General features: G+C 31.0%; 2 protein-coding genes across 2 annotated transcripts in view; one reads left to right on the top strand and one right to left on the bottom strand.

Annotated features, from left to right (window-relative positions):
• The first annotated feature begins 23,860 nt into the window (after positions 1 to 23,860).
• LOC107451372 (pancreas transcription factor 1 subunit alpha-like) lies at positions 23,861 to 34,103 on the top strand. Its single transcript, XM_016067440.3, has 2 exons — positions 23,861 to 24,884; positions 33,920 to 34,103. Exon 1 carries the CDS (start codon positions 23,969 to 23,971, stop codon positions 24,869 to 24,871), a length of 903 nt encoding a protein of 300 aa, XP_015922926.3. The 5' UTR covers positions 23,861 to 23,968; the 3' UTR covers positions 24,872 to 24,884; positions 33,920 to 34,103.
• Positions 34,104 to 60,583: 26,480 nt separating this feature from the next.
• Positions 60,584 to 72,089, bottom strand: part of LOC107448197 (glutamyl aminopeptidase) — a 41,959-nt gene continuing 30,453 nt past the window's right edge. The window contains exons 14-18 of the mRNA XM_016063312.3: positions 70,715 to 70,819; positions 69,502 to 69,669; positions 65,875 to 66,015; positions 63,118 to 63,199; positions 60,584 to 62,560 (exon numbers count right to left, since the gene is read on the bottom strand). Of these exons, the coding sequence (XP_015918798.1) occupies positions 62,417 to 62,560; positions 63,118 to 63,199; positions 65,875 to 66,015; positions 69,502 to 69,669; positions 70,715 to 70,819 (640 nt within the window). The 3' untranslated portion in view covers positions 60,584 to 62,416. The remainder of the gene's footprint in view (positions 62,561 to 63,117; positions 63,200 to 65,874; positions 66,016 to 69,501; positions 69,670 to 70,714; positions 70,820 to 72,089) is intronic.

Raw genomic sequence — 72,089 nt, 5'->3', positions numbered from 1 at the left:
TTAAAAAAAAAAATTTGAAAAAATCTTCGATTTTGTCTTTTTTTTTGTTTATTGTTTTTTTGAATGTATATTACTCCTCACTTTAATAGCAGAAAGTGCATTTCTCTCTGAAAATTTTTTTGTCTCAATAGCGGATAACTAGTAAATATTTTGAGTCGTTAAAAGCATAAAATTTTTGTATATTTTATTATTAGCAATTTGATGGTGACTTAGAAAATTGTAGTAATACTTCCCGCAATACGCTGTACTCGTTAATCGAGCTTTTAATTCACAAATTTAATTTAATTAAATTAAATATATACATGTAATAAATATATATATGTAACATAAAAAGCTTCTATTAATCTTTTTATGTTAGTTTCTTTGCTATAAAACAACTACTACTTTATTACTAATTAATTGTTCAAATCGAAATACTTTCTCACACTTTTAAAAGCTACATCCTGTTTCTAAATCTATTTTTGGCCCAACTATGCATAAATTTAAATAAAAACATTATTCCCTTTTAAACTACGTGGGAATCACTCGAGCTAGTTCTTAAACCAATAGTAATCCTTGAGACTTCCCTTTTCCCCTCAAATATAACAAAATAGAGGGAAATTCCTTTGCTACTTTCCCTAAGATAAAAACTTAAGCACACAGTTTTGGAGTGCGATTTTGAGTTCCGCCTCTGCTAGAAAATGTCTTGAAAATACTATGTGAAGCTAATAAAATATTTTTTGCCTTCCAACTGCGTGGCCTAACAACACTCACCATGACTGCTACCCTTTCAAGCCTTGCAGGATTTTTTGCAGTTGGTTTGGCACTTTTTTTTTTTCACTGGTTCCATTTTAAAAATGCTTTTTTCAAATAAGCAAAAAATATATATATATATAAATACAAAAGGAAAGAAGAAAACAATCGAATGAAGTTTTGGGAGATGCCGGCGTTGCTCGCGAAACAGACATTATCCTGACTAAAAGAATATGATGCCAAAAAATTTAAAGAAGAGAATTTAAATGAAGTTAGACCCGGAGAAGGTTCAGGCAATCCCATTAACAGATCAAGTTTATAAGAGAAAGAGTCAAACCCAACATAAAGTGACCAAACCACGAATTGACAATGAATAGTATCCGGATACACTCAAAATACATTCAAAATAAAAATAATAAAAGTAACAACTATCCGATATTGACTAAGAAAACTATCTTGTTAAATACTAACACAGGTGGTACTTTAAAAATAAACCCAACAAATATTTTAGAAAAGTTATGTGTCCAAAAAGAAAAAAANATAAGTTTTATTTGAAAGTATTATAGTATTATTAGGACGCACTCCTTTGTGGATATGATCGTGAGAGCTGATGAAGAGATTATATCTTTTTATTATTTTGTTTTCCGGCGTTTTAATAATTCCTTTTTAAATATTTTAAAAAATATTTTACTTTAATAATTTTTCCTCTTTTCTTTTCATTAATCTTTATTATTTTCCATGCTTTCTCTCTCTCTCTCTATATATATATATAAAGAGAGAGAGATCATAATTTTTCTCACGTGGTCATAAAGTAAAAAAAAAAAAAGAGTCCTCCAGAAATACCAAATTCAAACAGCTTATTTTAAATAAAAACTACGCCGTCAACAATTTTTATAAAAAAAATACATTGCCTATATAATACGAGATTTCAATAAAAAAAAAAGTTTTAAAAAAAGTCTGATTTTATGTTACTGTTGTAGAACCTTTTAAAAGCGATGTTTTGCCAAATACGACAACCCAACCACTTCGTTATTTCACGCCCATTGCTTTGCCTAAAATCCCGCCCTTAGGAAGGAAAGGCCCTTCATCGATTGATGGGAATGGTTCACAAAATCCAATGCTCTGAAGGGTTACACGTCTCCACTTAATCCTCCAATATTCGGTGACGAAAATCTATGCCGTCTCCTATTACAGAGAAAACGCCGGAAACACTTTTCTCACAGTGTTGAATAACTAATTTTTTTAATTCTTTCGCATTTATATTCTCTCACAGAGTAAAAGTCACGTGGCACTGTTTTATTCGAGAGATCTTGCTATTAATTTAACGATGCACTGGATGGAAAGAAATGTGTAATTTTTTTTTGGGGGGGGGGATTTATTTTATTTCATTTCTATTTATTTTTTATTCTTATATACCAAGTAGCTTAAATTGGTTTTCATATCGCCCTTTTCTGCGAAGTTGCAAAAGCCTTTTTCAGGAAGTATTACAGTTAATAAATTGATTACCATTTTGCAGAATATTTGCTTAGTTTTTGTTTTTTGAAAAATAAAATTCCACATTATGTCACTTTTTGTTAACATCTTGAGACCTTACTGTCTTACCTTACCTTATTCTTTATACGTTTTTTAACTGTATTTTTGACGCTTTCATTTTTGGTTAATTTTACTCTTTTAGATGTTTTAAGTGCTTTTTATTTGTTTTTAAGAATTCTGGTTCTCTTCAAGAACTGGTTGCTGTTCATGGGCTTTCGCTTCCATGGAGAACTTTAGCCCATTGGTGACCTTTTTTGTGATAGTCATACACTTTGATGTCTTTCTTGCTCCGAAATTTTATATTGGCTTTAACTATAAATCCCTTTTTGGAATTATTATGATTGATTTCAAATTTTATAAATCTCATTGGGGATGCTGAACTATCAGTTCTTGTACGGGCGCACTTTGCGTTCATTTATCCACTTCGTATTTTTTACTTTCTTACATGGTTTTAAATACTTGATTTATTGTTTTAAGTTTACACGTCATCCATATTGTGATATTTTTTTAATGTATATCAATCTTTGTTAGTTTTAATTTTACTTTACTGTAATTTTGGTAGTGTTTGGTTCTCACGTGGCAACGGGTCGAACCCTTATCAGAAAACTCCTCCGTTGGTTGGTCGGTCACTATTAATCTTAACATCTTGGGTCTGATCTGCAGAATGTCAGTATTGCGAGATATAAATCAGTTAAAATTTGTCCTAAGTTCCAAGTACTCCGTGAAGATCAGTTCGACAATCTAGATTCTAGATACTAATCAGTGGTTTTCTATGAACAGAACGGAAACATGATCAAAACTACCTTAGAAGATCTACTGGCCCCCGAAATCCCTCGACGATTAATTAAATTATGCCCTGGATTCAGGAATTTTCACTTTTTAAAAAAAAAAAATAAAACCTAATCATGCCCACTGTGTCATTTTACCCTTTTCATGCTTGAACAGCTAAAATATACACTATAATATTAATGAAATGGGTATTTCATAGTTTTACAAAATTAGTAAGGCAAGAATTGAATGACATAGAGTAAAAAAATTATTATTTTCAAAATATACAATTAAAGATTAAGCAAAAGGTCTGCAATCAACTCTAGCAAAAGAATAAAAATAATTCCTTCCGATGAAAAATGCATTCATTTCACTTTAAATTCATATTTGATTAATTTTTTACTAGGGAATAGCAAAATAAAAAAATGAATAAATAGCTAATTTAAATATTTATAATTTTCACAAATCCGGAGAGAAAAAATGTCTTTTCCACTCACTGAATTCACATTGAACTTTGTATTTATTTTCCACTCACTGAACTTACACTGAATTTTGTATTTGATTTCCACCGACTCTATTCACACTAAGCTTTGTATTTATTTTCCTCAAACTGAACTTACACTGAATTTTGTATTTATTTTCCACCCACTGAATTTACACTGAATTTTGCATTTATTTCTCACCCACTGAACTCACACTGAATTTTGCATTTATTTCTCACCCACTGAATTCACACTGAATTTTGTATTTATTTTCCACCCACTGAATTCACACTGAATTTTGCATTTATTTTTCACCCACTGATCTCACACTGAACTTGGTATTTATTTTCCACCCGCCCCGCAGTGGACTGATCGTAAAGACACGGTTCCCAGCAGATCACCGAAGTCAAGCATCACTGGCTGTGGTCAGTAAGAGGTTGGATGACCACTTTCATCAGTCTGCGTAGGGACCGAGGGTGTGCAGTACTGGTACTTGTTAAAATGTTCTATCGTAAAGTGCTCGATTTCGCTCGCACGTCGTCTGGCTACCAAAGCGGGGATGCCATCCCCTCTGCAGAGGGGATGCCATCCCCTCTGCAGAGGATTAAAATTGTGATGGCATGTCTTTGGATCATCATCAGGGATGTTTCCCAGACAGTCGTCAATAGCCAGCTCTAGTGTGACGTAAATAAACTGCAACAACAATAATAATGTTGCTTCAATAAAATGGTTAAATATATATGACATGGTTATTTCAAGTTGAAATTGCTTGTTGAATTACCACTGTAATAATTTTTAATACCGGTTGAGACGAGGTTTTGACAGTTTTGGAAGAAATAAATGTATGCTAAACAGCCAATGGACATGCTTAAAATGAATAGAATTTTGAGGACATAAGAGGCGTCACTTGAGTGTAGATTATTTTCATCCGATTTACTTCAAATTTTGTTCGCAATGTTTACAATAAATATAGTTTTCGTTGCTCGTACACTGTTCGAAATTTTCTCTGAAATTACGGTAAAATGAACGGCAGCGTTTTGTTCCGATTAACCGTAAAGTTTACGGTTGAGAAAATTTCTTACCTTTACGAATTGAAAACCATTTACAACTAGCGCGGTTAAAAAACCATGGTTACAAAACTATACTGGTTTGTTACAGTATACATCTGGTACAGTTAACCAGGCCTAAAGGATTTATTTGCTTTATAACCGTATAGTTTAGTATGGTTAAATAACCGTAAATATGAAAATCTACAGTTTAGAAACTATTTACAATAACATGGGCTGAAAATAATTACTATAGCATTTATTACGATAAAATAGAATAATTGTCTCATATGGAATGTTACTTTAAATGCATGGAATATTTATGATTTATAATCTAATCTACGATTTATAATTAAAATCCATATAGGAATTTTTTAATAAGGTAGACTGGTCTTGAGTAATCCACAAAATTTAAAATTTTTTGATTTTTTTTTCAAAACGTCCGTATTACGTGGAAAGAAAAAGTATTTTTTAAACAGTCCTACGAAGACAAAATTTGACCAAGTTGACTGATTGAGGCATGGATAGAGGCAAAGTGACATTGAGGGTCTTCATGCTGATCAAATGATGCTGAAATCAAGGCTGGTCATGCTCTACTGTTGTGATCTTCTCCCTTGCGATGCCGGTCATGCTGAATTGATGCTGATTATTCTGAACGGTACAAGGTGAGTGTTACTGATTTTGATCTCGTCAGGTTCCTGAGTCGGGAGAGACAATACTGACAACTGACCATTTTGATGTCCGGATTCTGAGCCCGCCATTTTGTTTTTTCAAGTCATGCCGTATCATAAAACAGCTCGTGGTGGAAAAGTCTCACTCTCTGGTCGTAATTCACCATCGCATTGCAAAGAGTCCACGTCATTAGAAGAAATCATTGCTACTTGTGGGATTTCAAAAAGATATTTTCCCTCAGTTGAACATATTGACGATCTTGTAGAGTTTTACACTCAGTTTGATACAGAGGAGCTGATTCATTTAGATAAATTGCCTTGCAAACTGCTCATTCTAATAAGATCAAGTTACCCTGGAGACTATGAATACTCATACTTCCTAAAACTGACAAATGCAGCTTATCACGTCAGATGGAAGAGGAAAACTTTGAAGCAGAAGAAAACAAGGAGATGAATAAAAAATCCATTCAAGTCGAATCAATAATGACTGAAACTAATCCAAGCACTGGCGACATAACCATGGAAAATAAAGATGAAAATCTGAATACAACACCAAATACAGAAACTGACACGGACATCAATATTAACAATAATACAGAACCACCAGAAAAGAAAAGAAAAAAGAAGAAGAAAAAGTAAAATGCAGTAAAAACAATTAACGATAATTCTGCACTCATGTCTACAAACAGCTGTTTTTCTTCTAGCCACCATAACTCATCCGATGACGTCACTATCTTGCCGACAACAAAACCCAAGGATGATACCGACAAGGTACGGGATCCGCCCAGCAAACCTGAAATAACACTGCAAGCCAGATTTATTAAGGTTTTGGTCCGGTGCCTGCCTGTGGACTTTGATATAGATGCCATCAATACAGAATTACAGAAAAACAATATTGAAACCTTTAAAATAGTGCAGTTTAAGAAGAGAATGGGAGAGGCCTATCGGCTCCTTCCACTTTTTCTCATAATCCTAACATCAACGGAGAAACACAATAGAGTATTCGAAGTCAACAACATACAGCAGATCCCGATCAAAAACGAACGATTTCGAGGTCTAGGACCTATACAATGTTACAACTGCCAAAATTACGGACATACGCAAAGCCACTGCAATGCACCTGCAAGGTGCGTAAAATGTGCTGAAAACCACAGGTCACATGAATGCAACAAAGACAAAACAACACCTCCAAAATGCTGTAATTGTTACAAAAGCCACACAGCCAACTATACTGGGTGCGAGACCCGTCCCAGCAGAAGGAGCCCTCGAACAACATCATATTCGACGCCTAAACTTGCTCATCGATTAGTGTCATTAATCAAAGAATTACAGGAATTGCTCAAAAATGAAGAAGTGCTCCGTCTTCTGCGGGGGATCATCGGGGAAACATCTCAATCCCAGTGAGTTCTACTTTTATTTTCAAGACTCTCAAGTTAAATTCACTGAACTTTTCACATCAGACTTTTACTTAAGTTAAATTAAATTACATTAAGAATTATTTTCTGATAATATAACCAATTTATGCATACATATATATCAACTTTGCATGTTAAATTCTTTTGAAAATTCTATTGTATTTAATGAGCAATACTTCTCTGATAAAATATATTCACTGCATTTTCTCCAAATATGTTATTTCATCATGTATCAAGGTATGATTTATCTATATTCATCAATTATGCCTTTCATTTTTCAAAAATCAATTACTGTACATATCAAATCATGTTTTATCTTTATTTTTAATTTAAGTCTACCATCAATATTTCTAGTGTTATGTAAAAACGCCAATTTGTCATATTGAATTTTTTCATTGTTTTATTATTTCAGAAGCAAACGGCTTGATTTTCTTATGGCTACCACAATGTTTGCCAAATCAATGTTTTTTACCTTACTGTATGCATTTAATGATGAAATATAAACTGGGCTCGTTTATTTAAATAAAGAAGAAGAAAGAAGAAGAAAAAAGTCCTACATGCAACTAAAACTACATTTATGCAGATTAAAAGAATCAAAACTTAAACAAATTTGAGTCATTTTTTTTATCGTATGAGTACAGAAAGTTGCGGAAAATTTAAAAAATAAGTTAAGAAAATTAGTATTACAGTATACTCTCAATAACTCAAAGTTGAAGGGACGCTGAAAAAAAAAATTGAGATAGTGAGTTTTCGAGATAACAAGTTCAGAGCTAAATATGTTCTAAAAAGTAGAAAAATATATTCTAAAATAGTACTCTGAAATGAAAAATAAGAATAACTACTATTAAGTCTATATGTAATGATAATAGTTGACTATAAATCTAATTACAACAATAATTTTATTTTTAAAAGTGAGGCAAAAATAATTATGCATTAAATAGAAAAGAATTGGTGTACAATGAACTTGATTTTTGTAAAGAAAAAAAAATTCTATTTCTATAACGAAAAATATTTTACATAGCAAGGTTTTGAAGAAGAAACTTTTCGACATAGGAATTCAAATGCACATTACGTGATTATGTAATACCAAGGAAAAAAGTGTTTTTCTTTTTTCTTTTTATGACAAAACAAGGTTTTCGAGGTATAAAAGTTCAAAATATTGAGAGTATACTGTATATAAGAGCTATTTTTTAAAATTTCTGTATTTGTAACATGATAAAATGAAGATTAAAATATATAAATACAATAGGATAAAAAAAAATTCATTAAATTTATCACAATCGTGGCAAAATGCATTTAAAAATCCTTCTTTTTTACTGGTTTCTACTGTGTTGTTTCCCCTTAAGACAATAAAAACAATGGCTGCATTTCGTATTGCATCTAGTTACAATTGTTTTTGTTTTAACTCGAAAAATAAATTGCAATGTTAAATATAAAGCAAAAGAGATCGACTTGCAGATGCCCTCTGATGCCCTTTTTTACATGATGTACAAAATTTTAGAAAGAAATATTATTTAGTACTATTTTTCACCCCAACTCAAATAGATGTTGTTTTTTTTTCATTAAATTTAATTAGTTAATTTTAGTTTTATATGGAAGAAAAATTTTTAATTATTGAATAAAAAGTAACTGAAACAAACCATTTTTTTCGTTGATCTAAGTAGGAATTGACTTTTAAAAAAAAATTTATATTACTTGTTTATTATGAGTTTATTTAAGCAACAGAATGAATCTGTTGAATTAATTTGTCTCAACAGATCAATCCAAACTTGAGATTAGTCGAGGAGGCAAAAAAAAAAAATAATATTTTTCTCAATCTAACTTCTTCTTTAAACGTAACTGCGAGTAGATATAAAAAATTTATAATTTTTTTAATAATCTTTTGAATTTTTAGTAAAATTTTCAAACCATTCGGTTCATGTAAGTTGTTGAATACATCAATTCAGATTTATAAGATTGCTTACGTACAGTGTACAAAATTTAGGAGGGGGCGGGAAATGGAATACTTTGAATAACTTTTAATCGAATAATCGGATTTCCATGATAGGTGTAAAATCTCAATGGTTCGACGGTTTGACATCAAATATGCTTATTAATTAGTGCAGACGATAATTTAAGTTACGAAATCAAACACTACGTACTCTCTCTGAAAAAACGTATTTTTTTAGCGATGGCTGTTGATTTTTGACTTTCAAAACATGGGGAGTGTCCGTAATTAGGAAAATACGATTCCATTAGTTTTGATCAAAAATTTGAACCGGTTAATGTTCCTTTTACTTTTTGCGGTTTTCATGATTTAAAATATCGTCTGCACTTTAAGTTCAGCCCCTGGATTCATTGAGATTGAGTCGTAGTTCGCGAAAATCCAACCATTAGATTAAAAGGTATACAGGGTGTTCCGTTTTCTTGTTTTACGCACAGTTCATCTTAATGGCATTTTTAAACCTCAACTAAAAGATTTAAGATGCTTCGAATTCTTTTTCGCATTCTTGCATTTCTGTGCATTTTCTTGCCTTCAAATTTGAGAAGGATTCAAAAAATATAAATTAATGGAGGTTATTGCGTAACACCCTACATATACACACTGAATTGAACATTTCCATATAGAACTTATATAGGTGAATCTGATACTTCAATATTGAGCTACATAAGCTGAATAATGGCCATAAAATAATGGGTGGATCTGGCACTTTTATATAGGGCTTATATTGAATTGTTATGAAATATCGGGTGAATTTGATTACTCTATGTTAGGTCTATATTGGCTGAAAAATAGCTAAATATTTTAGTTATTAGGGCAAATTCAATATAAGGCCTATATTGGCATAATATTGACAGATAATGATCCCTTTAACCCTTGTTCGACCAATATAAGTGAATATTGTTTCATTGAGGGCCAGAGTTATTTTGCTTATAGGGTTGTTTTAAATTGTTTATTACTTAAATTGTTTTAAGAGTTTAAACTTAGTATTTGCCTAATAAAATGCCTGTTTTTAATATTTCCCGATATTAAATCCAAAACAACATCAATCATCTTTCTCCAATGTTTGGATGCTTCAAAAGCTTCCTAGATCACTCAAATTATTCTTGTAAATAATAGGTGGCTCACAGGTGTGTGTTTTTAAGAGGGAGATATTACTATTTGCATCATAAAAGAATACTTTTTGCGGTTGTTGCGTGTTTGGTCGACACTTGACCTTTTCCAAGTGTCAGGTTGTTGATTGTTTCATAGGCAGCCATCTCCCTCTTAGTCATGTGGACAATAGGAAAGACCCCCGTTCGCCGAAATCATAGGGGGGAACTCCCAAACACGAATAATTATTTGTGCCGATGAGGGGTGCGTTAAGTTAAAACATCCGAACTCTTTGTTGGCACCCCGCTGAAAAATATGGAATTATGAAAAGAATCATTTATGGAATAAAGATATTAAATGCTTAAATGAAGCACTCGCCTTACTGTCAATGCAAACGATTTTTTTCCGTACACCGATTACTACGGTGAATACGCAGATTAAGATTTTCATAATTTCAATAATAGCTTTGATAGTGTCGTTTGCTTGGGTGTCTATCCTGTTAGATACGGGATATTAAGCACTAACTAGGCGAAAAAGTCAGCTGTTTTAGCGAGGTGTATACAAGGCATACACCTGCAGCGAAATGCGTAAGCGATACAATTGATGCCATTCACGATTTGTATTATTGAAGATAAGAAGTATTTTATAATTCTTCAGATTTATGAATTCGCGATTGACATAAATACCCCTTTTATAATATCTGCAGCATAGAGCAAACTAATTGACACTATTTTCATATGCATTAGCTTCAATTTTCTCAATAAAAATTTTTTTAAATTTTAAGTATTTACGTTTGCAAATATAAAAAAGACTTCGTGTATTTTTAATGGTGTTTATTTGCAGCCAAACGATACTAAAATTAATGATGCAATCGCGTCTTTGTCACAGCAAACGATTTTTTTCATTCTTTCTAAAGTTTACTGCATACTTCAGCGAAAACATAGATTAATACTTTCATGCTAGTAATAATAGCTGTATAGCTTTGATTTTATCGTCTGCTTAGATGTCTATTCCTATTAGATGCGGCATATTAAACACTAACTGGTAAAAAAATCAACTGTTTTAGCTAGGTACAACGCATATAACTGTAGCGAAATGCATATGCGATACAATTGATTGCACTCACGTTTTGTATTATTGAAGAAAAAAAAGTATTTTATAATTCTTCAGATTTATGAATCTGCGATTGATATAAATACCCTTTTTAGACTATTTGCTGCATACATCAAATTAATTAACACAATTTTCATATGCATTAGTTTCCATTTTCTCAAAAAAGTTGCAAATATAAAAGGACTTAATGTATTTTTTTAATGGTGTTTATTTGCGACAAAACGATACTAAAATGCTGAAATAAAGCATTTGCGTTTCTGCCACTGCAATCGTTTTTTTTTTTCTTTTTTACGTACACGGCTTACTTCAGCGAAAACGATAATAGCTGTATAGCTATTATCGCAATAATAGCTGTATAGCTTTGATTTTATCGTCTGCTTAGTTGTTTTTTCCTCTTTTAGATGTGGGATATTAAGCACTAACTGGTAAAAAAGTCAACTGTTTTAGATAGGTTCCACGCATATAACTGTAGCGAAATGCATGTGTGAAACTCTTGCAATTTTCATTATTAAAATGGTGTTGTATAATTCTTCAGATTTATGAATCTACTTTTAACAAAAATATTCTTTTTATACTATTTGCAAGCATAAAACAACTTATAGCAATGAACCGTACAATTTATTGCGTTGCAAAAAATATTAGTTATTACTTTCAAAAGAAAATATATAATTGTTTATTCCATAGTTTTAAATATCTTGTTTCGATTTTGAATTTTTGTTTTCAAATGTCAACAGAAATGCTTAACATTTTGTCAATGGATGCATAATAATAGTACAAATGGGTTTTCTAAAGTTTTTGTCTAATTTTAACAATATTTGAGAAAAATAAAACAATAGCTTTCGATGCGTTTTTTTTCTTCTTATCACATATCATTCTACAATTTATATCATTCCACAATAGGTCATCTTATTCCATAATTTGCATCTTTTCGTAATAGGTCATATCATTTCACAGGCTATATCATTCTGCACAGTGTTTAGTAAAATAAATAAGTTCTCGTTTTAGCTATATATCGTTTAAATAATGAGGAAAAAACCACAGTATGACCCATTTATTACGAGTCCGCATTTAACAAGATTCCAAATTTTACGGACGAAATGGAATACTTTGGTTGCTACAATCATCAATTTCTTCTCTTTTTCCCGGATTTAATAGAATAATTCGGATTAAATAATTCATATAATAATTCATAAATAATTCGGATAATAATTTTGGAAACACGTAAAGTATCTGAAATAAGGAAAATGCATTTAAAAAGAAACAACCGCACAGTACACTTAAGATTATTAAAGATACTTTGTTAAAAAAGTATTGTGAAATATGTTTCGGTATCATTTAGAAATAATCAAGCTATCGATAACAGACAACTATATGATTGTTATATCGGCAAACAGATATATGAATGTAAAAGTCACAAAAATTAGACAGTCTAACTATCTGTCTAACTATGTATAAAAATTTAATCGGTCATTCACAGTAACATATACATTACAACTTTCATATATGTGAAGAACTCATGAATCTCACGAGCACAAATTAATGGATTCTGAAGGATCAAATGGTAACATTGGGCATTTTAAAGAAAATTCTGTTTTCCAAAGTATATTTTTACATTGATGTATTTGTATCACTAAACGATTTTCAAATGTCCGGGATAGCCTGGTTTGTAGTGTCACGTTCGGGAGAACACGAGTTCGAATCCAGCCGGCCGAAGACTCCCTAGTCCCCGTGTAGTAACTGGTGACTGGTGCACGTTAAATCTGTCGGGTCACAAATCCCTCCGAGTTCTCATAACAAACCATACCTCTCAGAGCCGTGGTGGCTCAGGGGACAGACCGCTCACCTGCCAATGAGGGGATCCGAGTTCGATCCCATCGATAGCCGGTGATTTTATTTCCGCACCCGGCTCGCACCGACCACTGTGCTGACGTAAAATATCCTCAGTGGCAGACGGATCATGGGTTAGAGTCCCCTTGTCCCAGAGTTAACCGTGGAAGGTTTTCGTGGTTTTCTCCCCATGTAACGTAAATACGGGTTAGTTCCATCTAAAAGTCCTCCACCAAGGCAAATTTCTCTCAATATTTGATTCAGGAGTTCCCTTGTCTTCTGGATAGGGCTCAAAATTACAAGGCTGTGGAGTTGAACATTAGTAGCCGTAAACCCTAAATTGGACCGGCCGTTCAACGACAATTATAAAATAAAATAAAATCATACATCTGGGGGTACTGAATTAGCGATTGATTGGTTTCTGGTTTAGGTCAAAATTACGATCTGTGGATGAATGAGTGGATGCATGAATGTGCCCGTCCTATAAACGGGTGTGACCTATGGGTGTGGCAGAAGTCGTATTCTTCACTTTAGATGGCGCCACTGGGAAACAAGCACATTCCCCCCTATGCCTTAATGGCCTACGACGACGACAACAACAGCAAAAAAAATTTTTTTTAAAAAAAGCGGGTTGTTTATTCAAGCCATTGGTTTCCGAGTCGTTGTCTCGAAAGAATTTTAATTTTCGTCAAAGTGAGTGATTTCCGTCACATGCAAAAGAAGCTCATTCTTATCTGTTCAATTCAGCTGTTTAAAATATCGTAATCCTTAACAGTTCGAATTAGGAGACAAAAACTTAGGCAGCACGCAATTAGTGTTGTTTTAATGCTTCCTTTTTACACTAACCTTTAAATTCAGATTTAAGCCAGTGACGGAATTTAGCGAGCGTTTTCTGTTTAAATGCGAACCTTACTGTTTTAAAATATTTTAATCAAGCGTATTATATTATTCCCCAGCTTATGCAGAATTTAAACTCTTGATGTATATTTCAGAATACTTCTCAAAAAAGTAGGGGTAGCAGAATAACATTTACGCGAGTAAAAACAGTCTCAAAATCTAACTGTGACAAAGGAAGGACACAAACAACAAAACCTGTCTGATTGCTTTAGGAAACAAGGAGAAATTGAAAAGCCAAGTTGGAAACACACCCTAAGGTTCATTAAGTAATCTGATTTTTAATATTTTTTCCACCCACTTATCTCACTCGTGATTTGAAAAATTCGATAGCACTTTTTGTTTATTACCCATTTGCACAATGGGCCTTGGTTTGGATTTCATGGCGTCCGCACTTTTCAACTACAATAATCAAGAGCAATAGTAAACAGCGCGCATATGCGTTGCTATGGCGATCGCTGCTGTTTGATAATTTTTTTAAAATTCTTTTTTTTCACTTTTAATTTTGCTATGCATTGAGTTGATGAGTTTATTTTTGAGATGTGGGACCAGAGAGATCCCATAAATACTTCTTGAATTGTGAATAAAAGAGAATTTCATCATTTGAACGATATTTTTGCTTTCATTGCTTTAATTAAGAATCAGAAATTCTAACCCTACATTTCAAACTGGATCGTTTTCAATACTAGTTCAGGTGAATATCACAAACAAAGAAGGTCCAAACTGATTGACACGGTCCCAAAAGTTAGAGTTGAAGCAAGAAAAAAACGATCCCAAGGCCTAAACTTACAGAGGCTGAAAAAGGCAAAGAACGAAGGCGGAAATACTTCAAGCGTTTACACACAAACGGGAAAACGAAAGGATTCCGTTTGCAAACGCAAGCATGAAGAACGTCTCTCACAAAAGTACCAAAGTGGTTGAGAGAATTGAACCCTACTGAAGAGCAAATGGTGACTCTCCGAATCCCTTTCATTCAAATACGAGAACTGGATGTTGATCACCAGTTAGGGATAAAAGGATATATTGTCAACGTACCCAATAACTTGCACTAGACCGTAGACTGTATTCCACTAACTGTGGATGATTCGTTCACTATTTATGTAAAATTGGAAAAAAGCCTAACTTCAAAATCATACTCATGTATGAACTTGTGAATGCAGTGTATGATGCAGCTTACAATCTCCATCAAGCACCATTGTACCCATCTGAAAATGTTCTCGATTCTGTTCAATGCCTATTCAGTCATCAAAAGAATGTACACAGAATGTGTCTGATCTGCATTTAAATATGTCTGCGAAATTGCGTACAGAGCAGTTCAGGATCAACAGCTAAAGATGTCCAAGAAGAAAACACAATAAAGTTTCGTTTCCAAAACAAATTAGACAACAACCATTTTGCCAATGGATAACCTGTGATCGTCTTTGCGGCGATCACAATTTTCTTCATTATGTAGTGAATCGTTTTTTTTCCCACTTAAACATTCACACAAACATTTTGATTCTTTGTTTCTTAATAAGGAGTCTAAAAAAAAGTACATTAAAAGTGGAAATTTCGGAACACCCCATATAATTCCATAGCAACACGTCGTTTTTTTCGAATTTCGCAGCGTTGGAATGAATATTGAAATTAAGAGAACAACAATCAACTGAAATTGAGATGTGCAGACGCCCTAATGTTTATAACTCTTTGCGTTGAACGCCCCTTGCAACCGCAGCGCACGTGACTACTAAACCACCCTCTTTTGCAAAGTAAGGGGGGAGAGTCTCCCCCCCCCTCGTCATTTATGCCCAAAATAATCTGCGCTAGCTTAATCGGCTTANGTGATAATATATTATGTCTTTGTGCTAGAACATTGTGTTCATTGGCGAGCGAGCGCAGCGAGCCATGGTTCACGGCGTGAACCACATAGGATTGCGTAGCAATTCTCAGGGGTTGGCGAGCGTTAGCGAGCAGGGGGCGGAGCCTCCTAGTTGTTTTAAATTTTGTTATAAAGTTTACAAAATAAGTTTACAACATTCATTAAATAAAAGAATTTCTCGATATTCTCGGGTATCAAACAAAATATTTACTATAAATTTTTCAAGTGTTCAGCAAAAGATTTTTTACAGATTTTCATGTATCAAAGGAAAAGACATTTCTGAGGAAAAAACTGATTGAAAATATTTTTTCATCCAACTTAAATAGTTCTGATATAACAGTTTCTTTAATAAAACAGTTAAATTAAGAAAAAAAAATTATGATATCATAAAGCAAATTTTATCAGAAATTTCTTTGAAATTGATTTTCTAGAAAATTGATTGAGAGTCCGGGGGTTGGCGAGCGCCAGCGAGCAGGGGGCGCAGCCCACTAGTAATTAATAATAGACGTAACAAAATTTCTTTAAAGTAAATAGTATAGTTATTACGATACGGTTGAGTATGAATCTTAAATACTAACAAAAACTACTCTCATCAAAAAATGTAAATCTCGAAACTAATCAACAAATTATAAAAATTTTCACGTCTTTTTTTTTTTCTTCTTCTTTGATCTCGTTATATGGTTTTCTCTTATTCATGCTTGTATTAGCCAGAAATTTTTTAAGACTTTATACTACAGAGCTATTCAACGCCGTTTATAGAATAGTCATAAGAGAAGTTTAAAAAAACGGAATTAAATGTTATTCCCGTTTTCTTAAATAGCCATGTTCGTTTTTCTTTTCTTTTTTTCCCCTTGCTATGACCATTTTTCAAACTCACATTCTAAAAAGTATCTATGTTACCGTGAATGACCGAAATCAAGAGAATGTCGACTTTCATCGGTGAATGTCAACAATCGTCAACAGTCACAGAATGTCAACAGTCGCTTTGGTGAATGGCCGAAATATTCGTTATATCCAATTTGATATTCATTTATTCGTTGGCATTATTACATTTATTCAATATTTTAATAACTGCTGAAGATAGATTAGGAGAAACATCGGAGTTCGGAGTACTGGTTAAATGACACTTGACCTTAAAAAAACATTGATATTGGGCATACCGGGCAAATATATACTAGGCAGTGGCACTTAACTGTAAAAAAGCATTGATGTAGGGCATATCGGGCATATGTATACCGAGCAGTGGCACTTAACTAGACCTAGTATATATTTCAGACATCTACGAAAGCGACGATGTGAATGTCAACATTCACCGGTGGAAGTGAACAACCCCCGATTTCGGTCATTCACAGTAACATCTATTTATTTTCAGTTTTTCAGTTTATTTTGAGCTGAGTTCATCTTTATTGAAACGTGCCTATGAAATTATGCTTCTTTACTTAATATTGGATTCACAAGCTTGGTTCGCAAGCTTGTTTTGTATCAGCGCCCACTTTGCAAGTCAAAATTTTTTCAAAGCCCCCGTTCCAAAAAAAAAAATTTAAGAAAATTTGAAAATCAATTACTAATAAAAAAAGATTATGTCTCAAAGTTTTATGTCCCCCATTTTATGTTACTAAGTTTTTTTGTTGCGATACACTTCCATATCCTATAAACTGTCTTTAAGTTTTCAAAAATATACTTAAGAGGACGCCTTACCGTGAGAGAAACTTTTCTTGGCAAATTCTCTTTTACCTGAATAACGTATTTAAAATTTAAAGTATAGAGAAAGTGAGTATAGGGAAACCTAGAGTAAGGCACAAAGTTTCAAATATTGAAAAGAAGTTTTTAAAATATGAAAATAAATTATGAGAGGCTAACTTAGGATTACGCAATGAAAAAGTTTTCCTCCTATAAATTGCTTGCATTTTAATAATTTGCGAAAAAAAATTCAGCAATTGAAAATGTATGGTGTACTGTGTGACTGCCTGAACTCACTTTTTTCTTTCTTTTAGATTTTAAAATAATTAATGGATGTGAAAGAGAATTTGCGAAGTAAAAATTCTCCCGCGGTATGGCGTCCTCTTAATGACCAATGTCAGTAACGCTATTGCGCTAGTTTTCATGAAAATAACTCATATATAAAAATTTTAAGCGTTTATATGAAAACAAAATTCAATACATCATTTTGCAGTTGAAATTAAATACTTGAATGAATATTATTTTTCTGTGAAAAAAATAGTATCGATTACGAATGTAATCAGGTAGACCAGATTACATTCGCAATCACCTATGTATTTTAGTACAAACTGAATACTAATACTGTCTGAAACATATTTCAATAGGATATCAGAGAGCTAAATGAATTAATAATAGTTAAATATATTTTGATTATATATTGAATAGAATTATTAAACGAAGAAGAAAACGAGTAAATTAATTTAAAACTATATGGAAAACTACTTTTTAAAACGAGTTAAAATGGAGAGAGAAACAAACAAAAACTTAAATTAAGTTCGTAAAAATTCCAACGTTCTATTGTATTATTCAATTTCTCCTATTAGTTCGCACTCTTCCTATATCTTGTTCAATGCTTCAATCGTTAGTAAAATACTTTTTATTCATTCAAGTTCAAGTACATTTTTTGAAACTTGATGTTAATACAATTTTTTCAAATATTAATTCATTCTTTAAATGTTTTTAATTGATTTTAGTTTTATATGGGAGAAACTTTTTTAATTATTTAATCAAAAGTAACTAAAAAATTTTTTTCTTTGATGACCTCAGAAGGAATGGACTTTTTTTTTATATAGGGGAGAGTCGGGTAGCCCCGCTCACTTAAGGAGTATTGCTTATATTTCTGTATAATACTGAGTAATAATCAACATTTTTGTATATTTCTATTGTTTTATCATCCAATTAAATAATGCAAAAAGAATAAACCAAAAAAAGAATAGTTAAACTTAAAAAAATAGAAATTTAAAAAAACATGTTTTTCAGCTCTTTTCAAAATGTGTCGGGTAGCCCCGCCCAGTTACAAAAATTGTGTTTTTTGGCTATTTTTTCAGGTGTAAATGAGAATGACCAATGTATTGACAATAGATAAACCTCATTTATCATTTTTATCACAAAATTATTTTATTTATTACATATTTATATACTTTTAGTGAATTCTATCATTTAATAACAACAAATGTCATACTTTTTATCATTATTAATGTATATTAATATATTATAATATTAATATATATTTATATTAAATATTTAACGAAAATAATTTAATTTAAGTAACAATAATTAATAACAATAGTTGTTTTTCAATATAAACTTATTTGGTTGATCTCTTCTTATAAACTTAATATAAAATACTTCTTATAAAATTACAAATTCACTTTGTATTTTGATTGCATTCAAATGCTTCTGTAGATTGATTCGTTCACAAATAAGTGAAAATAAATAAGTAAGCAAATAGCTTATCATAATATTTATGATTTCTTGATATTAAATTTAATTTGGATATATCAATTACATTTTAAAAATATTTAATTTTTCATTTTTAAATATATAAATTTATGTTTCATATAATATTAAAACATATATTTGTTGTTAAAAATGCATATAACATTCAAATTTGAAGCAATAAAATAATAATCTTTGCAACCGTACATTTATCGACGAAATAAAATTGGGCGGTGATACCCGACATTCATGTGAGCGGGGCTACCCGAAATCCAATTTTTTTGTAAATTTGTAATTACTCGAACAATTTTTTACATACAAACTTCTTTCTTTGTGCAAATTAAACTTAAGACTACATACTTTAATGCTGTATGTATAGAAAAAATTATTTTTTTAGTATTAAAATGAAGTTTAATCGAAACATTCAACCAATTTTTCTTAATTTCATGACTACTGTATTCAACATATTTTCAAAACTATTGTTTACCATGTTACCAGCTGCATAAATACTTGAAACTTTGAAAATAATCTTTCTTTAATACAACAATTAATGTCCGATGGCCCACATTGACTTGAAAAAATATTCTATACACATGAAATTGACTGTGGGCGGGGGTACCCGCTGGGCGGGGCTACCCGACTCTCCCCTATTACTTGTTATTGTGAATTTTGTAATGGGATTTTAGAGTTTGTTGTATAGGAGTATAAATTTTAGTTTATTTGTCAACGAGTTGAGACGATTTAAATATTACGTTAGTACCTAGACGGGGGTGCAGGGCCGGATTAACCATTAAGCATACTAACCACGTGCTTAGGGCACCAGAGCTTAGGGGGACACCACAAGAAGCCAATGAAGAAAAATATATTTCTAGAAATCTTCTTTACAAATTTTTTTCGGTTATAAGCTCTAACACAAGATCATGGTTTAAAGTAAATTACTATTGATGTCTATTTATTTCAATCTCCTGCGATGTTTTCCTATTGCTGCTGAGCTGAGTTGAGTTGTTTGCCTCCTGCTGATGAGTTGAGTTGTTTCCCTCTTGCTACTATGTTGAGTTGTTTCCCTCCTGCTGCTGGGTTGTCATGCTGAGTTGAGTTGTTTCCCTCCTGTTGCCAAGTTGAGTTGAGTTGCTTGCCTCCTGTTGCTGAGTTGAGTTGTTCCTCTCCTGTTGCTGAGTTGAGTTGTTTGTCTCCTGTTGCTGAGCTGAGTTGTTTTCATCCTGCTGCAAATTTGAGTAGAGCTGTTTGCCTCCTGCTGCATATTTTTTGAGTAAAAATTTTTTGAGTAACCACTTTTCACGTTATCACCTCTTACGTAATCACTTTTTACGTAATAATTTTTACGTAATCACTTTTTGCGTAATCATTTTTACGTAATCGCTGTTTGCGTAATTATTTTTTAAGTAATCATTTTTTCTAGGTTTTTGTAATAATTTTTTCTAAGCAGCAGTACAGCAACAACTAATTTTCCGCGTACATCAGAAAATTGAATATTTAAAACTTGAACAGATTGAAGCAGTGCGTCTCTATCTGTAATCAGTATGTGTTAATTTTTCCTTTTTTTAATTTAATTTCATATTCAAGGAGACTTGGTTTGATTTTAAAAGTATTAATCTTTTTTAAATTTTAATAATGCAACGAGGCTAGAAAAAGAAGCAATACCAGGGGTTTCCCAGAGATTCTTTGAAGTCTTTACGACTGCCATAGAAAACAAAATAAAAATAAATAAAACTGATTTTATTTTTTTCTTGTTTTAAATGTTACCTGTTAATGTTTGAAAAATCGTTAAAATTTTGATTGTCAACAAAACGGAGATAAATTTTGTTTTACAATCTTTAGGAAACAAATGTAACTTGAATTGTCATCAGACGCAAAGTTTAGGTTTCAGACACAATTGAAATTTGTAGACTCTACTCATAAAGCGAAGGATTTCGAAGTTTTGTTTCACGAAAAAAATTCTCTTTAGCGTTAAAATGACGATAAACTTAGCTTTCAGTGGTCCGGAAGCAATTGTAACTGGTTTTGTCAATAGAATGCTGGTAGAATTTGGAGCACTTTGGCTACTTAAGTGATTAAAATATCGATTTGTGATACGTCCTATTTGCCGATATAGTGTTAATAAACTCTATTTGTTGTGGTCAGAAAACGACTTGAATTTTTGAATTTTCAATAAGCACGGAGCTCAAGTACAGATTTGAATACTGCAGCTAATCGGAAAGTAGTAGATATTTCAATTGCATGTTACAATCGCTATAAATACGAAAGTGAGTTAATTCAGTTAATAATAATAAATGCTGTAGATCATAAGAACAATTCTATAAACTCACAGAAAATTATCACAGGTGTCCCAACACTTTCGGAGATAAAAAAAAAATTGTTTGTTAATTTTATTGATTATTAATTCAATTTTGATACAGTATTAAGCTTTTGTAAATTTTTTTATTCTCCATAGAAATTCGTTAATGGTCGATAACTTTTTTTACGTGAATATTAATTTGAGATCCACAATAAAAAAAATTTCACTTATTTGTTAGAAAAAATTTAAAAAGCATATTAAATGATATTACGGAACACCCGGAAAGTTTTAATGAAAAATTATGCTATATTTCATTGAATTAAAATGAAAAGAATAGCTTGTGGGACAGAGAATTTTAAAAAAAATAAAACATCAGAATTACCAAAATAATTTTAGTTCGGCTCTAAGATCACAAAATATGTGGTTAGCGTTGAAAACTCTTCAAAGAGTTACTTGAAATTTTTTTTATTTCCATTATAGATCCTCCTCTTTCAGTTATTTAAATTCTCTTTTGTAAACTTACTCTTATTTTATTTAAGAAAAGTATTTTTCACTTATTTATGTTGATATTTTTAATTACATTTAAGGAGCATCAAAATCTTGTGCTTAAGGCCTCTAAGGCTCTTAATCCGGCCCTGCGGGGGTGGGGTTTCGTGATTTGCGTAATTTTCCTAACAACGGGGAGTACGAGTAATGCTTAGGTAAAACATTATAATCGCATTTTTTTTTAAAAAAGAAGTTTTAAGTAAAAGAGGTAAATTGCAACAAAAAATTTTAAAGTTAAATTTGGGGAAAGGAAATATTTTAAACACATTTCTTGTAAGAGTTTCCAGTGTTTTAACCCATAGAAGGAAAACACAAAAGATTCCTTTAAAATGTTTTACTCATTTGATAAAATAAATTGAAACATAAATTTAGTTTTATACAAAGTTACATCGCTTACTAACATTATTTATTAACATTTATTAGAAACATTAAATTACTATTGTAAAAGTCATAACAAAAACAAGGGAGTTAATACGGTTTTCTTAAATAAACATTGTGATTTGCTTATTTTTGTTGACAAAGGGGTTCTAAAATAAAAATTGTCAAAAACATGCTTACGTAATATTTAAACGACTCCATTGTCGCTTAAATTCTAAATATAAAAATCTTCCTATTAATATTATAATAAGCCTAATCGGTAAATAGGTAATTTTTAATAAATGAGAAAATAATAGTTAGTTCTAATGGAATATCTAGACACCATAGAACGCATTCTAGGACTTAAATCAATTAAATAATAGTTAGTACTAATGGAATATCTAGATATCATAGAACACATTTTAATACTTAAATAATAGTTAGTTCTAATGGAATATCTAGACATCATAGAACACATTTTAGGACTTCAATAAATTAAATAATAGTTAGTTCTAATGGAATATCTAGACATCATCGAACATATTTTAGGACTTCAATGAATTAAATAATAATTAGTTCTAATGGAATATCTAGACATCATAGAACACATTTTAGGACTTCAATGAATTAAATAATAGTTAGTTCTAATGGAATATCTAGACATCATAGAACACATTTTAGGACTTCAATGAATAAAATAATAGTTAGTTCTAATGTGATATCTAGACATCATAGAACACATTTTAGGACTTTAATGAATTAAATAATAGTTAGTTCTAATGGAATATCTAGACATCATAGAACACATTTTAGGACTTCAATGAATTAAATAATAGTTAGTTCTAATGGGATATCTAGACATCATAGAACACATTTTGGGACTTCAATGAATTAAATAATAGTTAGTTCTAATGGGATATCTAGACATCATAGAACACATTTTAGGACTTCAATGAATTAAATAATAGTTAGTTCTAATGGAATATCTAGACATCATAGAACACATTTTAGTACTTGAATAATAGTTAGTTCTAATGGAATAATTAGGCATCATAGAACGCATTTTAGGACTTAAATGAATTAAACCACAATTTAAATGAACAAAAACATATCAGGATATATTTTGCAATGCATATCTTAATGAGTATTACTGCCTAAGTTCTTAAAGAATCTAGTCAAAAAGTTTAATGCTATATTTTGTTTCCTAAGCACTTACGCAAAATAATTTCCGAAATTTAAAGCCAGTTTTATGTTTTCCTCAGATTCTCCTAAAAAGAAAAACGAAGGGAAAAAAGAAGAGGGGAAAAAGAATTTTAGAAGGAAGCTATCTGAAACTTTTTTCCCTCTTTTGCCATTAGAGATGCAGTTCGAAGGGAGGGAAAAGAATCCATAAATCCACTCGTACGAAGGCACTCAGCACATGAAGGAATCGATCGGGGCGGCACCTGCAACGCACTCCATTGGCCAGAGCCGGTGCCGCAGTAGCAGCTTGTGCGCGCATTTCGAGCTGTCGCCAACTCTTGGCGTGGAATGGCGGTGGGGGAGGGAAAAAGAACGATCTTCCCCATCTGCCCCTTTCTATATCCATTGTCAATTTTTCGCACCCAAAAACGCGAGCTGGCGTAAAATCGGAATGATCCTCCAATGGGTGGAAGGTGCGACCGCCTTCTTTATAGCTACATAATGGGGGGAGGGAAGGGGGTGGGAGTGAGAAAGATATTCTTAATAATCCAGAGATGTCGAAGGGGTGGGGGGGAATAGAGAGAGAGATTCTTCCCTAATAGATGGGCGCACGATTCAGAAGAGGGGTTTTATCTGTTGAGTATAAAGGGACCTACGCATCCCGACTTGATGTTCTAATTAGCGCCGCCGCGGCTGTTGTCGGCTGCATCTGGCGGCTCCACGCCACATTGCCTAACATGTCGGGCGCACTCAACCCGTCAAACGGTGTCAATCGCTTTCACGCTAGCTCGGCCACGGCGGCGCCGCCTCCTAACGCCGCCGCAACTCCTTTTGCCACACCTGAGTGTGGATCGAGTGCGGCAGCCTTTCTAGAACTCACCAACTCTGCCGCGGCTGCTGCCGTTGCCGCCGACTTTGCCTACGATTTCGGACTTGCTGGATTTCGACATCATCACCAGCCACCACCCGCACACACCACCGCTACAGGAGGTTTCACTTATTTCGATACAGCCGCTGCAGCTGCTGCGGCCGCCGAAAGTTACGCTTCACTCGCCTGGGAAGCACAGAGTGCAGCGGCCCTTGCAGCCACCTACCAGGGTCACCACCACCATCACCAGGCGGGGTTCGCGTCCTGCGAATTCGGACCGTTCTCCTTGAGTGCCACCAATCCAGGTTGTGCAGGTGGACGCCTCACAGGAATGGGTGTCCAGCGACTCGGTCCTCCCTCCCGCGCTGTCTCCAACGGGGCATCCATTAAGTCCAAGACAAGGAGACGAGTGGCGACCATCGCACAGCGTCGAGCAGCCAACATCAGGGAGCGTCGGCGGATGTTCAACCTCAACTCGGCCTTCGACAAGCTTCGAAAGAAGGTTCCGACCTTCGCTTATGAGAAGCGGTTGTCCCGGATCGAGACCTTGAGGCTGGCCATCATGTACATCGCTTTCATGACGGAGGTCATCCGAGGGAATAAAGATCCAGATGGTCACCATCACGATATCCCACTGGTAGCGGCAGGACCGTACACCCCTGGACTCTCAGAAAATCATTTGTGGACACCACCCCATGGTGCGTCTTCTCTGAACGATGCTCATGCTCAGAGAACGGACAGACTATCTCACATATGTTCTCGACAAATTTAAGTGCAATAAAATGGTGAGTGCAATCTATAAAATGATAATCGATATGCCATGAAAACATGCGAACATTAAATGCTAGAAACGGGAATAAACAGGATTTTGGAGGGGGGGATTTCAAAGTTTGCCAGAATATGAGGAATTGTCCTAATCTAGTTTTAAACAATGAATTAGTAAACAGCACATAACTCGTAAATACCGTGGAAATGTTTTCATATTAGAATTGTATTTGTTATATATTCTTTTTAAAATCTTTCATAAAAAATTCCTTCTAAATTAATTACTAACTTACTGTAGTACCAGGGAGAACTACAGTCCATGTTGAACTATGACCTCCAAACAACGGAGTATATGTTTCTCTGAAGCCTCATGTTTTCACTTTCTGATTTATAATTTTTAAGTGGCTTTAAATATGTATACATTTCATTATTTTGACGCTTATTTTAATATTATCTGATTAGGGCATTGTAAATCATCAACTCGATATATTTATAAAGTAAATGTTAATTAAAAAGACACGACATTTCATTAAACCTTATCGGAATTCGCCATATTATTAATTTATTTTCAACGTATTTACAGGTGTCATTTTCGGTTTTAAAACAATAATAAAGAAATAAAAGAAAGCTGTTGTTTAACTAATAAATTCTTTAAAGTTTCCTGGATTTCCCAAAGGATCGATTTATATCTTTAAGTTTACGTGCTTATTTGAACGCAACAGAAATTTTCATTCTTTTATTCAAAACCTGATCTCTATCTTGAATTTTGCAAGACTATGCAAATGCTAAAATAACTAAATAAATGAAAATAACTAAAATAAAAATAACTGAGTAAATGGAAATAACTAAATAAATAAAAATATAGAAGAACAAGGGGGGAAAAATCAAAATTTTCCATGAGGCAAAGAGTACCAGTAATAAATCGGGTCACAAAAGTTTTTTTTTATAGGCAATAGCGTGATAAGAAACTCGACCTTTATATTTGTGACCCACTCATCGAAATACTTTCCCCGGCAAAAAGTGGAAAGAAATTTTAGTTACAAGCTTTTCAAAAAGTTTTTCAATGACGAACATAGAATGTTTGTAAATATAAGTAAATGTTAAAAATAATAGTTTTCAAAGTTCAACTATTTAATTATAGGAAGAACCATGTTTATCTAAGCAACGAGAGAAATGTTAAAACATTGATAAATAATTGTAATTAATTGTTGTAAATAATAGAATTCCAAATGGCGTTTTAAGATAAAGTCAAGAGTGATATAAGGTATATTTTATATGCTGGATAGAGTTTAATTAAGAGTGTTATTTGTTACGGTATAAAATGAGAAAAAGTTGAACTATAACCACTTTTACTACTATTACTACTACTTTTTTTATTGATTCATGCATTGTATTTGATTAAAAAAATAGGTAAAAAATAGTTCCACGAAAAGCAAACTAAAATGCCAGAATTCTTTACTTTAGCAAATTTAACATATTTGATATCATTTTAAAGCTTAGAATGTTTATTTTAATGTTACGCAGTTTAGTTTCAATTAGCATTTAATAAATACCTCCATTTTCCGTTTTTCCTCCAAGAATTATGGGAAATAAGTACTCCATTTTAATATTTAACTAATAAATATTCTCAGTATTTCGATTATTTTTGGCTATACTGCAATTATGTAACGAAAAAGTAACTATATGATAAAAATAATAATTCTAATAATTTTAGAATTTCAATCGGCCAATTTTTTTTTGCGTCCGTAATAAAAATCAAGCAAAAATCAGTTTTTTGTGATATTTTTATGCCATGATATTTTTCCTAGCATGCAAATTTTTTTTAAAAATTGGTGTTACAGATGTAGCATATCTACATTGTTGTATCCTCGACAAATCAAGAACTTCAATTAGAAAAAATAGAATTTATGATAAAAATTACATTTTCGTTAAATTGGTGGGAAATTCATACAAAATCCCTTCGCTACGAGAAAAAAAGGTAAAGATTAATTCGAACTGCGAATTATCTATAGTAATTTTAAGATAATCATTTTTCATTTGTTTATGTGTTGGATTCATTTTACTTACATGAAAAATTAGACATAAAGTACAGAGAAATAAGTTATGGTAAAATTATACTGAATGGTAATGACATTTTTGGCGAAAGAAATTTCTGATTAATAAAACCAAAATATACGGTGTTAAAACCACTCATTTGGAAATTTTTTCGTTCATATGGTAATAGTTTACCGAACATTTTGGTTTTCAAAATTAATGTTCTTATTACCACACATTCAGTAAAATATCAAAAAAAGCAAATTTAACCGAATAAATGATTTTTATACCATGCTCTAAGGTTGCATAGACAAAATTATCAAATTTTACCACATTTACCAAATTTTATCACATATTATAAAACCAAATTTTATTGTTAATTTTACCAAAATCATTACCTAAGCGCTTTGGTAGAGATTAATAAGCTTTTTAATGTTCCCACAAAACAGAAACACGGTAAATTTTACCATATTCAAGTAATTTTGACCATACTTTTTTTTCTCAGATAGACACATTTCTTATACTGTATCTACTTTATTATTGTTCATTTTTTGAATTCCACAAATAAATGAATTTTAAGTAAGTTCAACAATTTTTTTTAATTCATAGTTGATTTTTATTCGTTTTTTTTTTTATTTATCTATCTTTTTTCAATTGTTTTATCACGGAAACTATATTTTCATTTAAAAGTTTGATTCTCAGAATATCTATTTTATTTCTATCTGGTAATTGACGAGATTTGACGATTACTAAATTATTTGTTATTCCATTCGGGGGAAATTTATGCCTTAAGCTGATAGTTAATTTCCTTTCTTTTTTTCAATCTCTTTCCTTTCTTTTTTTCCTACTATTAGTTCATACTCTCTCTATATATCTTGTTCAAATTTTTAATCGTTAATAAAATACTTTTTATTTGTCCACTCGACTTCAAATACATTTTTTTAAACTTTCATTTGATCACACTTGATGTTTTTCTGTTTTTTCAAATATTAATTCATTAATTAAATTTAATTAATTAATTTTAGTTTTATATGGGAGAAAAATTTTTAATTACTTAATAAAAAGTAACTAAAATAAAAATTTTCTTAGTTGACTTGAATAGAAATTGACTTTAGAAATTTTTTTTAATATTACTTGTTTTTGATTCGGTCAATTTCAACATTTCATTCAGAAAAATCCCCTTTTCAAAAATATAAGTTCTCGGCGTACCTGGTAATACCAGATGTAATGTCTGTAACAAATTAATTGACATTCTTCATAAATATTAAAAGTCACCATTCTTAACACTAGATTGCCCAAGGAAGTCATTTCGACTGCTTTTTAATTTCAATTAGAAAAACAATGATGTATGAGGCAATTTCTTAGAATTTTGTACAACATAGAATTTTCTTATTGACATAATTTACTAATAACTTGTTATATAACTGTAAATAATGTAAAAAATATTAAAAATTAATTTCAAACAAATTTTTTTACGCATTATTTATACTTTTACAATACAGTCATTTTTACTGCTTTAGGGCAATATAGGTATATACTTAGATTCAGTTTACGAGTTTTTTACGAGTCTTATCATATTTTCAAAAATTCCAAACTGTTGGTCAATGACCTATCAAGTGTTCCTTATATTTCTCCTATTTGGAAATCTATGATAAAACCTAACTAACTTTTAATAAACCTAACTTTCTGTTCCTCGCTTCCTATTCGTCGTCTTCATTCACCCTTCCCTCCTATTGGCCGTTGCTCTAAACCCTCTTTTGACGTCATCTTTCTATATATATTTACTCTGTTCTCTTATTGTTTTCTGTTGCACTGATGAAGGTTGCCCTTTAAGCATCCGAAACAGCTGTCTGCTTTTAATAATATTCTTGTGCTCTTTAACGTTGTCTACCTTAGTTTGTATTTTTGCACAAAGGTCGCCCACTTGTGTATTTAAGATTCAGTCTTTCTAGTGTTAAAACTTGCATTTTTTTGAAAATGTTATTATTTTTTTTCAATGCTACAATTTATAGAGATACGTAAACTTATTGCCCATTGTGTAAGTTTGACATTTGTATAAGTTAAGTAAATTCCCAGTAACAGAAAGTAATGGAGTTTCGATATCGGTTTATTCAATTAGCTACGACTACGACATATCAATGGGAAGTGATGGAGTTTCGATAGAGGATGGAGTTTCGATATCGGTTTATTCAATTAGCTACGACTACGACATATCAATAGGAAGTGATGGAGTTTCGATATCGGTTTATTCAATTAGCTACGACTACGACATATCAATAGGAAGAGATGGAGTTTCGATATCGGTTTATTCAATTAGCTACGACTACGACATATCAATAGAAGGTGAGGGAGTTTCGATATAGGCTTATTCAATTAGCTACGACTACGACATTTTAATAAGGAAGTGATTTTTCAATTAAACTTTTGCAATTTTATTCCGTAACTTATAAAATATTATCAAGACACATACGATTCAATAATTATCGTTATACATAAGATTTGCGATATAATTTTTTAGTAACGAAAGTTTGGATTTTTAAAGTTAAATTTACTTTTTGCATATTCTTCCATGTTTCGAAACCTTTTTAAGGGAATCGGAAAATTTTTGCACATAATTATAAAATTCGTTCAGTCAAAGAAGAAGTAATTTTTAATTTCTTATTTTTTTATTATTTCATTTAATTATGTTTGAAAATGTTTTGAGTTGCAAAGTTTTACTTCAGTTTCACTTCATTTTAAACTATGTAATTTTAAGTAACAAAATACAAAATTTGAATGAAATCAGATGAATCAATCTCTTCTTTCCTTCTTTTTTTTCATTTCAAAAAGTGGATCTAACTCGGTGCAGCTACCAGGCAATGATGATTTCGGCTGCTCACAGAAGCAAGTAAAAAGAAAAAAAAGAGAAAGAAAAAAAAGCTCACCCATCCAAGTTCTTTTATCTTTATTAGAAAAAAATGAATAAAACAAATTTGGTCTTATTGGTAATTTCTACGCCTAATGAACTGTCGATTTTTCAGAAATTGGAACTAGTCTTGCTTGATTCATGAATGAATTTATTTATTCTAATCGCTTTCTACAAATTTATAAAAGTTCATAATTGGTTTTATAGCCTTGGTAAATAAAAAGAATTGTAATAAATTATTTCAAAAAAACATCTTTATTGAGGATTTCTTTAGTAAAGTCCCCATTCTTGAGAAATTTTCTTGATAATTTAAAAAATGCAGTTTTTCGTTTTTTTTCTTCTTTTTTTTTCTTTTTTGTAAAAATTTTTTGTGATTTTTTTGTAAATCAAACCTGTTCAATTGGGCCGTTATCGTTTGGGTCAAATCTGTTCAATTGGTTAATTAATTAATTACTGAGTAATATTTTATTTTATAACCGTCGTTGAACAGCCGATCCAATTTTCGCGTTTACGATTACTAATGTTCAACTCCGTAGCCTTGTCATTTTGAACCCAATTCAGAAGACAAGAGAACTTTTCCCTCATGTCATGCGAAGGATCAATGCTAAAGAAGAGCGTTAAAAGCAATTATCTATCTCTCTGGGTTACGGTTACAATTACGGTCAAATTATAACATATACTTTTTTTTCATTAAATCGTAACAATACTAATAATGAAACTTTAAATAGAGCTGAAACGATATTTTTGGAGTGCTGAACCGCAAATTTAGGTATTGATGAAGAAAATAATATTTTATGAATTTTATAAGCATAAACAGTTCAACTCTACCAACGGACTTTGCAGACAACGGAAAGGAAGACCAAGTCAAAAAATTTTATGGTTTTCCATTGATGATCCAACATAATCTTGATGGTAACTTTCCATAATTTCATCATGAACCATTAATTTTTTCATGGAAATCAACATAAGTAACCATTACCCCAATGTAGGAATTCGGACCGATTTATGATGGCCCAACTTTATGAATAGCAACTTGTTTGGATGGTTTGTGCGTGTTGAACCATCAGAAATTTCTTTCATAGTTTCTTAGAAATCAAATATTGGAAAGATCATGTTCCACCATCACCCCAATGTAGGAATTCGGATAGATTTTTGAAGGGCCAACATAAAAAAAAATTGTTTTGATGGTATATTCCTGCTGAACCAACAATAATTATTATTAAACCATCATAGAAATGTATAGTTGACGCCATCATGAACCAACAATAATTATTATTAAACCATCATAGAAATGTGTAGTTGACGCCATCATGAACCAACAATAATTATTATTAAACCATCATAGAAATGTATAGTTGACGCCATCATGAACCAACAATAATTNCTGCTCCGCTCGCTTCCGTGCTCTGTAATCACGGTAATTGGGCATTTTTCCCTCGTGGACCTCTTGAACCAGTGCTTGTGGTTGCCACATCGTCTCGCCCTCGAAAATGTATTTGTATTAATAATGTACGTGAATGTGACATAATGTAATTTCAGAAGAGAAAACCTAACAATCAATTGATATTCACAAGAGACATACCTTGACATAACCTTATAAATCCGTCGCATTGTTGGTTGGACTGTTTTCACTCATTTTTTTGGAATTGTTATCCACTAAATTTGAAAATAAAAAATACTGCCCTGTTAAATTATATGTGTATCAAAACAAACTAAAAAAATATTTATAGAAAAACAATACTTTTATTATTTTTATGCTAGTGAGAACCAAAACAATATGGAAATGAATGAGGGAAAACTGGATCCTACCCACGCGATTTCCCGGCCAATAAAAATGTAGCGTTAAACGTTTAACGCAACCTTGTTGGAAGTCGCATAAGAAGTATAACTTCAAAAATGTTTTGATGGTATATTCCTGCTGAACCAACAATAATTATTATTAAACCATCATAGAAATGTATAGTTGACGCCATCATGAACCAACAATAATTATTGCTAAACCATCATAGAAATGTATAGTTGACGCCATCATGAACCAACAATAATTATTACTAAACCATCATAGAAATGTATAGTTGACGCCATCATGAACCATCATGGATTGTTAGTCAATGAGAATCAAACTTCTCTTGATGGATGACCATCATAGTATTAAAGTAGCATTTTTCAATGATGGGAGTTTGTTGGCATATCAAAAACCATGAACGTATAGTGGAAAATTTTGAATGATGGTGACCATCAAATAATGTTGGACCATCATGAATAGCGCTAAAACCAACATAAACCTTCAAAAAGTTTTGATTTTGACCATCAAATGATGTTGGACCATCATGAATAGCGCTAAAACCAACATAAACTTCAAAAAGTTTTGATGGGACCATCAAAAATTTTGAGTTGGGAGAAGAAAGCAAAACAATGTTTGTGTTGACTCGTTTCGTCTCTGTCTAGCATATTCGTACCAAAATTATCATTTCAAATCCATTCGAATTTTTAAAATATACTCACGTTTTGATAAGAGTATGTGTTTTGATAAGGAAATTAATAAATTATGTTCCTTTAACCGTAACGTGAGAATTGAATAATCTTCTTTTTTTTTAATAACCTAAACATACCTATAGTTTTTTTACTAAATTCTTTTCGGTTCTCTGAAACGAAATGAAGTAAAAAAAAAATCGTGTTAAGTTCATAAACAAAAATGGTCTTTTATGCACGCCAAATTTCAACTTTGTAGGCGCCGCCTGCAGTACGGCAGGTTTGGTATTTTTTTTACTGCAAGATAAATAGTTAATAACTCTCGAACTAATTATCGGATTATGAACTTTTTTATTCCCTCGTTTTCCCTGTCCATTTCTCTACACATCTTTATAATTAAAATTAGGTGAACCCTATAGTGTTAAAGCAGCGTAACAAAATGTGAAATTGGATACCCACAGCGGTGGTAGGTTCTGCCGATTTTTTTTTAAGAAATACTATTTACTTTCATTTAGATTTGATTATTTATTAAACTATTATTAGAAATGAATTATTAGAAACCATTCCTTGTCAGAGGGGAAAAAAATTGATATAAATTGTTTAAAAACTTCTCAGTAAACCATTTAAAATGAGTTCATATTAAATTTTAATCCGCAAATATTTCATGCAAGAGTAAGAATACTTTTTTTCTAGAAATAATAACGTAGCTTTTAGTTAGCTTAGATATTTGGCATTATGTTACGAATTTTCCCACTTTTTCAGATAAAAGCAATAAGTGTTTAACGCAAAAAAAATTTTCAGTTGATTTTACAATAAATATGAATAATCATAGTCATAAATGTACTATGAATAATCATAATCATAAATGTTCTTTGCTCCGATTATTGTATAGAATGTTTTAATTAACGCATAATGTATAGCATGTTTTGATTAATGTATAATGTATTGAATTGCCATTCATTATACAAAAAAAAATATTACTAAAAAATTTCTACTTGGGCATTAATGGGTTAAATCTGTTATATGTAAGCAAAATAAAAAAACAGAATACTTTAATAGCTTTTGTTGTATTGATTTTCATGTATTGAGATGTAATCTTGATGGTTCAAGGGACTATTCCTAAATACACTAACGAATTCATGTGACTGATAATTAACATAGTCGCTTTGGTAAATGTCCTAAATATACACCAGGTCTAGTTATAAAAAACTAGATTATATAGATTACTAGATACTTATATATTTTTTTTATGAGCGACACTGCCCGGTAAACATTCGCCGGTTAAATCCTACATCAATCCTACATTTAAATCCTACATTTAATCCTACATTTTACCGGTACTCCAAACACTGATGTTTCTCCTAATTTATCCTCAGTAGATATTAAAATAGANATATATATATATATCGATAATTATAATCGGAAAAATAATGCTGAGATTGTAGAGTGATTTAACCCATACATTTTTGAATGAGTAACTGTTTCAAAATATTGATTTCAAAGTCAATTTTTATAAACCATAGGATAACCCTTACATGCAATTTCTATTTTCATTTATTAATATGGTTATGTATTAATTGCATTAAATGTTCATGTTACAGTCCTAGTAATAAATAAAAATATCTCTTTAATTTTTCTTCCTAGATAAAAATCGGCCTAACTTCGTCTTACTGGAAGAAGTTTTTCAATTGTTTCTCCGCTGAAGAAGAAGGATTGAACTTTATTCCAGTAAAGTAACGGCTCTGGTGATGTTTGCTGACAAAATTTTGACGATTTTTGTATCTGTTTTGCTCTGCCTTCTCAATTTTCAGAAGTGCTGAAGATAAAAGGTACTAAAGTCATATCTAGGTAAAGAAACATTAACCATTAAGAAATTACTTGGAATTTCACTAAATATTATGTTATTACTGTTGTAAGTTGTTTATTTTAGTGGCAATTTTAGCTAAGGTTAATCCAGCATTTGTTTCATTTTATAAATTGTGAATGGATTTTTTTCAGAATGTTACACACTTAGTATACTAAAATTCTTCATTAATATTCTCTATAAGAAGTAATGCGGATTTAACTTTGAAATTTGGATCAATTTATTTATTGTGGTGAATAATTTGTAAGTCATGAAATAATCTATGTTATTAATATGTTTTATTTCACTCAAAAATCATATTTTAAAATGCGAGAAAAAAATACAATTTTTAGAGAAATTGATTCTAAAAATTGCAGCTTTTAAAAATCATTTTCTAAAATTCAATTTTAGACTTTACTTGCTAAATAAAATAAGGCATATTAAGGCATTTTGTGAGTAGAAAATTATTCAACATAAATAAATTGTATATTTTTCTACTAAATATTAATTTTCAGCATACTTCTTACAGAAAGTATAAAATTAGAGTTTTCCTAATTTGCAATTAAGATGTTATAGATCTACATTCTCCCAAAACTCTTTAGAGTTCGTTTTTTTTTTTGTATTTTATGTAAAGATTATTAAAAATTATTTTACACAAAGAAAATTCAACATTTAAATTTGTTAAGTTTACATTAAAATTAGCTTTCAAATTTTGCGAAATTCTTTTAAAGAATGTCTTATCATAGCTAACAAAATTAAAAAGAAATTTAAAAAATTACAAATTAGAAAACGATTTTGAAATATGGAATTAATAAAATCGTTTGCTTAAAAATTACAGGCTTCAAAAAATCGTCAACCTTCGTGTTCAATCTGTAGAAAGTTGACGATTTTTTGAAGCCTGTAATTTTTAAGCAAACAATTATATTAATTCCATATTTCGAAATCGCTTACAAATTTGTAATTTTTTAAATTAATTTTTTTTAATTTTCGTATTTTTTATTTAATATTTTTGTCATTTGTTCAAAAACCATGTTTGTCATAACTGCTGTACAGTAAATGATGCACGACTCTGCTATATATATTAAGTCTGTAGAATATATTCATGAAAATATGACTGCGTTTTAAGTTTAAAAAAATCCTTAAAATTACATTAAATAAGAGTTAGAATTATTTTTTTCTCAAAATCAAGTCATTAAAATTACATTTTAAATCACAGTTTTTGTCATTTAATTTAAATTGTGGACACGTATTTTAATTAACTCTTTTTAAATTCATTATTTCTTCAAATGTTTATTACAAAACACTAGTTATTTCGATAAAATAAAAATTTTGAGCTTCCACTATAACTTTTTTATTTGAATTTTGAAAATTTTGATACAAATGGCCATTTTTTTTAAAAACTTTTATCTTCACATTTATATACTTATTAATTTCCTAAAATTTAGAATATTAAAAGCAACAAATTTGGTTAATATATTTCTTAAATTAACGAGATAACAGATCACAATCAGTCATCAATATAATAAAAATGTGCAATGATAATCAGTTCTTTAAAACTAACAAGTTTAATTCGTTCTTTTGAAATCAAGTAACCTATAACTATTTACAAATTTACCAACGATAACTGGCTTTTAAGTTTTAGTGTAATTTATAAAAAAAAAATTCTAAACAAAAGTATGCTTTTATACTTATATTTAATGTAATTTATAATAAGTATAATTTAAAAAGTTTTAGGGTAACTTATAAACACTAGCGTTTTTAAAGCACCCAAAGTTATGAACTATGATAATTTAGCCTTGTTTCCAGAATAACTAAACGAAAATCGATCAAACTTTTTCTTCATTATCGTTTTGCTAACGTTAAACTCGGTGACTGGTTTAAACTTCGATTGAGACCTTCAACGCCCACTAACACAAATAAACCTTACATTTTCCCTTATAATTTTATTGTGAAATAAGATCAAACATTCTAATATACTTTTCAGTTAACAAATATGATGTACGAAATTCGAAAGCTAATTTAAACATATTTTCTTTAGAAACTTGAAGGAAGAATTTTCTTGTAGTGTAACATAAAGAGCTCAGCTTTGTACTTTTATTGTATAATGTAAAAGCTTATTCGTGGTTAATATTATTATGTTTATTCAATATTTTCGATAGAACTATATTGAAATTATTGCTGAGGAATAAATTTTGTGTTGCCAGGAAGGATTCTTTACAAGAAATATTTTTAGATATGTTATGAAATTTCATTTATATTTCAAAGCTGTAGAGTTATTTATAACAAAAAATGCTTCTGGCTTATATATTCAAAAAAAAGTTAAAATTTCGCTTGCAACTGAACTAATTTTTCAAAAACGATCGATTCTTACTATGTAATACATATCTGAAATTTGTTTTCAACTTATATTCTATTATTATAAACTTACATTCTATTGCTGGAGAATATTTTTTTTTTACCGCAAGGTTTTTCAATACATTCAAATTAATTTTGAAATTTCGCGTGCATTTAACAGTTTATTGCTGCAGAATAAAATTGTTATAAAAAAAACATATTTATTAATTCTTACAATTAAATATTTTTACATTAGTTATGACATTTTTTTTAAAACTTACGTTCCATTATTATTTTCGATTATTTTATTATAGTTTTATATATCTATTGCTGTAGAATTATTTTTTACTTAAAAGTTTCCTAATAAGAAATACTAATAAATTAGTCTTGAAATTTCGCTCTTTAAATTTAGAGTAATATTTTGAATGAATTAAAAAATATACCAGGACATTTTTATTTCTGATAGTTTGTTGCAAAGAAATGCACAGCAAGTTGTGAAGTTTTAAATAACTCATTTCAGCATATTTTTTACAGAAAATATGAATACCGACTTTTTCGATACTTCAACAAAAGAAGACGACATCCTGAGTCGAAGAAGAAAATTGTGTAAAACCTGCGTGGTTCAATTTAACACTAGTGAGACTGAAACTTAGTATATACCTATATTGCCCAAAAGCAGTTAAAATAACTGAATTGTGAAAGAATAACTAAAGTGTAAAGAAATTTGTTTAAAATTAATTTTTTCATGTTATTTACAGTTATATAACAAGCTATTAGTAAATATTAACACTAAAAATGATTATATGTTGTACAAAAAGTCACATAATTATAACAAATTGCGTCATTATGTGCATCATTGCTTTTCGAATTGAAACTAAAAAGCAGTCAAAATTACCTCTTTGGGCAATCTAGTGTTAAACGCAGTAAAAATTTAAAGACTACAAATTAAATGCAGAAGACGAGATATTCTCACCTTTAAAGCGCAACAATTTCAGAAAGATGTGATAGCCTTTTTTATGTTCTAAAAAGAACATAGAAAAAACTAATTACTTCGTTTTCGGGTCTCGTCAAAATTCCTTGAAAAATTTTCACGTTTCTAACAGTTCATGCATTGAACAATAAATGTTACGAGAAACAATATATGGGGATATTTCCGAATCGGTACCTGATCACGCCAACTAAAATCTCCAAGGCGCCAAAGGAATTTTAAGCTTTCAAAAAGTCTTGTAATTTTAAACTCAATCCAGAAGACAAGGGAACCCCTGGATCCAGTATTGGGAGAAATTTTGCATTCGTGGAGATCTTTTTGTTGGAACTAACCCGCTTTTGCATTACATGGAGAGGAAAACCACGAAAATCTCCCACGGTTAGCCTAACGGCAAGGGGACTTTGATCCATGATCCGTCTACCACTGAGGATATTTTACGTCAGCACTGGTGTCGGTGCAAGCCGAGTGCGGAATTTGTATCGAAAAGCGATCTCTGGGCGATATATATATATATGTACGGCTGCAATTTTCCAGTCCAGTAGCATTTAACAACCCGCTCCCCTGTTTCCAAAAATTCCAAAAAAGAAAGCGAAAGACCACTGGATTGCAAATTAGCTGCCCGATGCTTTTTCGCTGAATCATTTTTACGAGCTTCTGCATAGAATTTGCCAAAATTTGGTGATTTTTTCGGCTTAGATACCGATAAGGAAATCTTCCCCAACATATGAATCAAAATGGTTTTTATGAAATTTAAAATAGTGCGCATTGTAACATTTTACGCTGAGTGCAGTTATTGCTGATGAGTAAAATACAAGAATAAGAAACATTTAACTGCACCGTTTTTAAGATGTTTGAGAAATTTGTACTTTAAATTCAATCTATCTCAGATATTCTTAAAAATATTCACTTCTTACCTAATATTTTTAAATAAAATATTACATTATCATAATTACACTCATTTATATTTCTTTTAATATTACTTAATTCAATTTTACAAGAGGAATGTTTAGTAATAACTGCCTTTAATTTACATTTTTTCAATTCTTGTCAAAAATGAGGTAGAAAAGCGTGTACACATGGTGCACGTTGTTCTTAGGAATGGAGTGTAAGGGTCGCAAAGAAATACTTAAGGGAGGGGAAAAAAACAACAAATAAAAACGCTATCGAAATTTAAAACTGATCCGAGGAAGCTGGGTCTCAAAACATCAACACCTGTGCGGTAAAAAAAAACCTGAAATAGCTTATTGAACCGAGAAATTGAAAATGGATTATTAGAAACATCTTCAAGTTGTTTCGATGTTTTTAGCCTCAGCTTCCTCAGTAGTGATTTGCTAACTCTCGATAGCAGTTTTTTTTCCCTTTCTTAAGTTGACAATCCTAATACAAGGATTTTTAAACACTATATTGAAAGTAGAACTTTTGATTTACCCTGTATTATTTATTATAGATTCTATTTTACAAAAAATAGTTTCTCGAATATAAATAGTTACTGTAGGGCAGTTTTTTAGATCATACATTTTTGAATCCTAAAAGAGGTCCACATAGTTGATAATGGTGTGTAAAATTAACACCAATTCTATTTCACGTTACTGTGACAACCGTTCAATGAAGCTACTAAAGCTAATATTGTAATTACTGTTCGGTGCCTTTTAAGATCTAAACAACTAGGTCACATTGAAACTATATCAGAATAGCATTATAATTTGAATGTTTTAAAAAAATCATTCGATATAAGTTATAGTTCGCTTTTGAACTGCATTTTTTTACAGTGTATAATATGTATGGCAATATTTAATAATTCTATATTATATGCATGGCAATATTTAATTCTAAATGTGAATAGCAAAAGTTTTATCAATGTATAATATTGAGTGCTTCAATTTCTTCTCAGTTCATTTCCTATAGTGTCATAATTTCCGAGAACAAAAAAATTACAGTGTATATTTTCACAAAAATGCAGTATTAAAATTTCAAAGCAATAATAGGATTGTAGATTTTCTTAGTTTTGGAAATACACGCTTAAGAAAATGGATCAATAAAAAATGCGCGTCTAAGAAAATGGATATAGCTAAAAATGCTTGTTAAAGAAAATTCATATAGCTCAAAATGAGCGTAAAAAAATTTATATAGCAATAAATGCAATGAGAATAGTAAAAAATGCGCGTCTAAGAAAATGGATAGATGTAGCTTGAAATAATTGTTTAAAGAAATGGATGTAGCTAAAAATGGGTATTGAAAATATTGGTGAAGCTAAAAATGCACGTTTTAAAAAAAATGAATATAGCTCAAAATCCGAGTTTTAAAACAATAAATGATATGACTCGAGACGTGTGTTTAAAAAATGGATATAGCGAAAAATTGCGCGTTGCAAAGCTTAAAATAGCTGATGTTGATTATGAAGGTAGCGGGTTCGAATCTCGTCACAACCATATGTATCTTATCGATGCCTTTCTCGAACTTGCGCAATCTGTTTTACAACTTGCATAAATGCCGTACTTTGTAATGAGGACATAAACCTGCATATGAATGTGTATAACAATAAATAAATATTGGTATAATTCAAGAGATAAAAATTTAGCAACATTACGCAAGGTGCTAAAAATTCAGGTTCATTGTTTAACATTGTAAAAACATATTTTGTGCAGTATCCAGTTTCTTTGAAGTGCGTAGCGGTACTATGCCCCTTTTTTCCACACTCGCATTTCAAGCAATGTCCATTTTTAAAGCGCGTTTTGAAGCCAGTGCATTTTTTCAGACGCGTAATTTAAGCTACGCTCATTTTCTTAAAAGCACGTTTTGAGTTACATCCAAAATAAAAAAAAGTTCACCAATTAGATACTGGTGACAACATTTGCTTACATTTTAAACGCGATTCTCCCGGAATTATATTTATCAAATTAGAGAACACGTCTACTGAATTCAGTGATTGGCAAAACTAAATGAAACTGTCTAACTCACCAGAGATAGATAAAATTAATTAACACAATATCAGATGTCTAACTCACCAGAGATAGATAAAATTAATTAACACAATATCGGATGTCTAACTCACCAGAGATAGATAAAATTAATTAACACAATATCAGATGTCTAAGGACCAGTAATAGATAAAATTTAACTAACAAAATATATAGTTAAATAAGTGATAGACAAAAAAATTTAAATACAGCCCATGAAAATCCAGGTCCCAGATAGCAAAATAAGGTCACTCAGCAAAAACCTTTTAATGTAAACCTAAAAAGGTTTGTTATGCGATTTATATGTGTAAACCTTCTGACCTTAAAACGAGGTCTGTGACAATCTGCTCTATTCTACGCACATTACCCTCATCCAAAAGCTTGGGAAACAACATTCCATACAAAAACCTTAAATCCTTTAATAAAGCTAGTCTCGAGGTGAAAATAATCTTAAATGTAGGTCATTATAAGGTTTCTTTTCACAACGTCTTGTAGGCTAAGCTAATATCCACCTTGTCATGAAATTTTAATGGACAATGCAATTTGATCCTATCGCCAGTGTGACGTCAGCAAAAACGACATTATGGACGCAAGTGACCATTTTAATAAAAGTTTTAAAAACAAATTTTAATCCTTTTAGGATGAAAGGTTTGAAACTGCAATATTTTTGCTTTATTTTGAAAAAAGGTTTTTAGTACAAACATTTTCGTGACAATGCAAAATAAAAGTCCAACGCAAGGTTAAATGCTTTCTGGGTACATTTAATACAGCGAGACTTTAAACAATTTGCATTTACTAAGAACGGTCGTTAATTTTTTCTTAGTGCTTTAGATAATTTGACATCATGTGATATTTAATCCTATTAAACAGGACTGATTCAGACGATTTCAGATAAAAACGAATGATTCACATCATTGGAAAATCAAAAATATGATCACAAACTCTGTAAAACCATACCTAAAAAAATACTGTCCCACTACAACTTAAAATAGAGTGTGTTAAAAATGAAGAATATCTTATGTTCTGCTTAAGATGTTTTGTAAATGAACTCAATAACGAAAGTTTGTTTGTTTGTCTAGTATTTACCTAGTACAGATTTTGATGTTTGTCGGTTCTAAACTAGGAATGTGAAAAAGTGTAAATATAAATGTAAATAAAATGTTGATTGTGACCATTGTTATTTATTTATATCAGAAATACTTTGTACATAAAGTAAAAGGCTTTCCGTAAAATATTTTTGCAAAAATATACTTCCTAAAATACATTAATCATTTACAAATACAGTAAAACTTGTGTAAGTTGACCACTTGTGGAGCATTGTTTTAGTGGTCAACTTAGACAAGTGGTCAACTTCAAGAGGGGGTGGGTAATTGTTTACTTTTTCGTTTCCTAAATCATGTTGCTATATATTTACAATTTTTTTTTTTTTACTTGACTTAAAAATTTTATTCAGAAAATATGCAAATGAATATCTTAAGAAATGTGTTTAAACCTGAATGAATTTCAATTTGATACACATAATTTTAATATTTAACTAATTTTTTTTTAAAAAATGATTTCATTAGTTATGCATGTGAAGTGTTTAATAAGTATAATTTCTTAAAATATCAGAACACGAAAACATGTAATTTGAAAACTTTAACAAAATAAAATTATTTGAACACTTTAAAATTTATTTACTACACTTAAAGATCAAAGACCATAAATAAAGAATCAAAGTATATTTCAGAGCATTCACTTATTCAAATGCTCACTATTGCAACTGGAAGAGCAACTTTTCAACTAACACACCTGTTTTCAATGACCGGATGAAAGAAATGGTCAAAAGCTGACCCCTTACAGTTTCCCCTGATGGTCAACTCACAAAAGGGTTTAGACTAGCTTTTTACACTATTTCACCAAACAAGTGAAATTTTAACATACATTGCAAAAATGACAGAAAATTTTCTGATTTTTTTTTTTTTGTTGGTCAACTTATGAAGGTTTTAGAATAGAATTTCATAATACTCCTAGAAAAAATTGACTTATTTCAGTGGTCAACATACAAGATAGACAGATGGTCAAGCTACAAAGGTTTTGGTTCTTTATATTATGTAGGAAAAATTCCGTTCTTGATAATTGAGGTCAACTTATGCAGGTGCCCAACTTACAAGGGTGGTCAACTTGGCAGGTTTCACTGTACATTAATCATTTAATCATTAGGTACGATCTTATACAAAAATTAGTACAGTCTCTTGACCTTAAAAAGTAACACCATCGCAAAAAAAATTTTTGAAAATAAATTCCATACTGGTTATACAAAATTAATACAGTCCTTGATATTTAGGAAGTGAACGTTCAAGTTGTTCTAAGCAACACTGAAGGTTTAAAAGAAAATTATTATAGGAAAATGGTTATAAACACTTTAAAACCACCAAATTCATGTTACAGAACAGGTTTCTTCTTACCTGAATTCTTGGTCTTAGTTCGAAATTTCTTCGGCAGATGACGTTGCGGATAGTAAACCTATAAATCAAAGAAAAATAAGTATCCAGAATCTATTAATCAATTAAAAATCACTACAGATGATTTTGATTGATATTCGGTATTTCAAAAATATTAATTTTCATTCATTATTTCCTGTCACATGAATACACTGCGAGAATTTTTTATTAAACGTTTTTGCTGTTATAAATTTTTGAAAACTATTAGACACACTGTGTTTTCATATTAGCTACTGTTCCATAAGTAAGTTTATATGCATTTCTTATCATGTCATGGTAATAATGAATGCGTGTTTCCTCCCTTCCAGAAATTAATTAAAAGCAAAGTAATTCTACCACCACTTTTTAATTTATTTAAGAACCGTTTGAACACTGTACTATCAAACGTCGACTAGTACGCGGCGATAAAAAGGTTGGGCACAACTGATTTAAGCTATTTTGTATACAATAATAAAATTCGTTTATCCAAAGATAATTTCCACGCAAAAAATATTTTTTTCTATAATTATTTCTTATTTTAATCATGGTCAAAAAAGTTTTTGAATTATAACGTATGCATACAAATTTTTACGCTACTAACTTTAATCTGCACAATTTTATTACAAAATGCAAAAATTAAAAGACATCGGTGGAATATTCTATAAGAAATTGAAATTTAAAACCTCGATTTCTTTCTTATAGATCGCGAAATACGTAAAGCGTATGAAATTAACATTAACGGATCTAAACTTTTCACTTAACTGTCGAGACTATAATTCATTTTTCGGATTGCGTCATCTTCCTCTATTTTGAAGGTCAAAAAATCAAACTTAAATATATATATATATATAATACAATACTCAATAAGAGGAAAATTTTATTATCATATTGTTTAAGAGTTTTAATTGAATAATAAAAATAATGAATATTAAATAAAACAAATATTTTTGAAAAAGAAAATTTTACAACTTTAAGTTTTTGAATCGTGCTATTATTCCTAAATATATATAGTGTGGAAATCGCAAAAATGAAGGAAGGACAAAATAAATTTAAAAAAATTATCTCCAAGATTTTAGAATTTTCCCCTCTAAATCTGGGCTATTTTGTCCATGCTATTCCCTCCACAAGTGCTAAGAAGCCTGCATTTTACATTAAAATTTATAAAACAATTTTAATAACAAAAAAAGTTGAAAATATATTTCACAGTGCGCAAAGTAAAAAAAGGACAGCCCAAAATAACGTTTGATCTAATGATCCGATCTTCACGCTTTAGGACTCAATCTTAAAGGTTCGAAGGGATGATCTGAAATATTCTAATTAATTAGGGCAGGTGATATTTTAAGTTATGAAATCAGATATTAAAACTTACTTTCTTCGAATAAACATATAATCTTTTTTCACAAAAGCAGTGCACGCCGAGTACTAGTGGTCGTGAATTGCTCGATTTCCATGCTATATAATCTGAAACAGACGAGATCAAAAACTAACTATTGTGTATAAGTGTATGGTTAAAAGAAAATAAAACTGAAAAAGTGCTTTTTTTTTCTCTCACAAAATGGAGCCCATCTGAAAAAAAAGTTAATAAAATCGGCATTTTCGTCATTTAAATGTACAGTGCAAAAAAGAAGAAGAAAAAGACTTACCTTTTTATTTTTCATGAACTATTTGACCGATGACTTATTCTGTTATTTAAAGTAACACAGTTTTAAATGAAGTAAAGTTTTTCACACCTTCCAATTCAAAGTTTTTTCGTCCGTTACAGGGCTCGAAAAAACTCAGAAATTTTACCCGTCCCCGAGGACGGCTTGTCCAACAATGTACCCGTCCTCCTTTGAAACTAACCCGTAGCTTCTAAATAAATAAAAATATAATTTTCTCTTATTTATTACAAACATTTATATAAATTGCACAATGAATTAGTAGTTACTAGGATTACATTATACAGTAATAAAAGAAATACTAGGTTACTAATAGTAAAACCTAGTATTTCTTTTATGAAATAATTTATTTCTTTTATGAAATAATTTAAATGACAAAGGTCAAGTTATCTGGAATGTCAATTTATCCGAGGGTACTGCGTTTTTTAAATGAATCAAATATGACGTTTGCCAGTTCCACAATCAAGCCAATGATTTACAGAGGTTTCTGCACAGAAATCTGAAAGGGGTTTTCCATTTAGGTAGATGTTCATAATTGCGTTTAACGCTTCTTGTTTAAGACCAGTACGTAATGTGTTTTTTTGTAAGTTCATTGCTGAAAAGCCTCTTTCAACCGGTGCAGTACTACCAGAGAAAACATCGATTCCATCATGCGCAGTATGTTGCTGTATTTCTAGATTAGAGGGTCATTTTAGAAGTGAGGCGCTAGATTCTAGTAAGGTAACAAAAATTGAAAATGTATCACGAACATTAACGGTAAAATGGCAGTCCGCGCGGACGGCGGATTCGAGAAATTTGTTGTCCGCTGGGAATTTTTGACCCCCGAGGACGGGCGGTTTTTCGAGCCCTGGTCCGTTATTAAATAAAAAAAGAAAAAACCATCAATAATTTCTAAAATCATTTCTTTTTCTTTTTTTTGCAATTATATTTGGATAAGTGGACTTCATAATTGTGTGCAAACATTTTTCCAATTGGTTATTAAATTCTCGAGACAAAGAAAAAATGAAATTAAAAATAACATTGCTCAAAATTTCGACCGCTTTTCTGACTATATTATTCACCCCCTATATTTTGAGGGTCAGTAATCATAATCTGTCGTAAAAAAGAGCTATACAAAGAAAGTACGCATTTGAGTCTGATTCCTTAATTTCATCATTAGTTAGCAATAATTAATTTCAACATTTGAGGCACTTTTTAGAGTCACTAAAAATTGACACATAGTTCGTGAAAATCCGATCATTTGAAAAAAAATTATTTAGGGTTACACGTTTTTTTAATTTTGCGTACTATACAAGATGAGAGTATTAATTTTCAGGAGTGATTTGAAAATATTGAACAAATTCCCATAGTTTGCTTGCGATAGTTTAAAAAAATTGCAGCATTTGGAATTTTATGGTTTATAAAAAATCGTTGTTTTCTAGGTCAAGTTTTAAATTACTATAATATGGGTGAAACAGAATTTGTCCGAAAGGGTTTCTTAGCTCTAATAGCGCCCCTATTAGAAATTATTTTTCCTTTCCTTTTCTAGAAGTTGAGGAAATGAATAATTAACGATACACTTCAAAGAAACCTTTAGTAGGCTTTTTGTTTCTGAAACTGAATTATTTAGCTGAAGTCAAAATTTTCAGTTTCCGAAAATTAAATATACGAGAAATTTTCTCAATTCTTGTATAATCATTTTTATTTATTTTGGTAATTGTGGGCATTTACCATACTCTACGAACAAATTTCTTGTAGACGTTTTCTTTTTGAAACTATATTATTTAAAGGGTTCAAGTCTAATTTTTGCAAGAAATTTGTTTGATTTCTCAAAAATTCTTCACGTTTTTTCAGTTTCTGTGGTTATGGAGGTAAGTCATTCACACAGGAGTCGGAAAAACTACACTTATTTTGGGTGTGTGGTGTGTGGGTAACTGCAACCACTTTATTACAAAAGTAAACTACAACTACTTTTTTTTTTTTAAATGAAGCAATTACAAACTATTTTCAATTTATTGTGTCTTTCCTGACAGACAATATTTATTTCAAGAAATGCTCGTTGTCAAATACAATCGGAATTATATTTAACAAAATCGCTAAATCCCGATAAAAACTTCTCTATATTGAAAACTTCGTTAAATAGAAAATCACCATTTGAAATACATAACAGCACAAAACAGGTATTAAATTCATAAACACTAGACATGATTAAAATAAAAATTGATACATCTTTATTTTGTAAACTAGTATCTACTATTTATTTTATAAATCTAAAGCATAAAAGAAATCGGCATGGAAAGCAAGAAGAGAGTAAAACATTATCCACTACATGCTACTTACATTTTCAACTAAAAAAAAGCTAAATTTATGTATAAAATTACAGTTGCATTTATTATAAAAATAATTTTAAACATACATTACCACAAGCTTTCTTAAGTTTAATGACAACTGATAAAATCCGTTAATTTTGTGTGAGTTTTTCGTTTGAAATGGAAACAATAATGGAAAGGGATTTTACTGCTTGCTCTAAAATTTAAGTAGCTTCAATAATCAATTTCCACCAAAAAATGCGTTAACAAGTTTGAAATGTTTTTAAATATTTTGGGAAATAGGGAAAGTGGATCTCAAAGAAAAGTTCGTTAAATAAAAAATTCACTTTGCAAGTTTATTTCACGAAGAAATTTCCAAAATGTTCTTGGTTCTTCGAAAAAAATCGCAAAAGAGAGAAATTCGCAAAATGGAAGTTCGTTAAACAGAAATTGACTGTATTTGTGATTTTGCTAAGATTGAAAAACAAAGCTTAAGTCTACTCAAAAAGTAGCACTTTAAACTACAAAAAAAAAAAAGAAGTAATCACAACAGTATAGTTTTGTAATGTAATTCACAACTTATTTTTAAGAGTTAGATCTGCCTAGAAAAGTAATAATAATTAATAAGTATTTCGTATTAACCACAGGAAAATTTGAAAGAATAATAATTTAAACTATTATTTCTGCACGTTAAAAAAATAAAGTCACTGGCTGCTTTGGTTTTCAAAGTGCTCTGAGCTTTTCCCCCAAAGAAAAACAACTCATATATTTAAAGAAGAAAAAAAAAATCGTTTGATTTGTGAACTTACCACATTTCAAAAGCAAACTACTCAACTCATCTTTTGAATCGATTTGCTTGACATCAATTCCGGACACGTTTCCGTTCGTGGGGATTTTTGAATGTGATCGGAGGTTTAGATGGATGATGTGTCAATATTGGGCGATTTTTGAGGTTTTTTAATCATCTTGTTTGCTTGGAGGGAAATCCAGGTGCAAAGTGATAGGGAATTTTAATGAAGGGAGGGAAATAAGTAGTAGTTCGTCGATTTTTAGAAATTCCGATTTTTCACGCGTTAGTTTTTAAGAGGGAAAATCTAATATTGAGTTGGATTAGAAAAAATTTAATTTTCTTAGAAAAAATAAGCAAATAAATAAGAAAAGGACAGCTTATTGTTAACGTCGCACTCTTTCTGTGCATGGGGGAAAAAACTTTTCACAACATATTCGACATCAAATTTTTCTGTCACTTCACACTACAATGACTTCTAACGTAGTGTCATATACCCATTACCGTTTAAGTGCAAAAATCAGTTATTCTATGGATGGTTTTATTTTATTTTATAACCGTCGTTGAATAGCCGACCCAATTGTTTGGGTTTACGACCACTAATGTTCAACTCCGTAGCCTTGTCATTTTAAACCAATCCAGAAGAAAAGCAAACTCTTGGATCAATATCCCCAGAGGTATGATTTGTTATGGGACATGGAGGACTTTGTGGCTACACGGAGAGTCTTTGGCAGGCGGGGACCCAAGACCTCTTGGACATGGGCCCAGTGCCCTACCAACCAGACAATCCCGGCTTTTCTATGGATGATTGACCGTGGCGCTACGGCTTAAAATTCGTCGTAAGACTTCCGGGTTACTACTTTCGATTAATTTTTACTCCTGAACTTGAAAAAGGACGCCGCCAAATATTATTAAAGTACTTCTAATATTTACAATATAACGCGTTTTTTTCCAAATTTTAACGAAACAAACAACTAAAGACTGCTTTGGGCTGCAACTTTTGCGCTGCAATATGCAGCCCAAAAATATTAACTAACTAACGGTGATATTTTACACAAATATATCCAAACAAGGGATAACACTCAAAACATGGCTAATCTTACACTTTATTTATGTTGTGATATTAATTTTGTGAAATTTATTTCAGGTTCAAGACCAATTAGAATTAATAAATTACAGGAAACTTTTGGCTTCGGCAGCTTTCGATTTTTAATGTATATAAGAAACTATTCATTGCATTTCGCAAACCGAATGATGATATACATATATATTTTTAAATTGCCTGGAATGTAGCAGCAAGTGACTTATATTTCAAGTATGATTAATAATCCAGAAATAAAACTCTTTACAATTTAATACATTTGCAAACATAAAGAAAGACTCTTTTTATTTTTACATTCTTTATAATTTAAGGATCACTGGAAAATCCAAATTCGGTAAATTTTATATTTTATAACCGTCGTTGAACAGCCGACCCAATTTTTGGGTCTACGCTTACAATTGTTCAACACAGTAACCTTGTAATTCTGAACTCAATCCAGAAGACGAGGAAACTCCTGGATCACTCATTGGGAGCAATTTGTCTTCGTGGAGGACTTTTTGATGGAACTAACCCGCATTTGTGTTACTTGGAGAGAAAGACTATCAGAACCTTCCACGGTTAGCCAGACGGCAAGGGGACTCTAACCCATGATTCGTCTACCTCTGAGGATATTTCACAACAGCACTGTGGTCAGTGCAAGCCGGATGCGGAATTCGTATCGACCAGCCATAGCCGGGATTCGAACCCGGTTCATCTCATTAGAAGGCGAACGCTCTATCTCCAGTGCCATCGTGGCTCAAATTCGGTAACTGTCAACTTTTTCCGTAGAACTTTAACATTCAGGTGATCTTTTTGATGGATATCCGAAATTCAATTATTTATTCAGCCATCAATGTCATTATTTCACTCCTACACCGGGGTATAAAAACATATTTCTCCATTTTACGGTTTTTTTCGAGGAATCTAGAACATTTTGGAAATTTCTGCGTAAAATAATTTCCAAATAGCCAAATGAATCTTCTATTTAACAAACTTTTCTTTGAGATTCACTTTTCCTATTTCCCAAAATATTTCAGAATATTTCAAACTTGTTAACGCATTTTATGGGGTAAATAACCTTGAATTGATTTTCGCAGTCATATAAATTTTATAGAAAGCAGTAAAATCCCTTTCCCTTTTTGTTTGAATTTCATACAGGAATCAATGCTAAAAATCAATTTACGAGAAAGTATAACAGAAATTTCTAAAGCATGGAACTATGATGTTACAGATCGTACTATTCGTAACAGTTTTGCTAAAGCCCGATTCTTAGTCAGTGCGGAGAGTTTGAAAAGTGCGGAGTACAAGGATGACATTCCTTTAGAAGTACTTGTGGGTACAGCTAAGATAAAACCACGAAATTAATGATGATGTAGTGATTAATGATTTTCTTTTTATTGATTCTACAGCTGCCACCACAGAAATATTAACTGAATCGGATATTTTGGACAATGTGAAAAATATTTCAAATTCTGATTTTCTATTTAACGAATTTTCCATATAACGAACTTTTGATCAGGATTTAGCGAATTCGTTAAATAGATGTCCGACTGTACAGTCGATATAAAGTATAAATTCGGAAAATTCGATAAAGTCATCAACTTACTCCGTATCACTCACATCAGTTGAATATTAAGTATAAGATACATTATTTGCTAAAAACAACAACAAAATACAAGCTAAAAACAAAATGTGCGGCCTATAAAGATGGCAAACGGAATATCATGAATCAGCATATATTTTGACTTTTTCCAAACGTTTATAAATGGGAGTGTAAAGCGTAAAAGAGAGGACCACTTATTCAGTGTTCAAGGCGATTAATTCAGTAGTGTTGAAGAACATAAAAAATTAAATTTACCTCTAAAATCTTTTATGTTCTCTAAAAGCAATAAAAATTACCTTTTCGATAAAACCTATAAAAAAAAATGCATGAGATGAAAAAATAACACAAATGGTTTAGATCAAAAACTGAATAAAAATTTTATAAATATTTCATTAGATCTTTGAAAGCCTTTTTCCCTTGTTAATTAATATAAAAGGACTAATATTTCTATACTAGATATGCGTAATCAGATTTCCTTATATTGGACAATACATTTTATTTTAAAACCGGCGTTTAACGGATGAACCAATTCTGAGTTTACGTCTAGCAATGCTCAAACCCATAGCTTTGAAAATTTCAAACCGACCCAGAAGAAAAGAGCATTTCGAGACCAAGCATGGGGATAAACTAGCCTTCATGGAAGACTTTTTGATGGAATTAACCTGCATTTAAGTTACATTGAGAGAAACACCACGAAACCCGCTCATGGTTAGCACGATCGCGAAGGGTTTCTAACCAACGATTCATCTACTACGGGAGATATTTTAAGTCCGCAATGTGATCGATGCGAGCTGGAAGCAGAATTCGTATCGACCAACCAACGCTGGGATTCGAACTTGAGTTATCTCATTATGAGGTGAAAGCTCTATCCTATTCCCTTAATGAAACAATACATTTGCCGTAGGTAATACACAATACGTTTTACTTTATATCCATCCTTGAATAGCCTGAGCAATTTTGGGTTTATGACTACCAATGTTCAACTCCGTAGCCTCGTCATTTTGAACCCAATCCAGAATACAGGGGAATTCCTGGATCAAGTATTGGCAGAAATAGTCTTCGTGGTAGACTTTTTGATGGAACTAACTTGATTTACGTTACATAGAGAGGAACAACACGAAACCCGCCCATGGTTAGCCCGATGGCAAAGGTACTCTAACATATAATCCGTCTACCACTGAGGATATTTCACATCAGCACTGTGGTCTGCGCGAGTCGGCTGCGGAAATCGTATCTATCAGCCATCGCTGGGATGCGAACCCGGTTCATCTTATTGGAAAGAGAACGCTCTATCACCTAAGCCATCAAGGCTCATGCAATATATTTGCCACAAATACCCTCGCACTAGATATTCTCAGAAATAAGGTTTCAAATAAACTTACAGAGGGATTTTCAGAGGCCCCGACCCCTGGTCCCATTCAAAGATATCTTTTCAATCAGGAAAAAGCTCTAGTGGCAGATCTCGCCAGCAAATGAATGCTACTCAAAAATGAGGCCCGGTGGTTCATTGAGACCCCAGACAGTACAAGTACCAGACCAACGAAAATCCCAGACAGTCTTTACCAGTGACCATTTTGAGGGGACTTCATGGAGATCGTAAGATTTTCCCTGTCTGCTATAAATGACCAACTGAAGATTTTCCCCCAGGCCACATTTTGGGCTGCATGTAGTTCACCCAAGACAGCTTAAATAGAGATCCTCTAATCATTAGAGTCTGATGATTCTAGCCTTTTAACAAGCATATAATCTCACAGAATTAGGTTAACTGTTCCTAAACATGGATGATATCAAACAGCAACACAAAGCAAGATCTTCTAATTTTTTTAAATCATAATTTAAATAGTGAAAAAATGTCCAGAACTTTAGATATTGTATTTTGCATTTGGGTATTAAAAAATCGGTAACTTTCGGTTAGCCAGGTACAAGGACTGTTTATTTTTATTTTATTTAATTTTTATATGTTTAAAAAATAAAGAAAATAAAAAAAATATTTAAAAAAATTGGCGGAGAATAACATTCTTTGACGACTTTTCGATTGCGCCCGGCTAAAATAAAATCTACAAACAAATCTATACAAAAAAATCTATCCCCAAAAATATATTTCCTGAAAATCTTCAAGAAATTTATTGAATAGATTTTTGAATTCAGAATTGTGTTAAAATAACTTCTAAAACTGGGCATGGCCTAACGCTTTGATCAAAGTACTTAAAGAACACCATTACATTTTTTAAAACTGTTATATTCCTAAATTCAACAATGCATGGATGTGTTGTCATTGTTTCCTAAGTTGATTTTATTTTTCGTATGCAATTAAATCTGCTTTAACAATGTAAAGGCAGAAATATATCTTTCTTAACAATGACATTTTAATTGTTATAGTTAAATTTTTTAATAAAGAAAATTGTGCGATACAAATTTAATTCCCATAGCGTCTCTTTGTCGAATGCGATCAGACACACGCTAACGAAAGTTAAAGTTGCCATTTTTCAATATGAATAAGCTCCATCTCTTCGAGGTTACATCTATAGTAATATTATCCTGTCTCATTTTATGGGCTGCATTTCAAAATCAATGGGATTTAGAGTCATTTTTACCATCATTAATTGGAGTCTTTGTCTATGCTGCAGTGAAGGCAGGCATTGTTCGCACTAAGCGGCAAGAAATAATTGCAAATGGGGACGAAACATCAACTGCAACTTCCACTGCCGAAGGGTCTGATCACGAAAGAGGTTATTTAGCCGACATCAGTGAAGGATCTGATTTAACATCATATGGCAGTGATAGAAGGGCAAAAGAGAATTTCCTATTTGCATCGCAAGAGCGAAGAGGACAATTAACAATCGAGGAGTCTTGTAGTACCGGTAGCAAAACATCAGACAGTGGGACAGATTCTAGCCAGAAAGATTCATCCGATTGCTGCCAAACATTTGGAGAAGAATCCAGCAATAGCGACAAAAGTAGAACCCGGAAAGAGGACATCCTTCCCATGGTCTCATACGGCGAATGGTTACACTGGGCTAACTTCAAACCGGTAGACATGAACTCAGACGACACAAAAACAAGCAGCTCTGGCTCTCATATATAACATACTTTGCCACGGATTTTGAGAACGAGACACCTGACCCAGAAGTGCCGAGTCCCGACGAAGAGCCTATTTATAATTATGAAGGTTTAATGATCTTGCACGATGTTCTAACAGCTAGGGAAGAGCTTTTTAATCAGGCTGTATCGGATTCGGATATCAGTAGTCTGGAGTTAGCAGAGTTACAACAGAAATCAGGACGCAAGCGTCGATTCTTTCACATCAGAGGATCGCCCATTCGAAGAGCAGGACGCGCTGTGCGGAATGCAAGCGTACGTTTCCTCAGAGTATTTGCTTGCTGCAAGAAGGAACAAAAGTGATTTTTTTTTTGGCCACCTCAACTTGCGTGTTTCTTAAACTTGACTCTTTGGCGATTTTCATTTTTTTTTTTTAAAAATTGGATGTCTTATACAAAATTATGGAACGAAGAAGGCAGTTCAGCTATTTTTGAAAGGAAACTGGATCAGTGGTTTTTAAGATGGACATAGGTGTGAAAATTGAAGGAAGGGAAAAGGACAGTCGTGCAGAAACGGTAGGGGTTGATTTGAATGTATACGATGTAAAGGGATGAATTTCCATAGAAATTTGGCAAGGCAAATCTGAAATAGTAGTAAAAGAAATTCAATGCTTTACTTTATTTTTTTGATGGAATTTGGCAATAGCGAACAACAATTTTCTGCAAAATATCAACTAGTCTCCCAAAATTATCAGAAATAGTTTGCAAGAATAAATAATATAGGTAGTTTCATACATATTTCAAACAGCTGCACAGTTATTATATGTATTATAAAATTACTCTTTAATTTACACTGAATACACTTCTGAATTTTTTTGTTCAGAATAACGAATATTTTACAGAAGAAGTGGTACATATATTTTTTATGTATCTAAGTATGTCTAAACTTTTGATACATATCATGTATATGTAGAACAATATATTTGAATACTGAACAAAATAATCCTTTAAAAATAGCTCTTGGAAAAATTTAAATGTCTAGAATAATTGTGCTGCTGTTTTGAACAATGTGAAATTTATTCTCAGTTATCAAAATTTTTTAAAATATCATTACAATCCCTCAAGTATCAGATTTGACCTTGTACATTTCTCACCACCTTCTACTACGCAAAGAGCTCATAGTTCAGTGGAATAAATAACAAAATATGGTGAATATTCATCGGATTGAGTTTAACAACGAATGTGCTTTTGATTGCTGCGATGTTGAACCTAGAGAATGATTTCTGATAGTTAGATGATGGGCCAAGCGTTGGATTTTTGAATGTTAGATGTCGGGCCAAGGAAAGGAATTTGGAATGTTAGATGTTGGGCCATATGAAAGCATTTAAAAGAATAAGATATTGAAGATTTGTTTCTTTTGGAGAAATTATAAAGTGTTCTGTACCAAGTTGAGGTGTCTGCTCTTCTATTCATCGGCTAATATGTTGTTTTTCGGACATTTAAGAACACTTTGCGCAATCTGTGAATTTTTGTCCTATCTTGTGAAATTATAAATTCATCTCTATTGTTTCAAGCATTTAAAGAATATTTGGAAAATAAATTCACACATGATTTGGCTTTTCAGTGCATTATTTGAAGCTATACAACATTCTTTGAATTTTATGATACGTTCGTCTTTTAGTGTTTCTGTAAAGTAAAGTTTATTTAGAAATTCTTCTAATTCAAAAAGCATGCTTTTCTCATTTCAATGACTTTTTTCATTGACATTATTTGTGATCGATAAGTCAATTTTCATAAAATCCACTGCTCTAGAACACCAAAAAACTCACCGTCCAGCTTTTTTTGGTGATTCATCTGAGTTCAATAGACACTAAAGACAACTAACAGTAGAGTCAAATAAGCTATTAATGTTTCGCGTAGTTCCACTTAAGAATTCATATTCCTGTGAATTTTTGACCCTTTCCTTCTCAAATAATAATATTTTATAACCGTCGTTGAACAGCCGACCCAATTTTGGGTTTACGACTACTAATATTCAACTCTGTAGCCTTGAAATTCCTGGATCAGTACCCCCAGAGGTTTGATTTGTAATTGGAACAAGGAGGACTTTGTGAGTCGACAGATTTAACGTGCATCAGTCACCATTTACTACACGGCGTACCCACTACCTCTTGGACATGGGCTCAGTGCCCTACTAACCAGGCAGTCCCTGCCCTTAATAATAATAATAAATAAAAGATTAATTTTTTAAAATGAAATTTTAATATTTTTTGGAGCAGTATTCATATTTATGTTAAAATCGCCGGCCAAGACAGTGTTTGATTCTTCACAATCGTCTCCTACAGCATCCAAAATGTCATCGGTAGTTGACCCTGGTTTTGCATACAACACAGCCAAAAGGATATCATACATCAAATAACACGACAGCTACGCGTATTCCTGTTCAATCAGTTTGGGAGCCTCTTTATTTGTGGTATTCATCAGAATTAGTATTGAAAGCGATCCAGTTTGAACTATAGGTTAGAATTTTCTGATTCTCAACAAAAACAAAAATATCTCTCAAATGATGAAATTCTCTTCTATTCACAACTCAAGAAGTATTTAGGGGATCTCTCTGGACCATATCTCAAAAATAAACTCACCAACTTAATGCATAACAAAATTGAAAGTGAAAAAAAAAAAAAAAAAAGAATTCTAAAAAAATTATCAAACAGCAGCGGTCACCAAAGTAACCCATGCAGTGACGCGACGTATGCGCACTGTTTATTATTACTCTTGTATAGAGCCCCTGAATTAGAGAGGCCGACTTATCAGCCATTTCGGAGCAAAAGCTCTTAATGAAGAGCTTCAAGATGTGGTAACTTATCGCTACAAACGACGTTAACCTGAATTATAGGATAATCAGTGAAAAACAGGTAAATATTTGTTTTTAACAAAAACAAATACTTAAAGTGAATACAAAACTTGGCGATTCTGAAATAAGTTTGGCGAATACTTATTTAGCCAATTTCTTGCCTTTATTCATTAGTTTTATTGCACATAAACACTAAATAGTCATATTTCAAATAAATATATACTTAATAAATGCAATTTTCAATGAAAATTCCTATATTTGGTACATAGTTAAAACTGTAAAATTCAAGTAACCCTGAAAGTTATTCACTTATTTCTTTTTTTTAAAAAATGGACGAAAAACAAGCATTCAAAAACAAATTCTAACAACTTAATATCGTTTATATACTACATATATAAGTAAATAAATTTAATGAGCAATAAATAATTGAGTATTTACCTCATATAAGCGAGCTCCACTTCCAGTTGTATCTTCTGCAATTTGTTATCCATTTCCTCCTTTTTGAAGGAAATTTGAACATGTAAAGGCCTTTTTTTTCAAATTTTACGTATCCAAATAGCCTGCAAACTTTAATACTAACATAACATAACGTAACTTACGAACTTATCTACTTCATTATGGCGGATAGTTCAGATCGCATAGTATAGGAACCTTACTCTTGAAAACAGCAGAAAAGTGTGATGATGTCCAAATAAGATGCGCACGCCATCAAACCCAAAACAACACCCATTTTGCCAATGGGTAATACAAAAAATAAAACCCCTAAAATAATAAGCAGTCTCAAAATAATATTTAGTCCCTAAATAGTATATGAGCCGTTATTTTTGTAAGTGGAATAAGTTAATTCAAAGCTAAAAAGTGTTATTTATTCTTGTTACGATTTTAATAATCATTGTTAATTTTCATCAAATTACCGAGTAAAACACTGACCCATATTCATTGCCAGTGTTTTTAAATTCATTCAAGCACTAACCCTTACCAAATTATTTTGTAGTGTGTCTACCACTACAAAAATACTATTCCAATTCACTGGTATGTACGACATGTTAACTCGATTCTATGTAGATATATCTTTTCAGAAATGACGGTTGACCTTGCCGATTTCTATTATCCCCACATTGGTGACCCAGATGTGATGTGAACACGCCTATCTTGATAGTAACGCCTACTTTGATGGATGGCCCACATTGAAATGTTGACTTGCTACTTGTAACTGCGACATTATCCACCTCCTCGTGCTGTTGCTTCTCAGTCACGATCACACACAACGTATACACTCGACTGCTAAGGCAACACAAGAGTGATCACGACCGTGAACTTAATACAGCTCTCATGATCAGCACTCAAATATTGCGGTGATCTTAACACAGCTCTCCCGGCTTCTCACAAAACAGCAACTAGTGGTATCCGTTCATCAAATTCTATCACAGATATACTTCTTGCGGGGGAGTACTGCAGTGTGTTTACCACTACAAAAATATTAATAATTTAATATTAATATTAGAAATATTAATATTAAATAGAATATAAGACATGTTAACTAGATTCTTTGTTGGGGTACCTTCTCATAGACGACGGTCGACAGAGTCGATTTCTACTATCCCCACAACTTATTCATCTTTCAAAAAATAACAGTCAATTGACCCTTACCAGTATTCTTAAACTAATTCAAGTACTAACCCTTAACTTTCCAACTGAACTTATTCCTCTTTTAAAAATATCTGAATATAAATAACTTAAAACAATTAACTTAATTTAAGTTTCAAAATTGTACTGAAAAAGTTGTGAAATTTCATGTCACACAAACCTTGTTAGAAAGAAAAAACAAACTTTTCTTTATGTTCCTCTCTTAAAGAAAAATAGACTTCTTTCATTTCATTCAATAAACTTTATTCAAAGTTAAACATAAAAAAATAACGATTTAAATTGAACTGACAATTACATGAAATCACAAATTAAATTATGATGCATTCAGGCAATTAAATACGCTAAACAGCAACAAGCATTACAACGAGATATAACATAAAATAGAAATTTTGAAGTAAGTCAGTCTTTTTTCTTTCTTGGTAAAAATTCCTTACAAAATACATCATCACAAACATCAACTTATTTATACACATTTCTGTACATGAAGCGGGAAAAAAGTGGCTTTTCTAAGTTAGCTTATCACAGGAGGCAATTTTTTTAAATTTAAATTCCCTATTTTCTGAAAGCTTTTTAAATTTAAATTAAGCCGACTACAGCTTTGACAAACAGAAAAGATTACAGAAAGTATGATTCCAGGATCGATTAAAGCAATGCTGCAATTTTTTCCAACACAAAGAAATTGTCACCCTGACAGGCTGGAATTTTAGAATACTTTCTAAGTGAAGCAAAATACTGGGTTGCCACAGAAAAAAATGAACAAAATAGTTGCTTTCAGTAGCACAAAAATAGTTGCCGAAAACTATGAAAATAGTTGCCTAAATAAGAACAAAATTTCTACAATAATATGACTACAGCTTTATTAAATGACTTAATTATCATATACCGTGATCCATTTAGTCAAGTTGGTGCCCAATATGATAATTTTTATATAAACGTTAGTGCTCTAGTACTACATTTTGATATTAAAAAAATTAATAAATTAGCAGGGAGAATTTAAATTACTCAAATTAATCAAAAAAATAATTTTTCATTAAATAAAACATACTTTTTTCTAAAAACTTTCCTCTTTGTCAATACTTTATTTAGCAAATATATATATATATTGTGAAAAGTGAATACTCAAATTTGAGATTCACGCATCGTAATATCGTATTGAAAATTGAGTATCTTCAAATCATGCAAAATTTCGCAGCAATAACCGTTGAAAAGGCGATCGAGAAACAAAATAGACATACAATGGGATTAGTGCAACTTGAGTGCATTGAAAAGTGATGATTCAAATTTGCAAATCAAAATTTTTAATTTTTTAATAAAAAAAAAATTCATTGTGTTCAGAAGCTCCCGCAGGCTGTCAACCTAATTTATGCTAAATAAAGCATTTATAATTATTATTATAAATGCTTTATTACAGCATATTTCTAGAAGTACATAAAAGTCTCCCAATGGTCTCTTTTTACTGAAAATTGTTGCATTTTTAGCCTTTTCAACCAAAAAAAGTTGTTGTAGTCGCCTTAGGCCGAAAATAGCTGCAAATAGTCGCATGTGACAACCCTGAAAATAAAAACTTTAAATATTTTATTATAGAGCTATGGAAAACCCAAGTTGCTGATGAGAAATACAATCTCATTTTCTAGAACCAATGACTTGAACCTGAGCCTTACAGTTGAGTAGTCTGTTTCTAGTGGCTAGTAAAATTGTATTTGATATTGAAAAGTTCTTCACATAAAAGGTACAGAATGTAATAACAGTTTATTTTCATAATTATTAAATTCTTCAGGTGGTTATTGTTCATAAGATTCTGCTTCCTAGGATGAATATGATGAAATATCTAAAATGAATGCCAAACTTTGTTGTTCTCAGAATAAATATTCAAATTCCTAGAAATTTCTCAAAATGAATATTCAATTTCTCCGATTAACTATCATATACTTCTGCACTCAGATAAAGGGCTCAAATTCCAGAATTTTCAGTTCTCAAAACAAAATTCTGTTCTGAAATTCCTAGAATATTCTCGAATTAATATCCGATTCTTATGCCTTCAGAATAAAGGATCAAATTTTAGAATAAATGTTCAAATTTACAAAATAAATGCTAAAATTTAGAGAACAAATGTTTAAACTTATAGAATAAATGTCAATTTTTTCCGTTTTCAAAATAAAAGTTCAATTTAATAAAATATTTTAAAACGAAAGTTCAAATTCCCAATAAGTGCCCAATTTTTTCGCATTCAGGTCAAATTCCAAAATAAATATAAAATTTTCTGTTCACAGAATGAATACTTGAATTCTCACTAAATGTCCAATTCTTTGGCTCTAGACTAATTTCTAGAATATTCCTAGAATAAATGCATTTTTGTGTGTTTTCTTAGAATGAAAATTCAAACTCATAGCTTAAATTCTCATACTAGATTCTAATATCCTAGTTCTCAAAACAAATGCTTCTAATTCATCTGATCCTAATCAATTTAGTGACCAACAACCTATTCACATAACTTAAAAAATTTTAAGTTAAGTAGTTAGAGTAAAGAAGTTAACATGATAAAAACCTATTATCAAAGATTGCTATTGATATTTTATAGTAGTGTTCCCTTTTACAGAAATATACCCAACAGCAGTAATAAATAAAAACACCTAAAATTTCTTTCCTCGCGATCTACTTTTCTCCAACTATTTATGAATAAAATGGCACACATATACTCTTTATAAAACCACATAATATATTGGTATATACATAAATATATTTATAAGCAAAAACAACGCACATAAGAATTTGAGAAAAATAATATCTATATATTTAATGAAATCTAATAAAATTATATATCTTTTAATTTTTTGTTATAAAATTTGTACATTGAAAATATATTATAATTCTGTTATATAATTTTCTGAAAACAACAAGTAATGAAATAAAGAAAATTAAAGGAGTTTGAAATTAGTATTTCCTCGATGCAGATAAAATATTTTTTTGACATAACAAGGTTTTCGAGATATCGAGAGTATGCTGGATTACATTTTTTAGAATCATTATAACAAATTTAATTTAAAATTAAACATCAAGTTTTTATGTATGAAGAATTTGTATTTACATATTTTGTTAAATGTTATCAAGCTGAATCTCCCTCTGACTGCATTGAGAGATTGCAGACAAAGAGTCGCACATCTTTATACTTTTTACAATATTTTAGAAAAATTTATTCGAAATCGCTGTAATAGTTTTTTATTGTATGTGATAAAGAAGTGTGTCAATAATATGTGAAAAGCTCCATGCTCTGGGTATGTAATAAAACATGGAGCTAAAGCATTTAAACAGCAATATGTAAACAGATATGACAACACTCAAAAAGAGAATTCAATGCAAGGTACAGAGAAGTAAATTATACATATGGTACACATGCATGCTTGCACTTATTGGGGAAAATATATTTCAAAAGAAATTTGGTATAGTAATTACTATGAAAACTAAAAAAAATGAATCAGGTTTGTCATTTGTTGCATTTAAAAATGTTTTTCAATTAATTCAAGATTTCAGTGAGGTAACTTGTTGTAGATTAAAATTTTGCTATGTTCTTTAAAAATTAAATGCTTAATGTATCATTAAGAAAAATTAAAAAAAAAATCTAATATGATTAATATTTTTTTAAATAAATAAATTACATAAAAACCTAAAGTGATATAGGATGTGTCACAATAAAAAGGATTAACAAAAACATAGTATATCTCAATATACAGCAGGAAATACAAGGAAAAAGAAAATAAATGTAGTAGAGGAAAACAACACATTAATAACAAACAATAGAAAACTTATATGGTGACATACAACCATAATGCTTATCACTTTTATTAACTGTTTATTAACACTTCGAAATTATAACTGGCTTTTGGTCCAACAAAAGTTAATAATTTTTGTACTAAATAAATAAGATAAAATTTTACCCTATTTAAGGATATTTTAGTTTCTGGGTAGCTTAAAAATTTTACCATTCACAACATTCGAGTTTTGTTATTTTAATTCCAAACTTTCCACAATTAGAGTATAAAAATAAAGTAACTATTACTTTTATTAATTTGCTACCAATAGCTGCTTTTCTTTGTTTTGAAGGTACATTTTAAAGTTAAAGACTGATTAGAATGTTAAAATAAAAAAGTTTAGCATTCGAAAGTCATAAAACAAAGTTTTTGAAATCTAAAAATTTATTAAGAATACTTAAATGCGGTAAATTTTTTTCTTCCTAATTTGCAGTGCCATTTCAATTTTGTGTAAAGTGTAACAATAATTCAACATATGAATTGTATGATTAATTTGCATTGCAAGACAGATCATAGGGATTCTTTTAAAATTAAATACTATAAAGAAATTTCATAACCTAACATTTTTTGATAAACTACAAATAATTTAAATAATAAATAAAAAAAAGTATTCCATTAATTACTCCTTAGTGTTCTCCTTATTTTCCACATGAAAATGCAGGAAATTTATACCTTCCTTGAGCTCAGTCGGAGCACTTCAGAAATCTTGGCAGCACATGCCTAAAACATTTTGTTTAACACAAACATCTAAGATTCAGAGCTAAAATAGAATGAATTAGAAAAAGCTTATAAAACTCAATTGCTGTTATGCTGCAACCACTGAATCAAAGAGGCTTCTGTATTTTGCCGCCATTTGATGTTCGCTCTTACTCGTTCAAGACTTTGATGTAAAGACTGAGCACCAGTACCCACATCTCTGCCATGAAAAAAACTTTTGACCTGGAAAGAAAGTGAAACAGTTGAGGTTCCCTTTAAGCAATTTTGATTTAAAAAAAATTTGCTTTATTATAAGGAAAGAATAAAACTATTTCCAATGAATTTGGTTCTTTGTTAGATTTCAAAGCTTCCTCTCCCACTTTTGCAATACCTGTTTGATCAAGATAATGTTCTGATTGATCATTTATAATTTATTAGTTAAAATTTCGAGAATAATTTTCAAGGATTATTGGAGGAAGTTAAACATTTTCAAAGCCTTGAAAACTGCAAAAGAATTAAAGGAGTTTTCATAGTGGGTATTTAAAATAAGTTATGACGCTTCCCCTCGGATGTGCAATCCTCCAGTATGAAAAAAATAGCATGCAGCAGATTTATGTTGATATAATTATAAGAAAACTTTAAGTATATTATGCAAGCAAAAAAATTTCCTTTCCTTCGTTAGTAATAGTTAAAGGAGAAAATTAAAAATAATTCTGAGTATCAAACAACATCCTTGCTTTTCCTTGATGAGAGTAAAATTTCACGAAAATTAATTCTTTAAATTGGCAGCATTGACTTACTTCGTCATAATCAAACCTCGAACTGAAGTGAGAAATGGATTCGGATAAGATCATATCCATTGAAAATGATCCTGGACCAAACCTTTAAAAAAACAATAATAATAATATTAAAATAAAGTAAAAAAAATTTGTTCTTACTAAACTAAATAAAAAATGAAAAGTTTATATGTCCATATAAAAATTATTTATTTGTTCAAAAAAATGTTACAATAATAAATGATTAAATAATAACAAAATAACCAACAAATAATTTTGTAACTGTTTAAAATACAGTAGATTATACAGTGGAACAATAGATAGCAAAAATGCTACTAAAATCTACTGCCTACTCATGCTTTTATAAAATCAAATATACATATTACAAATTTTAAGGTTAGTGCATACATATTCCAAAGTATATTAATAAATTAAACAAATGTGAACATTAGTCTGTTGGTCTCGGACCACAAAGAAACAAATTATGTGCGGTCTCCTGAACTAAGTTATACTGATCATTAGTTTCATGTTTTAATCTGCATTTGTTTTCCTTATTTTTGTCACAAAATAGCTTGTTTCATTACAATTAAAAACATCACACATTTTCTATATTATAATTTTTTTAAATTAAAATTCACTTTATCAACTTCCTTAAACTTAAAAAAAATTAATAGGGCATATGAATAGATTAGTGCATGAACTAGTAATATTCTTTAATGCCTCTTACTGACTGACATAATTTTTTTAATTTTTACTCCTGTAGGAAAAATCAAAATATACAGACAATACACCATCTGTAAATTCGTAAAAATGAGGGAGCTCTAATAACTACCTTCAGCCCATATAACCTAAAACACATGTTACATAAAAAGGAAGATAGGGTACACTTTGTGCAGTATAGACTAAAGCAAAAAACAGTGGAAAATAAAGCACTTTTAAAAAAAACCCAAATGAAAAATGAACCTTTAAGGGCTTTTAAAAAAGCTATGCACCATGAAAAACCATTAAAGAAAAATTTAAAAATATTGAAATTTGACCTAAAAAATAGTTGTGTTGATCCTGTGTTGATAAGGGAATGGTAGTCAAAGAAATCTGTATTGTGTCTATAATGTTGTATTTGGAGTAATTAATTTGTTAACTTTTAACTGAAAAGTTACAAAAGAATAGCTATAGAGATCTTCTATAAGTATTTATATTTTTTCATTTTTTCTTTTAAATTTTTGAACAATGAAAAAAATAATAAAACTTATTAACTCATGTTTTTACCTAAATTATTTGAATTTTATTAAACAAAGCATTTAAAAATTATTATTTTCCATAATGATCCTTTGAAGAGAGATTGATAAATAACTTAATACAGAGAATAACTTATAACTTAATAGATTGATAAATAACTTAAATTTTATCAGAATCATCTTAGCTGAACAGAAGATAATAAATCTTAATTTAAATTGTGAAAAATATCTCATAATGTTTAAATAAAAATATAGCACAGACTTTAAAATCTTTAAAATATGTGTTTCATTTCAATTTTATTTTATTTCTTACTGATAAATCTATTAATAATGTTGACACACAGATAAGCCATTACATATCTTAATTTCCAAAAAATTATTTTTAACTAATAACTATTTAATATATTTATTAATCCTTTATTCTTCTGTGGCAATTACAATGAAAATTACGATTCAATATTTTCTAAATGCTGGGAAAATTTTGATTTGCGTACATAAGTGAGTTTAATTTATAAATCAGAAAAATAATACTTTCTATTCTTACTCTCTGTTCTTCAATCCAAGATTTCATGGGGAATACTTTACTTCAACTAAACAGTTGAGTTTTAACACTAAACATACGAACACTTAATATATACCTATTTCTACCATAGCCGGTCAAATGACCGGAATTTATGCTGCTTGATTGAATGCATGAAATATGGATGTTAGGAAGGATATAAACTAAAAAAACTTTATTATAATTAAACAAAATTGTATATTGCTGATTTTTATGTATTATAAACACAAAGAATAAGAATTTTTAATTCATTGCTCAATGCATTTTTTACATATACAGGGTGTTTCCATTGTACATTTTCAGCAAACATATTTCTTCTAAATAATATTATTTCTATAATTCTTATAATTATTCTTATAATTAATATTATTTCTTCTAAAAACTTTTGCTGCCTTGATTGTTTCGACATTTTTCTAGGTAAAAACTAACAGTTAGTTAGAAATGGAGTAAAGCTATCAAAATATAATATAAGCTACTTACGAAAACATTTAGTTTTTGTCACTTTTTCTTGCACAAAAATGCCAAACTAAAATTTTAAGAGCTGTCTTGAAATTTGAATTCACAGTTATTCTGATTGAACTCACTACGCAACAGTCTTTGCAGAAATGTGCAACTCATTGAATGCAATATGCTGAAAAGGCATTACATCGTGATTTCTGATCCGATAACCTTATAAAGCAATAAAATGTTCTCCCGGTCAAATGACCAATAATGGTAGAAATGGGTATACGACAAGAATTATTCGAGAAAAACAACAAAATACAAAAAAATGCAATAAAAACAATAGAATATTAACTGTAGATAATTGTAAGAAAAAATCATTAAGTCAAATGTGCAAAACCGATTAGATGATAAGCGCATTTTTGATGCAAAATTTCTTAAACAGTCAGTTGATTGTTTATGGTAAGTTTAGTCTCAATTTAACACACAAAAAAACATGTCTGACATTTTCAATTTCAAGCATATATCCACTTTAAAAATACATACATTTCCACAAAATAAGACCAGTTCATGCGCACAAATCTCCATGTGATAAGGCGGCCAATAGGATTGCGAGCAGCAATACTGATGACTAGGGCTGTGTCCTGTGGTCGAACTTTATCCTTGTCCATAGAATAATTCAAGTATCTAGTGGGAAAGGAGAAAGTGAGTGAAATGAAAAATATTTTAACTAAAAAATGAACATTTTAAATAAAATTTATTTTTATCTAAGGATTAATTCAAGTAACTTTAGTTCACTGGTAGTTTTCACATTTTCATTTTTATTAGTTCAAAATGTTTACGCTTTATTTAATACAACTTTTTTTAAATTTATTTCCAATGAGCTGCACAATCGGTCTTGCCGATGAGCAGACCTAGTGCGTTCTCCAGAGGTGGTATCCACTCTTTCAGGACCACCACAATGGGTGAGATACCGTTGGTCATGTTAATTTGGACGTCTAGTTTCTGCCACACTAGATGGCAGCACCGAGACTCTATTTGGATGCTAAAGTGCACTAGGAATTTAATTTTGCCGGAAATGCCAAGAGCCAATAAGGCACTCCAGGGATCTTTTACATGCCGCATAATCATACCACATGGCCTCTGAGGATTTTCTGCATCCGGAAAATCCGGTGTCTGGGCCGGGGATCGAACCCGCAGACTTGGGCTCAGAAGGCCGACGACAAACCAACTGTGCCACCCAGCCACTTAATACAACTTTGATCCAGGTAAATTCCCCAACCCTCCAGTCAGAAAGCTGTAGTATTTCGTTTTATTTCATTTCATAACTATCATTAAACAGTTGACCCAAATTTTAGGGTTTACGACTACTAAAGTTCAAATCCATACCCTTATAATTTTGAACCCAATCTAGAAGACAAAGGAACTCCTGGATCATGTATTGGGAGAAATTTTGCCACCGTGGAGGACTTTTTGATGGAACTAACCCGCATCTTCAATACATGGAGTGGAAACCGTGAAAACTTCCCATGATTAGCCTAACGGCTGTGGGACTCTAACCCATGATCTGCCTGCCACTGGAGATATTTTACATCAGCACTGTAGTTGACGCAAGTCAGATGCGGAATTTGTATTGGCCAGCCATTGCTGGGATTCAAACCTGGTTCATCTCATTGGAAGGCAAAAGTCTAAAGTCTTTTCCACAAACAGAAAAGCCTGTGAGTAGAAAATGGAATGTGTTTCTCTTATGCAAAACCATTTGAGAAGATAAGAAATGTAAGATTTTCTTTGTGCAGAACTGCCAGTGGTTTAAATTAAAAATTAGTAGCCCATACATTGCACTGCAAACATTGCATTTGCAACTCACATTTTGAACATATGCATATGAACATTGCATTTTCAATGCAAAACATTGCAAACTGTATGTTTGCAATGTTTTTTTTTTTTACATTTAATTAGTTATCGTAAAATATATGAATTAAGGGCAAAACACAAAATTTATGTGTAAAAAAGAAAAATGCTATAGAACAAAGAATTTTCTTTTTTTAATTTCTTAAACTGTATAACAGTTACTGACAAAGCTTTCCTTCTCGCTATTGCAAGAGCAGTACTATTATATGGCGCAGAAACCTGGAAACAGACTAAGATCAAATTACAAAAATTAGAAACCTTTCAAAACAAATGTTTAAGATTTATTTTTAAAATTTTCACGCCTTACAAAGTATCAAGTCAAAGTCTATTAAAGAAAGCTAAAATAAAAACAATAGAAGATGAAATTAAAAAACGAAGATGGGGCTAGTTCGGACATATCCTTAGAATGCCCAAAGAAAAAATTACATCTGTTGCGCTTACATGGGCCCCTGATGGTAAAAGAACAAGAGGAAGACCCAGACTTAACATTTAGCGCATGTTTTTTGGCGAATTAAAAGAATGTAGAATATCTGGCTGGGAGGAAGCAAGATCTATTGCTGGAGACAGGAGGCGTTGGAAGGATATTCTAGAGGCCTTAAGTGCCCAAAGGATAAGTAAGTAAGACACTCAAAAACGGTTTTCNCGCGCAGAAACCTGGAAACAGACTAAGATCGAAACATAAAAATTAGAAACCTTTCAAAACAAATGTTTAAGATTTATTTTTAAAATTTTCTGGCCTTACAAAGTATCAAGTCAAAGTCTATTAAAGAAAGCTAAAATAAAAACAATAGAAGATGAAATTAAAAAACGAAGATGGGGCTAGTTCGGACATATCCTTAGAATGCCCAAAGAAAAAATTACATCTGTTGCGCTTACATGGGCCCCTGATGGTAAAAGAACAAGAGGAAGACCCAGACTTAACATTTAGCGCATGTTTTTTGGCGAATTAAAAGAATGTAGAATATCTGGCTGGGAGGAAGCAAGATCTATTACTGGAGACAGGAGGCGTTGGAAGGATATGCTAGAGGCCTTAAGTGCCCAAAGGATAAGTAAGTAAGTAAGACACTCAAAAACGATTTTCGGAACTGCGGGTTATTTTGCCAATATTTTAAGTTTCACTATGGAAGAAATAGAACAAAGTGGCTTTATATAAGCATTTGAATCATTCACATATTCAAATGTCCATATAAAGTCATCAACAATATTGTGAAAAGTAACTTTTATCATGTATGTCAAATTTACTTAACAAGGTATCATACATTAAAACATAAACTTTCCTACCAATAAAAGAAATTTTTCAACAAAGTGTAGAAAGTTGGCATCACTGTCATTACACTATTTTATTTATGAAAGGGAAGAAACGAGGGATTAAGTAAGAAAAAGCTATGAGTGTGAGCATTGAGTAAGCCAAAATGAAAAATTTGCGTATAGGGAACAAACTATGCATGCAACAACAAGTTAAAAAAATTCTAAGTATGTGTACAAGACATCAGTAGCTTAAGGAATTGAACATCTCCCCCAAATGACACGTCGAAGGTTCGAATCTCCGTGATGGCTCATCAAATCAAATTTTAATCCTGGCTTACATTGACAGCAAAAGCAGACATAAAATATCCTCAGTGATAAATAGATCATGAGTTAGAATCCCATTGCTACTACATGTAGCTTTAAACACAAATGTCCTATCATTAAAGTCCTCATAATACCTAGTTTTGCCTAATGCTAAATCCAGGAGTTCCAATGTCTTCTAGGTTGGTTCATAAATGAATAGCTATGGAGTTGCATGTTGAAAGTCATAAACCCAAAAATGAGTTTACTGTTCAATGTTGGTTATAAAATAAATAAAAAAGTATGTATACATATTAAACTAAACTCAGTGATGAGACAGCCCATAGAGAGAGTACCCATCTCAGTTTACTTGACTTTTAGTTTACTTGACTTTGGGTGGTTAGCTGGGCGCAGAACCCCCGGTGTTTAGTTCCCAAGAATTCTAAGTACTAATTTCATTGACCCATTGAAGGGATGAGAGGTTGAGTGAACCTTGCCCAGCCCGAGAATCGAACCAAGGATCTGTCACACGAGAGAGCTACCACCCAGACACCAGACATCGTATGTACACATAGAATTACATATTAAATTGTAAAAAGAAAATTTAAGAAGAAAAGTTACTAAAAGAAGAGTTGAATAAACTGGAAAATCCAGTAGAGTTGGCAGCTATGAAACTTGAATGAAGGTGGTCATTAAAATAAAATAAAAACTTACTGAGATAGCTGCCACATATCCTGTGTGTATCCTAGAGCTGTGAGCAACAATCTCTTTTCAGATGGTATGTGAGTTTCCTGGTACTTCTTCCAGCAGAACTGCCACTCCTCTTTACCACCAAATTTCACTCCTGTGCTGTACACAACACTCCTCAGGTTAGGGGCCACTCTAAAATGAGGAACATTCTACTATTACAAATTCACTTCTCTGCATCAAATATTTTATGAACATTGAGCCTACACTTTGCTTCATGCATTGTACATTGAACAAGTTGCTTTATCAGGGTGCATAGCTAAAACTTTCAACAAAAAATATGCACCTTTAAGTACTTACGCACTCAAAATATATTTTTAAGCACCATATACATTAACAAAATGCAAAATTTTCAAAGACTTTACATGATCATGATAAAATAACTAGTAATTTGCGACAAGGAACTGTTGAAAGAGATTTTTCGGTTCAATATCAGAGGGTGTAAAATGAAGCTTGAAATTTAGAATATCTTGCAAAGAGCAGCACACAAGAGTGCAATACTCTAATCGAACCCAGCTCACATGCGGACTCGTGAATATTTCATCAAATCTGTAAATTGATTGACTCTTTCATATGCTATGGACCGACGGTAAGATGAAACAGGTTGTGGTTGAATGAATTGTGAAAACGTTGAATAGAACAATGTAAAAAATACGCTTTTGCATAATATGTGGAGAAAATTGACATGGCGAAGAAAAAATATCATTTTCGAAAATGGAAAATAAAGCACTCTTACAAACACCCAATGAAAATATATTTAATAAATCAATATAAGAATTCAATTAAACACTTCAATTAAATTCATTTTGACAAGAATTGATTCGGTTTTATGCACTTTTCTACTAAGAATGTTTTTTCTGAAAGACAAAATAAACTTGTTTACAAACAGGTTAAATATGCTTAAAACTTGAAAATAACCACTTAATGTTGATAAATCAAAATAAACTTTTTAAAATAGTCTTTTCATTTTAATTAAAAATTTGAGCTTTTTTTTTAAAAAAATAAAGAAAAAACCAGATATATCACAATCACAACCAATGCAATGATTCCCTTTGTTGATTATTTCACCAAAAAGAATTCACAAACCAAAATTTTTTGAGCTACAAAAACTGACAGCAGGAAACAAAAGCTAAATAAGATTAATGAAGTGTCAATTGATCAATATAAAAAATTAAATTACTTCACTTGAAGTTTCAGCCAGTTTTGGAAAATCTGTTTTGCCTTGTTTATAGTGTCTTCATCACCAAATCTCATTAAAGCACGAAGTACCGCTGAACGCAGCTTCCTAAAAGTATAATGCTTTAAATAATAACACTTAAAAAATAATGAGAGTTGAAAAAATTCACACAAGTTACTTTATAAACTTATTCCAAAACTAACAAAAACTGGGACAACTTTGCCAAGTTTTTGAAAGGGGATTTTTGACAGGGGACAAATTTCTGAACAAACAGCATACGATAGAACACAATTTTAAAAAATAGAACAGAACTATAATAAAGAACAAAACTGTAGATGTAGAACAAAAATATAGAGTAGACTGTAGAACAATTTTGTTAAGTAGAACACAACTATAGACAACAACGTAATACTACAAGGAAGAATAAACCTATAGAGTAGACAGTAGAACAAAACTGTAAAAAGAACTGTAAAAACAAAACTATGAAATGAACAGTGAAGCTATAAACAGTATCACAGTACTACAGACTAGAACAAAAATATAGTGTAGTATATAGTATAGTTAAAATATAGTTAGACAGTAGAACAAAACTATAAAGTCTATAGTTGAATACTATAGAGTAGACAATTGAACAGTACTATTAAGTAGAACAAAACTGTAGACAGTAAAATAATAACAAAAATTAGAACAAAACTATTGAGCTGATTTAAGAAGTCATCACTTCTACTGTATGGTCCAAAAACTTGTCAAGATGTCAAAAAATAGTTCCACTAGGCAAAGTTGTTCCAGTTTATTTATACACCAAAATGATGTATAAATAATCATACATATCATATAGCTTTTAATATAGTCAAATATATGAAAGTTAACATACCTAGTGAAAAAATCTAAAATTTAAAAAGGATTAATAGTAATTTTCATCTTAAAAATTCATCAATACATATAATATTAATAAAAGTTTTAAGAAATGTATTGTAAAAAAATTAACAAAATAAATTAAAAAATATGTAACTAAAAATCTATGCAGCTTTCAACTTTGATTTTAAAACTAATCAAATTTATTTTCATCAATTTTACAGAATTTTTTGAATTAAGAATATTTTGGACTATTTTGGTGTTTTTAGAAATAATTAAAGTTCTTTAAAGGTTAAGTTTTTATGTAATCAAAAAAAATTAAAAAAAAACATTTTTTGAACAAACAGGTTTCACTATATGAAAAAAAATTATATCAAAATTCTCTGATCTTAGCAAAAAATAAATAAATAATAATAAATAAATAAAAAATAATTAAGAGCATTTTATATTTTCCCTTACAACACACAGGTTTAAAAACATCAAGTCTTTCGTAATGAAACAAGCTGATTTTGGTTCTGAGTCT

The sequence above is a fragment of the Parasteatoda tepidariorum genome, chromosome 9 (genome assembly GCF_043381705.1).
Source record: "Parasteatoda tepidariorum isolate YZ-2023 chromosome 9, CAS_Ptep_4.0, whole genome shotgun sequence".
Lineage (NCBI taxonomy): Eukaryota > Metazoa > Arthropoda > Arachnida > Araneae > Theridiidae > Parasteatoda > Parasteatoda tepidariorum.
The sequence above is the reverse complement of the archived record's forward strand: the minus strand, read 5'-3'. Positions and strand labels throughout refer to the sequence as shown.

Excerpts from the sequence above, each read along its gene's own strand:
- LOC107451372 (XM_016067440.3), top strand. The coding sequence starts at position 23,969 with ATGTCGGGCGCACTCAACCCGTCAAACGGTGTCAATCGCTTTCACGCT.